Below are 68,190 nucleotides of genomic sequence, written 5' to 3'. Positions count from 1 at the left end.
GCGCAAGCGCCGCAAGCGGGCAGACAACCGTGCATTCGCACTTTCACATTCTCCCCCTCGGGGAAATGCGGGGGAATTTTTGTCGTTCCGTTTAGACCTGATACTGGCACAGTGAGAGGCGTGTTTCGTCTTGCGGCGCTGACAACTACGACTTTGTTTCGAATGTGCACGTCGGAGAAAAATATGATTGGGGGATGTAATTACCCCATTCCTGCTTGTGGCACTTATGGGATTATAAGCCACCGCAAAAACTTTAATTACATTGAAAGGCTGCGCATCGTTAAATATGTGCTAACTCGCGTGTTATAGCAAGACCCAAGGTAAGCTAGGAAATGACGGAAAATAAGTGGCCGTCTTCCCTGGAAAATACGGAATAGCTTGTAGGGGAATAAAAACACCCAGTGTAGGTTGGGAAATGCCAAGGGCCCTAAAGTAAACTTAACCGAGGGAGGACTAACTACATGCAGAATGCACTGCTATTTCGCAAGATATAAAGGGGGGGGTGCAGGAGGGGGACACCTAACCACCGTTGTATTTATATGCGGAGCGAAATCAAGAGCTGAACGTTTCAGTAATCCCACGCAAGCTGCGCTTTCACTTTCCTTTTGGTTTTATACTTCAAGGAATGGCTGCTCACTTGACGGACGCAATTAGACACGTAAGTGTTTTATGCCGGGATCCACCAAGATCTGACTGACGTCATATCCGTCACGGAAGTGACATTGCCAGAAAAACACGGCTGCGCCAGGATTCGAGCTGTGTGCTCCGTCGCCGCAACGGGAGGTGCCAGGCGCGTTACCGACTACGCCACCAGCTGAAGCGCAGACAGCCGTATGAACGCGCCATATATCTTTCCTATAACCCCCATTATTTCGATAGTGCTGCCGTCAAGGAGAGGGGAAGCTAAGTAGTGCATCAGGATACCAATGAGAGCCGACAGTTGGCGCCAGCTGAGCTCCTCGCAACGCAACCGTCTGCAGTACCGTTCATCGACTGGGAGCAGGGACGCAGTGGTCGCACATTTGCGAAAGCGACGCACCAGCAGGTTGTCGCTCGCCAAGCACATGCACAAGAGACCACCGCAAATCATGCTCTTTCGCTGCAGCGGATGGTGAGTTCCCCAAACGATTCGCTGGCAATCCGTTTGGTTTCATTCGCATGGTTTGCGAGCGCGTGTGGTTTCATTCGGGTTTCATTCGGCAATCCAGTGTCTAATCTTGATACGTCTGACGGTGTCACAATGACGAAATATAAATAGCGATGTGCAAGTTCATATCGATCGAGAAAAAACATTCAACTGATCCTGTCAAGGCACATCTCACTTTCGTGTTTTAGCGATTCCTGTGAAAGAAGTATCAACCACGTTTTTTGAAGATTACCGGGTAGATAGTTCACAAGCGATAAAAGGTGTCGTTGCAAGAGTGTGGTATCTAATAAGGACTTCTGATTTAAGTTTGTTCTAGATTTTGTAGGGTCCTTGTATGACGATGTTTCGAAGAACAGTTTATGAGCAGGTGCGGTTCACTCTATAAGCCCGTCTCCGCACTGCTCGCGGACGATAAATGTAACAGATAAATTTTAGAAGCGAAGCATCTCATGCTTGGGGCTGTGTCCCTCCCTCCCTTGTTGTTGTCCGCCGTCCACACTCTACTGCGCATGCGCGTCTCTTCAGTCCCGTCAGCGTTTGGGCTGATGTCAGCGCAGTATAAAAAGAAATAGTTAGGCGGCGCCCGTTTCGATCCCATGACTCTCTGGCCGCAACGGGGGGTACGGGGCGCTCTTCCCACTGCGCTACAAACCGAGACGAGAGCACGTGCTACGAACGCGCCTTATGTCCTTCACTCATTCAAACTACGTCAAGAAGCTACTGATACAACGAAGGCACGCGAAGCTGAACGTCAACGGAAACGACGAACTGAAAACCTTTGAATTTCCCGTGGGAAAGCTGTGGCGGGAAGCGCCACGCGCCTTGCAGCTCAACCAGAGAAGAGGACGAAGAGGGAAGGCAGCGGGGTAGGAGCGTGGGCACGCAATAAAGGCAAGAAACAGGAGGTGTTCGATCAGGTAACGCGGGTGTTGGTCTCTTCGCTGTATCTACATTTCTCTACATTTCTCTGTCTCTACATGTGGGTTCACACTACGTTCCCATTCGTGCTCTGATAAATGAAACAACATAACGGCAACACAATGGAACCTACACGGAACCCCCATCATGCTTCGCATCCTCCTCATGGTTCCCCACGGGAAGATGGTTAATTTTTTTACGAGCGCTTACTTCCCGGCCAGACGACCCAGAATTACATTTTCATCGTGTGCTGATTCCCGACTATAATTTCGGATTATGTATCGTACTTCTCTGTAGAGTGTTAGTGAAGTTAGTACCACATTGGCTTGCCCATAGTAGAGATTATCTGAGGTATTAGTCCGGCAAGCTTCACTGGCGTGCTGCCAGGTATGAGTGCTCAGCTAAATTATGTAAGCACCCACACAAAACCGATTCATATTCAGTTGTATAGCAGTAGAATGACTATCTGAGGAAACACTGCTTGCGGAGACACTGTCAGTATATTCCACGGAAGTGGAATTAAAATCAGCTACAGGCAACATGCCGGTTTCACTACGCATATCTGTGATACACACCTGGCGCTTATACAGACCGAATGTACCACACTACAGGCGGTGAGGCGACGGCGCGCCTCCTCGCCTGTGTAACGTCGGCGCGTTAAATCTCACTCACAATCAATCAGGTTAAGGGAACACCACAACGTTTGTGTGCAACTTACGATAGACGGAAATTTGTGCGCGCATGTTAAGATCTCGAGAGGACAACTAGTATCTTGTTTCGCTCCAAAGACAAAGTTACGCGTGAAGTTTTTGAAGAATTCTGAAGGAAGTCAGGAGCAGAAGGAGAGGGGTTATCGCCCCTTCAATCCGGCTTTCAACGCGTGAAACAGATGCCATGCATAAGGAATAGATACCGTGTCACATCTTGCGATTATCAGTAACGGATTTATTTCAGTGAGTGTTTTCAGCCCTTGAGAGACGATGGGAAGCGTGACCGGTTTATGTGGACACTCCGGCGAAGGAACCCTCTTAGCGCTACTGATGATTATGTAAAGGTGATGATGTCACCGAGGTCCTGGGAGCTAGCCTTGGTGGTAGTGTGCTTATAATGAGGAAGTGTGAGTAACGTAGTGAAGAGCACAGAGGGAGGGGTCAAAGTGCATCGCATTATTACCGCGTTATGAAGCCGACGTCTATCGCTTTGCGTCATTCCGACAAGGTTCGATTTTGAATGTTATATGGCCACGAAGACGTTCCAGGTATTCCCCTATTGTTCTTGCTACTCATACTCCAACTGCTGGAATTAGTAAATAAATCGCATTCAACAAACAATCTAAAGCGCCCGCTTAATTAATCTCGCACAGAGAAACCTGCGGTTTTCAACCATGTTTCTAGTTAGATATAAGGCGCGCGGATGTTTTGTATATGCCGTGTGACGGACGGACAAAGCTGGGCCTAAACAGCTATGCTGTTGCAAAAAATTTAGTGCCTGTTTCGTTGAGTTATTCCTGTTGAACTACAGTGAGCATTTTGTGGGGACTTGAGTGTGACATTAGACACCTCTTGCGAAGCACCGAATTCTCAACTGAGATAGAGCCCGCCCTACCCGGTAGTCACCTTCCTGTGTGTCTCCAGGTGAAGGTGAGGTTATCGGCAATCACGTTTAAGGCTTCGCTCTGCGAAATTATATGTGCCAGAAAGACGTGCCTGGTCTTCCCTGTTGTTCTTGATACGGAAAAGACGGCGCACTCTGCTTCTGCGACTGCTACCCCAGAGTTATTAACGTAACGCAATAAAATGTGTACCCACCGCAATGGATCCAGGACGCCCTAAACCACCAATGGTATTCGAAGTACGTTTCTACGAATGAGCTGAAAATTGGGCACTGGTAAATCAGTGTACGAGAGACTTCATCAGAAAACTGCTTTATCATTCCCGACGGACTGTACGAGTTTAAGTTGATGCATTTTGGGGAGGGCAAGGCCAACGCAACGTTTCCAGAGGAGTCATAAACAATGCTCTAGGCTGCCTAGATTGGCACACCTGCCTCTTGTCCCTCGTGTTGTGTTTACCCGGAATTTCCACTAGCACTTTTAATGATTCCAGCCGTTACTAGACGCCATCAAAACATGGCGGTTAACGCTGAAACCCAAAAACTGTCGTTGTGCGTACAAGGAACTTAAGTTTTTGGACCACTTCATCAATGCCGAAGGCGTCCTTCCCTTCCCAAGAGGAGACACCGGGTAATCGAAGCTTTCCGGCTCTTATAGACAAGAAAGATTGCGAACGTTTCCAAGAATGGGTGCACAGTGCCAGTGCTATCTCAAAAACGTCGCACGAATGGCCGATCTTCCTCACGCACTCGAGGAAAGAGGGCACCCCGTCCTGCTAGGAGGAAGGTCAACGAAAAGAGTTCCACAAGCTCCAATGTTCCATATATCGCCGCCTGAACATTTCCATGTCGTCTAAGGCTACAGAAGAAATACAGCTGCAAGAAAGTAATCGCTCATGCATGCGGCAGTCTGTCCAAACAAGAAAACAACTATCGAGCCTGTGGATTACAGTGTCTTCCTAATGTAAGTCTCTGGAATACAGTGTTTCTGGATTTCGCCCGAATGTCTATAATAAGTCATTTCATATCTTAACAGATTCATGCGCCGTTGCGGTTCGCCAATTAGAAGGACCTCTTTTTCTGCCTCATAAAATTGATCCAGAGGCTGCACGAATTTGGCGTCCACAACGTCTGCAAATTCGGCACGAAACTTCCTCACATCGACTACCTATCGCGCGCACCGGCAGAACCGCCGCAACTTCAGTCCGTTGCAGACGGCTAGTTTTTTAAGAATGGTGAGAAAGAGCGATCTATGGCCCTCCATAAGCGCGCCAAAATCTAGTTGCGCATCATGATTGACCGCATCGAGGGTCACGACGTATCCGTGCCAGGGTGTTCAAGAGAAATTCAGCTCTATTCGGCCTGAAAAGCTCTGCCCTCGTCAAGAAAAGTTTTGACTCATGAAGAAAAACGAATTGACTTCTTGTTATCCCGCATACCTTCGCGAGCACATTTTCACCGTATACTTTTGTTACCATACCTAAAGCCGCGCGCCTATCACCGGGGTTCTTTCCGACGTCGACTACTTAATGTAGCGACACGCCTGTGGATCGAGGTTGTTAATATGGTTAGATAAGAGACCTTAGCAGAAGCGGATAGTTGGGATCCTCGTTCACTTTATTTTGCTGTCTTCGGCCACTTTAACGATGTATTTTCTTCAAATACAAACATCGCAGTGCTTTCAAGGTACCCGAACAAAGTAAAATGTGCGCCCCGAGCAATACCAGTTTTGATGGCTGTATAACCTGTGATATTATAGGTAGAAAGCACCACCTCAAGTGCTCTACAGGTGTTGAAAATCGGCGATTGCACAACAGGATTCACGGGGCTCGTCGTATTAAAATATTTTCTTGTATAGCTACGTAAGTTAAAGTACAAAAGAAGAAATGTTTCGAGCAGTATCCACGTTTAAGTTTTCTCGATTTCGGAGGTTGGAGGCAGTGAAAAAATATCTACGTAATAATAAGTGGCCCACTCCAACCTGCGCATTCTACAACCGTTTCGCAGTGAACCGATAAACTTTATTTCTTTCAGTTCAGTTCCGGTTCGTGTTCGTCAGAATGCAAAATAAGAGCTATCGTTCACATCCCAAAAAATCTAGGCTAGGTTTTAGATGTGGTTCTACACGGCGATGATAAGGTATTCAAGGCTACTCCAAAATCGGACATTGTCGGTTCCATGCCCTGTAGAAAAGATAGTTTCGCTGATATATTTGAAATCACTGGTTCCCTAAGTGTTTGTAGTTTGGTCGTATGCATCTCTGCAATCACTAGTTGCTGGTATTTGTTTCCTCTAATTGCACACTCACACAAGGTGAACTGCTCAGATCGTATTTCATCCCGCAATTTACGCCATTTAAAAAAATGTATGTGGCAACAAGAACCGACCTACACTGTAACAAAACTAATCTTTCAATGTGAAAATGCCCTGCATACATCAACGGCCCTGTAATCCCTGAGCAAGCGTGAGTATATTACCATCGTGAATAATTTTGTCGATTTTTTAGCAGGGAGGAACGCACGGACAAAAAAGCGACAACAGGAAAGCAGTCGAAGCGTTCTGCGTCAGCTTTCGGTACCTGCTGGTAAGGGGGTCACAGTGGCGCCTCTGCAGGCAGTGCACATGGTCCATTGTTGCAAAACTAAGCTTAAGTGACTGAATGTAATGTTGGAACTTTCTACCTGAAGGCTGGTAGTAGTAGTATCAGTAAAAGTAGTAGTAGTAGTGAAATTAGTTTATTCTGCAACACAGAGAACATGAGCAGAAATTTATCGCCTAAGCCATCAAAGGCTTGTTGGCCCCGACCTAGTAGTAGTAGTAGCAGTTGTAGTAGTCGTAGTGGTGGTGGTGATAGCAGCAGTAGTAGTTGTTGTAGTAGTAGTAGTAGTAGTAAGTAGTAGTAGTTGTTGTTGTAGCAGCAGCAGTAGTATGAGTAGTAGGAGTAGTTTGTTCTGCCACACAGAACAAGAACAGAAACTGGAATGCCGTAACTATCAAGGGCTTGTGAGCAGTAGCAGTAAACGTAGTAGTAGTAGTAGTAGTAGTAGTAGTAGTTGTAGGAGTAGTAGTAGTAGTAGCATGTGCAGTTGTAGCAGTAGTAGTAGCAGTAGTAGCAGTAGTAGTAGTAGTAGTAGTAGTAGTAGTAGTAGTAGTAGTAGTAGTAGTAGAACATTTATCGGAAAAAGCGAGGCAAGGGACGGGAGTGAAAAGTTAAGAGGGAGCACACGGATCGGGCCCGACATCCAGGGTTCCAGTGGCGACAGCCCCGCCCCCACTTTGGCGTCCTGCGTCAGGCGGAGGACGCCCTTACCAGTTCATCTCTGCGGATCGCCTATAAAAAAATTGGCCGCGTATCTGCTCCTTTCGTTGCAAACGTCGTCAAAAGACGATAGTCTTTGTCAGCTTTTGCGAAGTAAATGCCTCCTTTCGCTTTCCCGCTCACCTCTCATGTAGTTCCTCTTGAGTCGCGCTCCTCCCAAGGTAAAGACGCCAAAGGTTTGCTTAAATCATTTTAAATTTCCCGCGTTCCACTGCTCAAAACCGGGTGTCTCGATGCGAACGCTGCCGTACGGCGAAGACGCGCGTTAATCGAGGCGCCCTACTTCAACGCTTATACAACCGCGTTTCCCTATTCCACGTGCGTTGCAAGCAGAACGTGGAACCTAACTAGTGGAACCTTGCGTAACTGTTGCCGGTTGATTTCTTAAAATGGCGCGAGAAGCTACAGTGGCGCGGGCGACAGCAGGCGACGGCGGAGTGAATTCTTTTTCTGCCGTTGATGAAGTATTTAATTTCGCAAAAGTCAAGCATGATTGATTTTTTTATAAAGGAACACTGCAAATATCACTTCTTTATTGATTTGTTGTCTCATATTTGCGTAATGTTTTGTTCTTCTTGAACAATGTTGACAAGTATGAGCCTTACACCGGACATAGCCGGGTAGATTTCGCTGTGACTATATAAGACTATTGCGCAGTCGTTGCTTTGCTTTGGCCGGGTGGCCACAGACAGACAGACGGACAGACCGACAGACAGACCGACAGACATACAGACAGACATACAGACATACAGACAGACCAAAATTTCTGGGTTTAATTAGCCCAAGAAAGACTATCGTCTTTAAAAATTGGGGACATCAGTTAGGGGGAGCGGCCAAGAAGAATTTGTTTAGTCTTGGAAACCAATAAAATACGACGAAAACGTGGGAGCGGAAGAAAAACAGTACTTGGTATGTTTTTGAGAGAACGCAGGAAAAATGTAAGAGCAGAAGAAAACAGTGGGAATGCAAAAGACATTAAACCTGATATGAATATTTATAGCACGGCGCACGAACCGTCTGTGGTATGAATGAGTGGACGGCGTGACACACATCCCTATGACAGTGGCCCATCCTAATGCCTCAATCGCTAAACCAGAGGGAGAGATAGTGGCATTTCTGTGTGTTGCAGATGTGTATCTCCACATGCAATCTATGAGGGCTAGTGAACGGGAGGAAAAATGGGAGAAATCTTCCAAATATTTTTTTTTCGGGGTAAAAGAAGCGCAAGGGACACAAATCGTCAGATCTTCCCGGTATAGGCATCGATTGAGTGAGGGGACACCACAAAAGAATGAGGTCAGGATACCTCGCACACGTGAGTCTGACAGGAAGTTCTCTTGTAAGGGAACCTTAGATATCCGAGCTTTGTATGCCCGTGCAGCCCGTGATCAGAAGCATCTTGGTTCATACCTGGCATACCAGGGTGCCGGGGCGAGACACCTGAAACAGATCTGTTAGCAGTTTGTGCAGCAGATGCTAGATATTGGAGCACAAGATCCTTAATTTGGAACAGTTAACGACATTTAATTTTTCATCGTATGACTCTAAAAAATAAAATCTGTAGCAATCGGGGGAGGCGGGGGCGAGTCAGTACACCTTTTCATCCGTTTGGAGTACGAACAAAACAACCGTTGAAGAAAGTTTTTTCACAGCGTATCATAAGATACAAACTCCATGATCTGAAAAACTTCTTAAATTTTATTGAGCTTGTATGCGTACACAAGCTAGAAGGTCGTTAAAAATATCAAATTGAGAAATACTGAAACTGCAAGATTGCTTTACGATCATTCGAATGCTAACATCATTGTTCTTGTCATCTTGGATACCTTGTACGAACGACTGTCGAGTCACAGCAAAAGATACGCGAAGTGAGCTGACGGTTGTAGCACCCCACCAGCCCTCCCATTTCAATCCCACAGATGCATGTTCCCCACAATCCAAATTTGTCAAATTCACCACAATCCACCATAATCCACGTCCCTTTTGGCAATAAATTTCCCTTCAGATACATTAACTATTATTACCGGCCTGCGATAGTAACCAGTCCCACTGTCGGGCGCTGCTCGAACACTTCGTGGTGATGCAGCATGTGTCGCAACTTTTCGCTTGTAGATAGTCCCATTCCCACAGCTCGCACGCTCGCAGTCAAACAGAGCGGTAACTCAGCGTTTTATAATATCGCAATCAGTCTAAAATTTCCCTACACGAACACCGAATAAAGGCACGCCTTGGGTTTTGCCCTGAAGAACGAACGACAGTGAAGTGCTGGCACGGCGTTGTATTCCAATAACTCCATCTATTCAGGCGCGCAACTTCCCCTAATCTGGCACACGTTCCCAAGCATTATCGCCGCCATAACGTCACTTCTCAGTACCGCCACAGAACCACTAAACGGGAACCCCGCTAGCCCGTAACCTAAACAAGGGCAAATATTGGCGATGCGCACTAAGCACCTGAACTTGTCAGGAGCTGCTTCTCCCAATGATCAAGACCATTTGAGCGACCTGGCCAAACAGCCAATAGAGATCTAGAAGCTATCATTTTTTTTTTTCATTTCACCATCTTTCTTTTTCTTCCACTTGCGTGCTTGTGAGAGGTGATAAAAGATACAACCAGAATGCATTAGATGGGGGCCACCCATAATAACATAGCGGTGCCGAGTGGTGCCGTTCCAGAAGTGTTTTTTTGTCAACTTGCGGGAATAGCTTGTCACCCTATCTGACATACGTATTTCTCTATGGAACTTTTAAATGCTTTTCGATGAGCAAACTTAGTGAACCCACAATATAATACGCGCAATAAAAAGTTTTGGCTTCCGAGAAACAACGTTGGGGATTTATATTTCGAAATAGGATCCCCACGTTCTTTGATTGATTGAATGGTCGATCAATAGAACCGCTACAAATAGACTCACTTTGACCTGCATGGAAAATCATGTTGTAAAATCGGCATCTTTCCCCTTTGAAAGTGACGTGAGCGTCAAGACCCTTGCTTTTCGGGCTTTGTTGAAGCAGTCTGGCGCAAATTTGCAAATTTTTATTCTTCGGATGCAGTCCGGCGCAGAAAATGAAATTGTATCAAAACCACGCAATATGCGCAGTTGTCTCACACCTGTCCTGTTGGTGTAAGCGTGATTGTTGGCCTCATTTACTGCGTCAGTTGCCTCCAAGCGCTGCATGCTGACACTGGTCGATTGACCAGTGACGACGGCAACACGCGTCATATAATTGCGACTGTCGAATTCACCCCTTTTTATTTGGCGTTGCTTCGACATACTCACCCTCAATTCACACGTACTCACTCAGAGGGATTGTAAAGGACGATGGCAGCTACCCAAGCTTGCCGCTTTTATTTCGGGGGCAACGTAATAGACATTGCCCTGTTCTCGCATTCTTACCGACGAGGATTTACCCAGTCAGAGGCTCACGCCGATTTACCAGTTCCCGTTGACAGCGACGCGGACATATCGACCCTCATCTTCCTGCACCCATCATGGACAGTTACATCGTGTTTTGTGTTGGGATATTTAAAATTTGCGTACCATCTGGCATGCGTCATTTGTATCCCGATATATATATATATATATATATATATATATATATATATATATATATATATATATATATATATATATGTATGGATGTTTTGCGCTTCCTGCCCCCCTTTTTTCTAGTTTTTTTTTTTTTGCTCTTTTCAGTTTACTGTATTTGTATTGAACCCGATCTGGAGTAGTCAGCCCCACTGTTAGTGAGGCTGACCTCTTCTGGTTTCATTAAACATTTTTTACTCTCTCCCTCTCTTTCTTTGTAGCCAGCCGCTCTTGTGCTTTCACGACACAACGACCACGGATGTTCACGGATTTCGCCATACTAAGGGGAAACTAAAGTGTCTTAATTTTTTTGGTGAGTTCGTGCGAAGACATCATGTGTTACTCAGCTGTAGGCGAACACGGCGTTTTTACAAGACTGAATAGCCTGCCAGGCAACCCGCACGGCTGCAGCTATAGTGAACTAGAATCTAGTTCACTATAGCTGAAGCAGCCGGCAGCAGCATCATGAGCGCTGCCTGGCGGGCTATTTCCAATATGGCGCGGTAGACGCGCAGCCCCGAGTTGCGGGCTGTCCTTTAGATGGCGCTGCGCGATTGCTTAGATGGTGCCTCGCTGGCGATTCAAGAGATGGCTCTTTCTTTGATAGTGGAAGCTGGTAGTTTATGCGTGAAGTACAAAAACGCTGGAACAGCAACTGAGGAACAGTCTACATCATCGTATGCGTGCACATCGCCCCTTATAAGTAGCCGGAGTGCATCCTTCCGAATCAACTCAGCGCCCAGGAGCTCAGCTATAAGGCCATTTTGTGGCTGTGCGTGTTTCGCAAGACCATACACTAACAATAAACTGAGAAGACCAACATTTACCCACTGTACGCTTAGCGGCTTCTTCTCCGCAACAGGAGGCGATTACGCAATCTCACATCACAAGAGAAACCCATGTCATCCCATAGTGGCTATAATTAGCAGCTGACCGAAACGTAACCCTTGAATATACCGGGTGTTACAATAAGAAATGGAAGTCTTTTAAAATTTTGCGTGAGTTAACCCCAGTTTTAAGCACGCTCAAACGTCACACGAAGGGATTATTTCTTGGTCTATTTTGTTTAACATTGGGAACTACGACGGCACTTACCTGTTTATTCTGAAAATAAAACATAAATAAAAAAAATTACAAAGGAAGCTTGCACACACGTGCAAGACTTGAATGGCGAAGCTGTTGTAAGTGAACATTGCCGGCACAGTTAAAATTCAGTTTAATTGTTTATTTGCTTAGTGGAGGGGCTAGTAATCGTCGTCATATGCATCAGAAAGGTCGTCGTCTTCTTTGCAGAGAGTGTTGGATGCAAAGTTGTCCTCATCATTGCAGACTACCACCAGCTCAACCAGAGAAGCCTGCGCTACGTCGCACAAGGCTTCGGCAATAGCAAATCTGCAGTATTTCGGTTAAGACAAGTTAAGAATGATGTACCCAAGACTGCATCTACCAGTTAGTGGGCACTTGTACTGTTGCTGTTCCGAAAGAAACCATAGATCTTTGCCCACATGGTGAAGGAGATTACAAGTAATTTGCAAAGCAGGTCGCCCAGAAATATATAGAGCATACAAGCACATACAAAATGGCTAAATATGTGTAACCCTTTTCTATGAATATATAATGCGTTTCCGACTGTCCCACCTGGTTGCACGCAGTTGTTTTGTGGGGGTATTCACAGGAATGGCCGGGTATATTCGCCTTATGTACGGCAAATGCGTACGGGCAATGGCGCGTGCGGTAACCTGAAATATGACTGCCAAACGCACACATGGAGCAAGCAACAAGCGTCTTCCGGTTGCTTAAATGGGCCATGCAGACAAAATACTGTTTGTTTAATTCAAAAGATTCCGTGTTTTATAGTGCCCCCCGCGGTTGTCTCGAGTGAACGAAGCTTTATTCAGTTAAAAAATAATTTATGTGAAAATTTTGATCCTCGCTCCAAATCGTCGGTTTTACTGACGTCGGCAATGACATCACAAGAACTGGTCATTAAGCTGCAACGAAGCCTTTTTTATCGTAAGTCAAACCCGACGGGGCCACCCTACAACGGCGGGCCATTTTCTGCCTTTGCTTTGTTATTGACCTTATTTGTACCTGGCTTGTTTTTGTTAAGGTAGAAAGTAATCGTTTCGTGAAACATGGTGCTCACTCGAAAATATGGTCACGTAACACACCATCGCTTGCACCAACTGGCCAGCGTCGTCGGAGACCACCCTAAAGTGCCGCCATGCTGTGCAGCTAAAACAGCATAGTACGCACAGTGCCACCAGCAGTGCGTATCTGCACTTCTTCCACTCTTTAACCCACCATTCTTATTGCTATAAAAAGAATGTCCCGCAAATGAGCGCAAATAGCTCATTCGGCAAGCCTATTAGCCCTTCCTTAATTTGCATTTGCTTTTACCGTGCTCAGCCAATGGCTGAGCGGTAACACATCAGGGGTTTTCAACAAGCACTCAATTATGTTCAATGGTTCATTTTTTTCGCTTCGACACTCGATGCTGGTGGGCAGATAGGCGTAATTTTTTTTTAAATTTCAATAAAGCGCTTCAGTTAGTCCCGCATGAAAAACTAATTCACAAGCTGCATCTTACCGGGCTCCCTTCCTTTCTTGCAGCATGGGTATCACATTATTCCTCGAATCGAAGCCAATATGTAGACATTGACGGTTCTATTTCTAGTACACTTCAAGTAACCTCCGGTGTTCCTCAGGGTAGAGTTCTTTGTCCCTTATTTTTTCTAATTTACAGCAGGTATATTGTCGCCATCGTAAAATAACCCGTCCGAATTCGATTTTTCGCCGATGACTGCGTTTTTTTAATAATATTAACTATTATTGGCCAAGAAGCTGTAAACCCCTCACTCCCTGACAACCTCTTCTGGAGCCTTGGATGGGGCATGGCATTCAACTCGTCAAAAACAGCCTCCCTTCGCATCACAAAAAAAAATGGAATCCTCACCAATTTTCGTACTCTCTCGCAGAAAACCCCTTAAATCAAGTACAGGAATATAAATATTTGGGCATAACTTTACCGAATAATCTAAGCTGGAATTCGCACGTTACTAATGTTTATTACTCTGCCTTTCGTAAATTATGCTTTTTGCAGCATAAGCTTCGAGACGTTTAACCTAATGTAAAATAACTGGCATACACAACGCTCATAAGGCGTTACTGCAATATTCTTGTGCTGTTTGGGACACTCACACAACCAATAATATTGACTTGTTAGGAAATATTCAAAGAAGAATTGTTCGGTTTCTTTATTCTAAATTTAATCGCACAGATTCTGTTTCTGAGCTGATGCGCACAACAGAATTCGATTTATTTGATTGATTGTAGGGTGTAACGCGCCGACGCAACGCAGGCGATAAGGCGCGCCGTAGTGGAGGGCTCCGGGTTAATTTTGACCACCTGGGTATCTTTAACGTGCGCCGAAATCGTGTACACACGGGAGTTTTTGCTTTTCGCCTCCGTCAGAAAAGCGGCCGCCGCGGCCGAGAATCGAACCCACGACCGCAACAACGGACTTCAAACGATTGATTCCAGAGGACAGTTTATCCGCCTTCAATTGTTGTATTTATTTTACCAACGGAAACTTCCTTTGGACTGGAGTCCCGTCTTGAAACCCCTTGCCACTCGCTGTACCCGCCATTTCCATTCTCTGTCCTTAACCCCAATGTTCGGTTCTACCAACCTGCCTAAATGTTCTCTCTTCACCCCGCACCATTAAGGATTGTAACAATACACCGGAACATTTTCTTAACTGCTTTGGTTTAGTACAACCAAATGTTGAGTTGTAGCTGGAGACAAGTCTTTCATACTTGCTTTCTTTGTTTCTGCTTTTGCTGTTTGTATTATTGTATCATTGATAGTGTAGCCACTTTATGCCCCTCCAACTTGGGCCTACATTGTCTGCAGTATGTTCTTTTCTTAAATTAATAAATAAAATAAATATGATATGGTAGGTTCTGTGGCGGGAAATAAGCTAGTGGGTCGCATGGTCATTTCCTTTTTTCCTAGTTATATAGCTTATTTCAGCGCCGTTTACTGTAGAAGTGCTGTCAGTATGATTCTAACGAGGCAATCTGCCGAATGCCTGTTTTCTGCCTGGCCCCTTTAAGCTCCAAGCAAAACACTTTAGGCGCCGAACAGAAAGTACTAATTCTGGTGATATAGGACTTCTTTTCTGGGCCTATTTTCTCTTTTTTTTTCTACCAGAACAGAAAAACAGCTTCTAAATTTGACAACATACCTCACTGGTCATCAATAGGATCAACTCACGAATTTTTTATTAGAACGGAGCGAGATTATGACTAATGGATTACTGCAAATTCCTAAGTGATGACTGAAAACTGATGGCTAAAAATATGATGACTGAGAAATCATAAATATAAATCAACTGTGGAATGCCCTGCGTTTAATCTGAAGAGCAGAATTGGTGAAGTTAAGTCCGTTATGTTGGCATCGATCGAGAGAATTGGTCGAATGAAATTCTACAATAGCAAACAGCAAAAACAACGAAAAAAATTCGACATAAATGAATCAGCTATACCGCAAGTACAATAGCCGACCGTTTTTTTCGGACTGAAAAAATTCTTACTTCCTAGATACTATTCCGGACTTCACCGAGGAAGCACCAGCTGTCCCATAGCAGTAATGTATATAAACAACGGATATTTCAGACAAAATAAAGCCAAAAGTTCAAGTATGCGGACCAAATTTTCTGCGACAAGCCACTGTGCGACTCCAGGGCAGCGCCCTTCTGAATGCTCAGCCCCTTGGCTGGCTTCGAATTAGATGGGGATTGGCTTGACTCCCGCCCGGGTAACAAACTTCGATTTTGTTGGCTATCATATGGTGTAATATGGTGGCTAGCCATAATTTTGCATGTAGGCTGCGGAGGAAGCAGTCTTGAAATCCGGAATGCTTTTTTAGAAACCACTTTTGTGCGTGGAGCTAACGAACGACGAGATCCTGCGCCAACCGAATGCCCTGAGCAAAGCGACTCTGACTCCGACGAAGACACTCCCGACTGCCCGCAACCGTCAACGGAAGACATGGCCAACACTGGCGTTTTTGGCCAATATTTATGAGGCATTATTGGACTTGCGCAAAACAAACGGGGACGAGGAAGGAACGACAAGGACGAGCGCATCTAACAACTGGTTTAATTTCTTGGAAGAAAGACATATATACCCCACAGACCTGCGTAAAACATCTCAGTAAAAGCTTTACAGCGCACACACATCACATAAGTAGATGAGCGTCTACAAAAAAGGCGACAGCAGCGTTAATTCCTTATCTAACAAGGCCACAGAAGGGTGGCTGATGCACTTGTCTTTGTGCTGTGAGATTAAAAACGCTTCCACAATCTCTCTTGAATTTTGTTTAGGATGCGAAAACAACACAGAAGTTTCCTCTAAGATAGGTGCGCAATCACTTCTTTTACATTTTTTACAATGCGTGGCCAAGTGTGTATAAGGCCTTCCTTTTAAACTTGAAGCATGTTCTCTTAATCTAATATTCAGGCACCTTCCGGTTTGTCCAACATACACGTGCCCACATAGCAAGGGTATCCTATAAACCACGTTTTTTACACATTCAACAAATCGAAGCTTGTGTTTGACATTGCTACATGGTTGTATTTGTCTTTTCCTTCATATTTCTGTTTTACCTTTCAACACACACTTCCGATTTTGTTTTTTGCCGAGAAAACCACTTTCACATCATAGTTCTCTGCCACCTTTTTTAGACGGTGCGAAAGGCCATGTACATACGGAATAACGGTCACTTTGGATCGTTGTGCGCATTCTTCAGGTCTAACTTCCTGTACGTCTAACTTCACTCGGTAAATGAGGCTTTTGGACTACAGGTGTCACGTTTGCGGGAAGCCGGCTATCCTTTACATGTGTAGCAGGCTTCGTGTGAGAGGATACTAAGGAAGCTGAAACACGTACAGGAAGTTAGACCTGAAGAATGCGCACAACGATCCAAAGTGACCGTTATTCCGTATGTACATGGCCTTTCGCACCGTCTAAAAAAGGTGGCAGAGAACTATGGTGTGAAAGTGGTTTTCTCTGCAAAAAACAAAATAGGAAGTGTGTGTTCAAGGGTAAAACAGAAATATGAAGGAAAAGGCAAATACAACCATGTATGCAATGTCAAACACAGGCTTCGATTTGTTGAATGTGTAAAAAACGTGGTTTATAGGATACCCTTGCTATGTGGGCAGGTGTATGTTGGACAAACCGGAAGGTGCCTGTATACTAGATTAAGAGAACATGCTTCAAGTTTAAAAGGAAGGCCTTACACACACTTGACCACTAATTGTAAAAAATGTAAAAGAAGTGATCGCGCACCTATCTTAGAGGAAACTTCGGTGTTGTTTTCGCATCCTAAACAAAATTCAAGAGAGATTGTGGAAGCGTTTTTAATCTCACAGCACAAAGACAAGTGCATCAGCCACCCTTCTGTGGCCTTGTTAGATAAGGAATTGACGCTGCTGTCGCATTTTTTGTAGACGCTCATCTACTTATGTGATGTGTGTGCGCTGTAAAGCTTTTACTGAGATGTTTTACGCAGGTCTGTGGGGTAGATATGTCTTTCTTCCAAGAAATTAAACCAGTTGTTAGATGCGCTCGTCCTTGTCGTTCCTCCCTCGTCCCCGTTTGTTTTGCGCAAGTCCAATCATGAATCGTTTCCAACTAGGCCGGCTTGCTGTGATGCTTCAATTTATGAGGCAAACGTGAAGCTTGCCGATATACAGCAGACGTTCTCAGATGAACGAGGAATTTAAGGCAAGAAACTATTCGCGACTTCTTCAGTCCTATGTAAATGAAATAAAATAAGCTTTTGGCTTGCCGATCTTTCGGACTGCTCTTTATTTCGGGTTAATGTTTGTTACCCTCCACGTCCGAAGAATCGGTGGGCTACTGCATGTATTTTATACACCGCATTCCCTGAACGAAGGCGACATTAAAAGAAACCCCGAAGCACCTAACCGAAAAGCGTTTTTACAAAATCGCGAAAAATAACACAATGTAGCGTGATTAATTCTTACAAAATTGCGGCGCAACTGATTTGCTAGCGGGAACAGTTATGTTTGGTCAAGAGCAATTTAAAAAAAAACTACAAGATGCTAACAAAGAAAATAAAAATAAATTATCACATAAGAAATTTTAATCTTCTACAGTACCCACGCACAACGAAGCCGCAAATAAACCGCCCCCCCCCTTCCCCCCCCCCCCCGAAAATGGCTGAAACACAAATAAAAATTATGAAAGAGCACTGACCATGCACTATGTTTTACGACAGCGCAAAAGTATACAATTGACGGAGCTCTGATATATAATCGCTGTATTAAGGAAAATGTACATCATTAGTGCAAAAGATAGAAAAGAACATGATACAACCGTAAATAACTCAGCATATAAATACAGCTATAAAGAACTTTCAGTGAAAACAACCACAGTAGGACTGCTGATGCGCTCTTACTATGCATTTTTATACGCATATTTTTTTTTATTTGTGTTCCTCACGAAGTCTTGAGTACACGGCGTCTTGATGCCTCCACCAGTGCAATGTGCAGCTTTTCTCTGGCCGCCTCGTCATGTTATTTTTTGGTGTCTAAACATTGCCTTACACAGATTGGTACTAGGCCCTTTCACCTTGATCACTATTATCTCCAGGAAATCTGGAAAATGAATTCATCAAAATTAGTTAAAATGTAGTGCGAGATGAAGAGAAGGTAATGTAAAACAACCTAAAATCTTATTTACAGAAAACAAGGCGAGTGGCGGGATTTTTTTTTTTTTAACATAAGAAGAGTAAGGCATGTAAAACACTTCTCGGTGAGGATCTACTGAACAAAAATTAATTTCAAAAATTTGCTTCTGGGAACAAATTACGAACTGCACACCATAGGGTCGACGTTTTCACTAGGCGGCCTTACGTTTTCTAATAGCGAACATCATAAAAGCAGTCGATAAAATGAAGCCGGCGTATTATTTGGCTGCGCCCAGTAGACGGTAATATACTATCTTACACCTACACCAGTGCGCGAACATAATGAAATGTAGTTATGATCAGACCATAATAGTATGGAAAACAAAAGCGTGGATGGCTTCACATATCGCTTTATCGTAACAATACGTTTTAGGCTGATGGTCTTGCACAAAATTGTTCGGAAGTACGGAAATATACATTTCTTTATAACCGTGACGGTGGGTGTGTGCATTCATCCTCATTTATATTAGCGACTTTCTCCCTGTTGCTTAATGAGATTATTCTTTGTGGGGACGAAATTCTGTATCTCGAAGAAACCTTCAACTAAGCCATATGTACCCGCGCCTACACGTAAGAGTGTGGTAGATTACTTTCTCATGGAGCTTATATGAAGGCGTAGGAAATCTGAATATTTGAAAGATAATGTTCTGTCATTCTACAATAGAATGGCTCGAACCTTTCAAACCCGCTTGCAGCTAACACGATAAGCAAAATGAAAATAACAAATACATCAGATGTGCGCATAGGCTGTATATGAGAGCAATGACGTTTGTAACGCTAGGTAAACTATATTTTAATACTACCGCCACATACAGCGACTGTACCTTGAATGTCCGTTTCTAACACGAAGGCCGTTGAAAAAAATCAAGCACCCTGGCATTGTTTGATACTTGGTATTCTGCCTTTAAATAACTCCGATATGAAACAGGGGATTTTTTTTCTAGCATGTTGCATTCACTGAACGCTTCAAATACTTAAGGTTCAAGTTTTAACGGTGAAAACCACATTAGAAAACTTGCCTTAATAGTCGCCTTCACCATCCGGGCAAAGGTCCCGGCTGTGCTCAGGAACTATCACGCCACAAGTGTCAACGAAGGGCTCAATGCACATCTCGGGCACCGCGTCTTTCACTTCTCTTCGGGTCCAGAGGGTGCACTCTGGAAGGGTAGCGGTTTCCGAATCGATTTCAGATAGTGCGGTGGTATCATTTTCATTTCTCACTTTTACTCGTATCAGAGGGAATGTGCGAAAAATGCTAAATTATCTAGCGCGTCATTAGGCTTCTCCCCCACCTATCTGCAACATTTTTTTTTTGGCCTCCATGCAATGCATTTATAAAAACCCTCTCTTAGGCTTCTTAAGAATTGTTTAACACAAACAAACTCATTTTCTCCCTAATTTTGCAATAGCGATATCTGGGTTGGGGGACGAAATACTTGACTAGGAAAAGAATTGGGGCCTGAATTAAAGGGACCATGCAGAAAAAATACAAGTTTGTTTTATTCGAAAGATTACGTGTGAGAAATTATTCAATTATGTTAAAAGTTTGATTATCCCGCCAAATCGTGTGTTTTCGTGACGTCTGCAAAGGCATAATAAGAACAGGTCTTCAAGATAAACTTGGTGCGCTTCGGAGCCTCGTTTACCGTTAGTCAACCTAGATGGCGCCATGATTCCGCGGTGGGCCGTTTTCTGTCTTTGTTTTGTTTTTGAGAGCATTTGTACGTGGCTTGTTTTTGTCGAGATAGAAAATAATCGTTTCGTGAAACATAGTGGTCGCTCGACAAATGGTCACGTAAGACACCGTTGCTTGCGCCAGTCGACCAATGCCGTCTTAGAGAACCCCAAAGCGCCGCAGTTCTGTGCACCTAAAACAAGCATAGTGCGCGCAGTACCAACAGCAGTAAGCATCGCTATTTCTATGTTCACGTGTACATTCGTAACTTCCACTGTTTATACCAACATCCTTACTGCCATAAAGAAATGTGTCCTAAATTTAATTGCAAATAGCTCGCTCGGCAAGCTGATGAGCCCTTCCTAATTTGCGTTTGCTTTTGCCGGCCTCGGCCAATCGCAGAGCTGGCACATATGACCTCAAAAGTTGTGTAGCAAGAAATGAGCTAATCGGTCAAATGGTCATTCTGCTTTTTTCGAATTATGTACCTTATTTGAGCGAAGCTTACGTTAAAAGTGGTGTGAGCATGATTCTAACAAGGCAATCTTGCGAATGAACCAAGCGTGTGTTTTGTCTGCATGGCCGTTTTAAGTGTCTTTTTAGAGGGCACCAATTCGATTCAATATGTGATATTTTTCTAGAGATGCTGGAAGTTAGCGCTTGGTTATACGTGGTTTTTTAGCGTGAGCTACACTGGCCGAGGTTGAGCAGTTTCGCGTGTGCCGTGAAGGGCCGTTCTGCGCAAGCGCGAAGGGAATTGGATTGGCTTGGATTGGATTAGATTGTACTGGATGGGATTGGAATTGGGTTGGATTGGATTGGGTTGACGTGGATTGTGTTGGATTGTGTGGCGTCACAGCCACAAGCAGACGCACTGGCGCCGGCGCGTGCCCAGGTGTGCGCCTCAATTATAGCCAAGTCAATTATAGCCTCATAGCCAAGTCTGACGCTGCGCCGGAGCCACTTGATAGCCGTTACGCATGCCTCGTGAAGAGCCGTGCTGAGCATGCGCGACGAGCAGTGACTGTACAGGACTGGACTGGACTGGACTGGACTTAACTGGATTGGACTGGATTGCTGAACCTTAGCTCACACTACGTATATCCTGGCATAGCAGAGCTAAGCCATTACTAATTTTTTCTTTGGTCTTTTACTTCAGAACAAGCGGTTCGGCTCCAAAATTTACGCCGAGATGAAAATTGAACTGGAGCCAAAAATATAAAAAATGTAGACGGCTTCATTTGGCTTCAGAGAGTTTAACGGTGCATTGAACGTCCATATTAAACTGCCGTAGTGCATTTCTGAAGTGCCGCGCAGTTACACTGTGTTATCACCGGTACCTTTATAGGCCTTATAAAAAAGTGCTGCCCTCTGTTGGAGCCATAACGAACCGTCTTTTTGGCGCCATGTTAAAGGGTAGAACCTCCCGTGGATACGTGTGCTACACGTGCGTTTTTTCGTGCAGTGCTGACTCGCTGCCCACCTCGTGTTGCTTGATCGCACTTCTTTGCAGCTAAATAGCCGTGTGATCTTGTATGTGGCGCCCCGATTCTCGCACGTCTTCGCGGAGATATCTTATGCGTCGAAAACACCATCGCTGCGCCACCAAGGGCGGAGTTGCAAGTTCGCCATCTATTCAAAGAAATCGACTTAAGTGAAGTGCTGTGAAGAAAGTCGGGCTGTTTGGTCACGCAGGGCATCGCAATCGGCCATGCCCTACGTGCTTGTTCATCATCAGGAACGCAGTAACATGACGCCTGCACATATGAGGTGACATGATTATTGTTATGAGGGGGCAAAAAACTAGTGCTGTAACCTGTTTTTAGATGCGACTGCATCTCATTCACTCGCCTTGTCCCTCCATACGGCGTCGTTGTCCGGCTAAACCCCTCCCCCATTCTCCTCGCCACGCGAGCTGCGCTCTCCGCCGCTCAACCCCTCTCATCTCTGATAGCTCCTCTCCTTTCCTCCACTCTCTCGGGAGGGGCATTGGATTGAATTCGATTGGCTTGGCTTGGCTTGGCTTGGCTTGGCTTGGCTGGGATTGGATTGGATTGGATTGGACTGGATTTGGATTGGATTGGATTAAAGTGGATTGTGTGGGATTGTGTTGCGTCATAGCCGCGGCATGGGGTTCACGGCACGTTTCACGCCATGGGAGAATCAACCTAACGGAAACAACAACGGAACCCCCTATGCGTCGCATCTACACAGGGGTTCCCGCGAGGCGAGGTGGGAGTAATTTTCTCAGTGAAAATTTGTGCTAGCTTGTAACTGCAAATACAGTATGATAGATTCATCAAATGAAGCATGTGAAGAGGGATCTATTGTAGGATGAAACGAATTATTACGGTGGTCTTCATACAGAACAACATGGTCAAAGAAACAGCAACCCCTCCATGGCCTCTTTTTTACTCTACTGCCTCACCTCCGCACCGAAAACCATGTGAAAAAAGCATTCATTGTGCTAATCGCTCAACTAAAGTGTCCAAACTTTACCGCATATAAATGTACCTATACTGCGCGTTTTTTCATGTTCTCATTCTCCATGTAGGGCACCTTTGCACAGTGTTTTATTTTTTTTTATACTCTTGTTGTCTTCTTGTCAGCAATGGTTATGGTTCGGAACAGAGTTTATTAAGCGAATGGCCGAGCTCATTACGCATAAAATTTGGTGCGAACTCAGAGAGTTTACATCATGGGCAAAAACTAAATGCGGGCAATTCTCTTCATCGTAGGCACGAAAGAACCTTATTCTTGCGAACAGTACAAAAATAACATCACGCCACGAATTCTATCAGCTGAGTGCGCCTTCAGCTCACAAAAAAAGCATGTATGTTACCACAAGAGTTGCAGCCTCCCTGTTCGCACATCAGTTGAGTTTTTCGCCTTCCGAAGGATGAAATAATTCGAAACCCCTAACCTGCAAAAACGAACGCTGACCTATTTTAGATGCTAGTACTATCAGTAAAAACAGCATACGGGCCCCGGAACCGGCTATTGCCCTCCGCGCGCTCCTGCCTGTGCGCCCCGAGTGATGCCAAACTTCGCCCTCACTCTCGCGCGGGTGCTTGCAGCGGTTGATAAATTGTTAGTGCGGCGTTCGGTCGCTCTGCTGCTGACGTTCACGAGGAAGAGAGCCGTGCATCGCCCCTACATCGAGCATATGGCGCTGTGACGTAGCGTGCAGCCGCAGGTCATCAAACCTCGCCGCTGTGAATGAACTGAGGCCCGTTGGGTTAACAGCGGAGCTCTTCTAGCGCTGCCCTTGACAATATTCTCTGCTCGTGTCGTGTTACGCTCGTTCTGTGGAAACCTGCTCTAGAGAGAGCGTGACTCCATGACACCAATAGCTTTCTCAAGCTTAGAAAAATTTGTGAAAACAAAAGAAAGCTCCTATGGCCTTCTGCACGAGGTCGCGGGTTCGATTCCCGGCCGCGGCGGCCGCTTTTCTGATGGAGGCGAAAAGCGACGCATGTGTACGAGATTTCGGCGCACGTTAAATATCCCCAGGTGGTCAAAATTAATCCGGAGCCCTCCACTTCGGCGCGCCTCATCGCCTTCGTTGCGTCGGCGCGTTAAACCCTACAATCAATCAAATCCTATGGCCTTCATATTTTGACATAGGACGCCTTATATTGCCCCCTGAAATATTCCTTCCCAGGAATGCATTCGCGCTTGGAAGTGAAGCCCACTTTAAGGATATACTCCATAAGCTTAGTCTTTGTAAGCTGGTTTTTCCGCATGGTGGTTCGCAAATTGAAGTATGGCCATCTATCGGGTGGCTATGATTACAGAAAACGTTTCTAAGTCTTACTTTATTGAAAGTATCCGAAAACAGGTTACATGGTAATTAGCGCTAAGTCCACTATAACGTTATGATCAAGAAAGATGCCGAAGCTAAACAGAATCTTCGCATGGACAATCCAAAGCTCCGCTGTTTCTGCAGATATCACAATTTGTGTAAGTGCATACACACACATACATGCATACATCAACGAGCACTTTCGATCTCCTTTCCGGAATTGGGTCAAAAAGCGTGTTAAAAGTTTCTATTTTTGTGCATCCCGTGCGGCTATCTCACTGTAACAATACATTTTGCAGCATAGACGTTTATTTATTTATTTATTTAATAAGTAAAATTTTAAATATTTATATTATTAATTAATCAATTAATTAATTACACTTTGAAAAATAAATAAATAAATGGTGCTTTGGACACATAAGATATATCCGCGAAGCCTTGCGAGAATCGGGGCGCCACATACAAGATCACACGGCTATTTAGCTGCAAAGAAGTACGATCAAACAAAACGAGGCGGGCAGCGAGTCAGCACTGCACGAAAAAACGCATGTGTAGCAGGCCTATCCGCGTATTTATTTATGCGCCTATCCGCGTATTAATTTGCTTCCATGCCCCAGCGTTCGCGCAATAAATGTAATGCTTGCAGGTATTTGTTACGGTGAATCTAAACGTTGGGGCAAAGTGCACGAGAATGAATTAAACAATCGTCCGCAAAAAGTTTCATCTTAACAGGTGGGTTGACAATGGCAGGAACATTATTAATGCACAATGGGAACAATCACAGTCCTAAAACGGAGCCTTGAGGCACTCCAGACCGAACTTCGCATTTTTCGGATAAGCTTGTCCCGATTCCGATGCTTTTAAAACGATTACGTAAGCACTCCTCGATCCACGAAATAATAGCCTGACTACTTCATAGCCTTCACAATTTGTGAAACTGATTATGATGCGGAACTTTGTCGAATGCCTTCGCAAAGTCTATACATACATCATCTACCTGTTTGAATTTATCTATAGCCTTGCAAAGGTCATGAACAGTTTCGATATCGACGTGAAACATTTACGGATAAATCTGGTGCAGTGTTCTAGTCATCGTAGCTTGCTTGCCCTAAACCTTTTCCAGCATCCTTCCTGTGATACTTGGGTTCTTTAGCCTTCTTGGTGGGCTAAGTTCGAACGTAAGATAGCCATAGAAAATTCAATCGTCCTGATATCTCTCCATATCCATTGAACGTTTATGCAAATATCTAATATTGTTATATGGGGTTCTAGGACGAACTCCCAAATAAAAATCAATCCGTTCTTTATTTTGCCTCTTAAAAGAAAGGCGGCTTTTTTAAGATATGCACTCATCACGTACAAGAGAGGCAGGACTCATTTAACAGGCAGGAATCATTCGCGCCACAGGAAACCCCTGGCGTTACACAGGAGTATGATGAACTATTTCTACCGCTTATCAACACGACGCCATTTTCTTTTTGCGTCAGCCAAGTTTTATTCTTCCAGTTCTGACTTGACACGTGGCTGTACAGAATAGAAAGTCGGGGCAAATTGGTTTGCGTTTTCTAAAAAAAGCAGCACAAAACGTCTTCTAACTATGCTTATCAATAAACACAAAAGGGTCTCACGGTGTCCGCGAAACTCCACGTCTACAACGGCGCAGTAGTGGTAGTCCGTGAAGTAGATTCTTCCCTCTCTTGGTGTAGGATCTGAAAATGATGCACCTTACACTGTACATATACTGCTCTCAATATAAATAACCAACAATCATACTAATCATTCTGTGCGAATATGAGTATATGATTACCGCGTACTCAGAAGGCGCGTTGCGTTGATCAGATATTTAAGGGCTTCAAGGCGATTGTTTTTACCCAGTCTGTCGTTCAACGAGAAAACCACTTCAGCACGATGCTCAAAGAGAGCCATCCTTGAGAATTCCGGCTTGCCTATTTTCCTTTCTCTTTCTCGTTCCTCGTATTCTTTGTGGTTACTAGATGTAATTCTTCACCGCAATAAATTCCTAGCATTAGAATGGCCCGAAACGAGTCAACACCACGCTTCAGCCCGCCCGAACGGTAAACAACAAATGAGTATAGCATTAGATAGCGCATCCGCTGTGCTTAAATATAATTTAGCTCCCGAAATCTTAAAGCCATGTAGTGCAATAGAAGCCCTGCGATGACGTCTGTTAATTTGTTTATGTGTCATAACAATTTGAGTTGAACTCACCATTACACCTATACTATGCCTGCCTTTTGGTGTCTGCGTTTTTTGCGCAGTTGCAATGTTGTGAAGAGGCATGCGCTATGTTGAAAATACGGAGAAACATGCGGTCCGGAGCATCGGTATACAGAGCAGCATACGCTATGCGGAGAAGTCAGACAGAAGTGTTGGCCACGCGGGAAAGCCACTTCTGACGTTGCTGGCAAGGTGTGGAAAAAAACCGCCATTTCCACTAACGTGAGACCTGGGGAGAGGCCAAGCATGCAGTGCATAAGAGTATGATACGGGTTTGATGTGTGATGCGGTTTGGAATGGAGTCTATAATGCGGTTTAGATGCTGCGATATTTCTCTTATGCCTTGACGCTTTTGGTGTTTTTGACCACGGAGATGAATTCTCTGGGCGGTGGGGATATACAGCTTTGCTGTAAATCACGTGTCTTTGAAACACGAAGCGTTCTAGCGCGAGGCATTGCGAAACGAGTTTCCCGGTGTGTTATTTTATTTCGCGTTACGTTCTAGCGCTAGCCTTTGGTTGCTGTTGTTCTAAACCTTTATTTCGAAGGGAAGGCCATGCAACCAAAACACGGGAAGAGAGGAAAGTGGTAGAAAGAAGTAGCCGAGTACCACAAATTGTGGGTCCTTGAACGCCATAGAAGAGATCACGGCCGTAAGCAGAGCCAGGCTAAGGTTGGAATCATATGATTCAAGTCAAGTCAACCATTACGACCGGGGTAGACCTCTGTTTACACTAATCTTGAGAGACCACTCTCTAGGCAGAACACCGCGAGGGATGTTAGGAAATTATGGTTATCCAAGGGGGGGGGGGGAGGGGGCTGGTCGTCTTGAGAGGTCTCATGTGGCATAGCGTTGTTGAGTATAAGGTGGTACAAAGAAAATGCGGCGCAGTACCAGATTATGTGTTTGAGGATGTAGGACACTGACGTTTTACAGCAGGGGCAGTAAGGAGGTGGAGATCTTGGCGGCTGAATCCATTTTCTCATGATGTGGGGTGTGAGGGCTGCGTTGGTAATAATTTCATTAATGAAGATTAGAGTTGCCAGAGCCGAGAAGCGGAAAACAAGCGTCCCGGTGTTTTTGCACCGTGACTGCATGAGACTCGGACAGCCCGAGCCACAAGGTGCTTTGCCCTCAAAAGTTACGGAGTGCCTGCGTTCTCTCTACGGTGTCAGAACTGGAGAGTGCCACTTCATGTGGAGTTGGGAAAGCATATAGGTGTGTACGGGAAGGGTGACGACGCTGTCAAAAATAATTTATGAATAGGTCATAAGACTCCGTAAGCCTGTGACCCAGCGGCGGTCATTGTCATTTCCCAAAGTACCCGAGTTCGTAAATGAGAAACACAAGTCGATATGTCGACGCCGTTGCGAATTTAGTGATCGGAAATTAGCCGTGATATTTGCAGAACGCCAGCTGATATCGTCATTGATCAATCCTTTTGAGGGGGTACGTGTAAGCAGTGGGTGAGTAGGTGACGTCACAGCCAAGTTGAAATTTGTGAATCGCACGAACAGGAGCTGGCGAGATGAAGGCAAAATTGAGGCTGACAACCACGAATACCACGAAATTAGCTGCCAAAGTAACTAAAGCTACGGACCCTCTGCTTGCTGCCAATAGAGACGAAGAGCATGCGAGCAAACAAAAGGAAGACGAAGACATTGTGTTGCGGTAACGGCGGCTTGCCAGCTCCTATCATGAATCCTCTTTTCTCTACACGTAGGTATTGTTAATACAAATGGAAGCTTTTAAGTGCGAATGCACTTCTTAAGCGAGCCTGAAGCGTCCGCCGCCGTCCGCATAGCAACAGCTGCGGGTGCGCGCGCTCCTCGTCTTCCTTGGCAACGGGGGGAGATGGGCGCGCGCTGCCTGGCCGCTGACATGGCACATACCCACGTGGGGGATTGGCCAGGAATCTCCTCGTCTTCCTTGGCAACGGGGGGAGATGGGCGCGCGCTGCCCGGCCGCTGACATGGCACATACCCACGTGGGGGATTGGCCAAGAATCGGGCGTGAGAAGGGCTAATGCACCCGCTTAAAAGAGTACTGACACGAAATTTCAAAGCTAAGATCCACTCTAGCAATCAAGTACAACGACAACACAAATAGGTGTCTGTGAATAAATGCATCTTTCTTTCTTTGTAGTTGTGTGTGTGTGTGTGATCTCTCTTTCGCGAACATTACCGAACCGCGCAAATTCAACTCGTGCATTCGCACTTTCACATTCTTCCCCTCGGGGAAATGCGGGGAATTTTTTTTTATGTATGCGTCAATAGGCAATCCACCTGACCCAGTATATTCAAAAGTGGTCGCAGACACTGAGAATTTAGATAAATAGCGGGAACCATGCAGACAATGACAATTTTGCTGAAAGGGCGTGAATACGGGGCTCAGCGGATGGCGCCTCTTTTGCCAATTGATCCAAGTAAGCAGATGTACTAAACAAAAATAAAAGAAGTGGTGTTCGTGAAGTCCATTGCGAACCCACTGGAATTCGAGCGCACACGCTTGTTTGCGAGCCAATGACCTGCGGCATGTAGTCTCGAGGTAATAGAGAGTTGAGAAATTAAAGATACAAAAAATATTCACCGCATGTTGCTTAAGTTGTCGACGAATCTTCTATGAGCCTTGGTGTCAAGAAACTCACGCAAAACGCGAAAGGAGCTGAACCAGATATTTCCGTCCCAATTACAACTCACCTTTATCAATTCCTATCTGTTTACACAGAAAACGTCGTTGATAAAAGAAATGACACTCACCATCCTCCATCGTAAAGGTGAACTTTCCAGGCTCATCTTCTGCGGTAAGGTACAGAGGAATGGTTACCCTGCAGGAAATTAAGCGCTGAAGCTGTGTAAATTTGTTACATGTCCCTACACAACTCATACCAGCAAATTCGAACAGGATTTTCTGCCCAAAACTAGTATTTGGAAAAGAAACTCTTACGGGTGATACCATGTTTAAAACACAGCAGAATAAATTGAAAAGTTGATGTTTTTATTCTTTTAGGAGATTACATTTTTAATTTAAGAACACTCCAATATTCGTAGGTTGCGCAATATTTAGTTACATTTGCATTAAAACTTCGATAAACGTTCACTGGTGTAAGTTGTATTAATGAGATTCTCCGAGGTATCCATTCTAATACACTTCGCACGCTCTTCGACTGAGCAAAACATCATGAAGTAGCAGCGTTCCATTTGTACATCACGTCATTAAAATATAGGATTGCGAAGTGGTCTGTCACCGTAAACCATTACCGTAAACCATTACCGTAAACCATTACCGTGAGACAGTACCAACTTATTATGTGGATTAGCAAGAATTTTCGTGCGCGCCCAGGACGAATCAAAAGATACGTTCGCCTTTCTGTAAAAGGTTGCATACTCGTTATTCCTGGGAATGAATGTTCCGACATCGCCACTAAAATGCGTGAAGTTCTTAGTACCGAGAGAGCTAGGTGAGTACAAGTCATGCTCTTCCGTTAAGAGGAACCCATATCGCCTTTACAATGAGTACAACTGTAATCGCTCTTCCTCAGCAAATGAGGGTAGCACGGGAATTTGCGAGCATCGCTGACTTAACAATACCACCACTCAACAAAAAGGGCTGTTGTTTTTTGCTGTAGTGAAATAAATGAGCGCTCTATGGAGAAGGAATACGTACTCTGGCTTGTTATCCACTTCCGGGAACACCCAGAAATATTTCGCCGTCCGTGTAGCAGGATCTATATCCGCCCTCAAGGCAGCCAGGCACTCAAAAATTGTGTCGTTGTCCGAATCCGAGATGGCCATTCCATACTCAAAGTTCTCGAACACCTGCCAAGTAAAACATAAGAAAAACCGTGTTTGATTCAAACGACTATTCATACGGTTTTCGCATACGTTCCCAAAACTCCGTGGAGCTTTTTACATGTTGTCACAATGTGTGGTTTTCTACTCTCTCGTATTCTAGTTAAGACACGTTAAAAAAGCTGGTAAAATATTCGTATAATGCAGAAAATACAATCGTATGCACTGCCCAAACTCTATATTATTACTTTTTAATTCGAAAATTTGTTGTGCAGCAAAGTACGATGGAGGCGGGTAAGGCTAAATGTACTGGAACAAGTCGTTTTCAGCAGCAATGTCTAATAAGAGGCTGAGGTGGTATGGCCCATAGAGCCAGCGTTCGTAGTCGGGCGTCCGGCCTGGGTACAGTCACACCCTGTTTAACTGGTGACTTCTGGAGCGCTGCAGACCACGGCAAATCCACAGTAGATTATAGATATTTGCAAGAAATGGGTGTGTGTCACCATACGGGCAAGTATGGCCAAACGGTGTCCTTCGATCCGGTGGTCAGGTGTAACGGCTGGTGTGAGTGCCGCACCGAAACGAATCCTCCAAAGGGCCACCTCCTCGCGGTGGGTGCGGCATCCAAGGAGGTTTGATGCACACGGTGGAATAAAGGCACGTGTGCCGTGCCGAAGGTCTTCTTTGTCGGCGACAAACTTGGAAATTTACTCCAGTGGAAATGAAGGCAACGGATGCGTGGTGGGAGGTACTATACGGGTCGCTGCATCCGCCTGATACTGTACATAAGTGGAAGACCTCGGGGCACAGGTAACCTTAACTCTTCAATCCATCTGTTACGATCTTCATGTGGATTGGGTGGGTGCCGCCAAACCCAAAGCCGCGCCTCCTCCCAGGGGCGTACCAAATAATTTTTAATGCGTAGCATTGTTTGACGAGTAGCGCGCCCTCACCACCCACCCCCCCCCAAACCAGCCAAGGCAGTGTAACGAGTTGCATTTTCCCAAAAATGCAGATATTGCCGCGAACCATGCATTGGGTTTGTTTATTTGTGTTTTGCTTTTACCGCCCGGCTGCGCCGGTCTGTGTTATCTCCGTGCCAAGGGAAGCGCGTACGTGTTCCATTCTTTCTTTCTGTGCCGCATGTGTTATCTGTTCAGATAGGGAGAGCATTCCGATCTAACGTGAACATCCCGGAATAATCTTCTTGCATCTACAATGTTCTCGATGCGAATCGACGGTTCCAGAACCACGCGCGCCGAAAGATAAAAAGCCTGCAGAGCAGACGCCGGGGCATTCGATTCTGCGACGCTCGCCGACGCACGTACGTCACTTTGTTGACCACTGCTTCGCCGCCTCTGTATTCTTTTCAGTTGTTAGGGGAGCACAAGTTCGCTCCAATAAACTTGTTTCTTTTCCAAACAACTGCTTCGTCCTTGGCTACGTGACATCTGGTGGAGGTGCGGGGTACGCACCCTTCATGCCCACTACAACCTCTGGAAGCCGCCAAGCCAGTCCAACAAGAGCCAGCCTCCGCGTGCAAGATTTACCACCCGAGTTCGGTCTACTACCGGAGAAGACGAAGAAGAAAAACGTCGCAACCAGCACCATGCTCAACCAAGCCAATCCTCCTGTCGTTCTGCAGCAGCCACGGGAACCGCCATCATTCCGAGGAGCCCCCGCAGAAGACCCAGAAGAATGGTTGGAGAAACTGGAGCGCGTCCGGAAATTCAACAGGTGGGACGACGCAGAAACGTTCCGGCACGTTTTCTTTTACTTGGAAGATTCGGCTCGCACTTGGTTCGAGAACCACGAGAGCTCCTTGACAAACTGGGCTCAGTTCAAAAGCGAGTTCACTAAGACCTTCACTACCGTCGTGCGGAAAGAAAGAGCCGCCCTTTTGTTGGAAACACGCACGCAACACCCCAACGAAGGTGTCGTGATCTTCGTTGAGGAGATGAAGCAGCTATTTCGCCGCGCGGATCCCGAAATGACGGAAGAAAAGAAGTTGCGCTTCTTAATGCGCGGAGTGAAGGAAGAACTGTTTGCTGGACTTGTCCGAAATCCGCCCAAAACCGTCGCCGAATTCGTGACCGAAGCCAGCACCATTGAAAAAGCCCTCGAAATGCGTGCTAAGCAGTATGACCGCAACTTTGTTGGCGCGGCCAATGAGAACGACTTTGGCAGCACGCGGATCCCGGCCGACAGCCTACGCGAGACTATCCGCGCAATAGTGAGAGAGGAGCTGCGGAAACTTCTCCCAACGCCGCCGCATCCCCAAGTCGCTTCCCTCACCGACGTGATTAGAGAAGAAGTGCAACAAGCGTTGGGAACTTCTACGCCATCCGAGGTACCCCGAGAGCCACAAGCTATGACATACTCCGCGGCTGTTCGTCGACCCCGCCCTGCTCCAACACGCCGTCAAGAGGCCCCGCCGTACCGCCGCCCACTGTCACCCGCCCGACCCCCGGTAGCCCGAAACCAGACGCCGAGGAAGACGGACGTATGGCGAACTCCCGATAACCGTCCTCTGTGCTACCACTGCGGAGAGGCCGACCACATTTACCGTCGCTGCCCATACAAGAGACTCGGACTGCGTGGTTTCTCCGTCGACGCACCTCGCCCTCTCCCTGGCCAACGACCATGTGAGATCGACGAGTATCTATCTGAAACCAGCCGTGGCCCAGCGCGTTTCAACCGTTCGCCGTCGCCCTACCCATACCAATCGCCGAACCGCCGTAGCAACGCTGACTTCGCCCGTGGAAGGTCCCCCAGCCCACGCGGGGGAAACTAAAAGCAGCAACTTCTGGAGGTGAAGTTGCTCTACGGCGAAAAAGCGGAAACCCTCCAACGACGCAAGGACGCGCCGAAGACAGTGATTCACGACATGCCCTCATCCCGACGACCCGACCTAACCCTGATGAGACTCCCGAACACGACGACAGCTATACGCCGCGACGCTTACCCGACCTGACCGAGACGTCTGCTGAGAAGACATGGACAACGACGACGCACAGTGCCCGACCGTCAACACGCACAAGCCGAGATGCGACGCCCCGACGCACCCGGAACTCGAGGAAGGCGGCATCCGACGTCAAGGTGTCCCTCGACGGTTTTGATGTAGTCGCCCTCGTAGACACGGGAGCCGACTACTCCGTAATGAGCGGACCATTTGCGTCTAAGCTGAAGAAAGTTATGACCAGATGGGACGGTCCGCACATACGCACAGCAGGAGGCCACATCGTGACGCCAAGTGGAACGTGCACATCGCGTGTCACCATAGATGGCACGACGTACCCTGCAGTGTTCGTCGTTTTGCCCAACTGCTCCCGCGACATAATTCTCGGAATGGACTTTTTGACAGACAACGGCGCAATAATCGATCTCCAGACGAAGTCGATAACTTTTTCCTCCGACCACTCCATGACGCCGGAATCGAACCCCGAACACCGTGCAGCTGTAAGGATCGCCGATGATCACGTCACCCTGCCACCCCGCGCAAGCTTGATGATCACCGTCTACTGTGAAGGTGCTGCTCCCGACGTCGACGCTATCGTGGAGAGTGACCGAAGGTTGCTTCTTAACCGCGGTGTGTCTGTCGCAAGAGGCATTGCGCGGTTTAAGCATCGCAAATCCCACGTTTTGGTCACCAATTTCACCGAGGAGTACCAGCATTTAAACAAGGGCGCTGCAATTGCGTTCGTCGAAGAAACGCAACTAGCAAGTGACGTGATAGCAGTCGCCGACTTTGAACGCGCACCCGACGATACATTCAAGCTTCCGCACCCCTTCGACGTGAATCCGGCGCTACCGCAAGAAGAAAGGAACAAGTTATTGGCTTTGCTGCGTCGCTACAGCGAGTGTTTTTCGTCGAACTCAAAGTTACGTCAAACACCTCTGGCGAAGCACCGGATAATAACCGAGGATGGAGCCCGACCTACCAGACAGTCACCGTACCGCGTCTCTTCCCACGAGCGCGAAGCCATCCGGACTCAAGTCGACGACATGCTCAACGACGACATTATACAGCCATCGAAAAGTCCGTGGGCTGCGCCGGTCGTACTCGTGAAGAAAAAAGACGGCACACTGAGGTTCTGCGTTGACTACCGGCGATTGAACAAGATCACCAAAAAGGACGTGTACCCTCTGCCACGAATCGACGACGCCCTCGACCACATCTGCCATGCGAGGTACTTCTCATCGATGGACCTGAAGACCGGCTACTGGCAAATTGAAGTGGACGAGAGAGATCGAGAGAAGACTGCATTCATAACCCCGGACGGCCTATACGAGTTCAAGGTAATGCCGTTTGGGCTATGCACGGCACCAGCAACGTTCCAAAGAGTCATGGACACTGTGCTAGCTGGCCTGAAGTGGCACACCTGCCTCGTATACCTCGACGACGTTGTGGTATTCTCCCGGACTTTCGACGAACACCTCGCAAGGTTGCAGTCAGTACTCGAGGCCATCCGTACGTCGGGGTTGACGCTGAAGCCTGAAAAGTGCCGCTTCGCGTACGAGGAACTGAAGTTTTTGGGCCATGTCGTCAACGCCGCGGGAGTCCTGCCTGACCCGGCGAAAACTTCAGCCATAGCGAACTTCCCAAGGCCGAAAGATAAGAAGGGCGTGCGCAGATTTCTTGGACTGTGCGCATACTACCGGCGCTTCGTCGCAAACTTCGCACGCATTGCAGAGCCGCTCACGCGCTTGACGAAAGATAGCACCGCTTTCAGCTGGGAAGACGACCAAGAAAAGGCATTCTGCGAGCTGCAAAAACACCTGCAAAGCCCGCCCGTGCTCGCTCATTTCGACGACAATGCCGAAACGGAAATACACACGGACGCCAATGATATAGGCTTGGGTGCCGTCCTTGTCCAAAAACAAAGCGGGTGCGAAAACGTAATCGCCTATGCCAGCCGTGGTCTGTCGAAGGAGGAGAAAAACTACTCTGCCTCCGAAAAAGAGTGCCTGGCTATTATATGGGCAATTTCAAAATTTCGCCCATACGTGTATGGCAGACAGTTCAAGGTTGTAACAGACCACCATGCGCTGTGTTGGCTCGCCAATTTGAAGGACCCCTCTGGCCGTCTTGGGCGGTGGAGTTTGCGCCTGCAAGAGTTCGACATTACAATCGTCTACAAATCCGGCAGGAAACACTCCGACGCCGACTGCCTGTCCCGCGCCCCTGTCGACCCACCACCACAAGACTCCGATGAAGACAGTGCGTTCTTCGGGGTTGTTACGGAGAGCGACCTAGCCGCCCAGCAGCGTGCCGACCCCGACTTGCGAGTAATGATCGACTACCTCGAAGGACGTAACGTCGCCGTGCCTAGAGCGTTCAAGCGTAACTTACCAGCATTCAGCCTCAGAAACTCCGTCCTCGTGAAGAAGAATTTCAGCCCCGAAACAAGAACGAATTATCTACTTGTCATCCCCGCAGACCTTCGTGACGAAATTTTGGAAGCGTCCCACGACGACCCGTCTTCCGGACATCTCGGCACAGCTCGCACTATTGCAAAAATTAAGGCGAAGTACTTCTGGCCCCGCCTTACATCCGACGTCACCCACTACGTTCGGAGTTGCCGGGACTGCCAGCGACGAAAAACGCCGCCGACAAGACCCGCCGGACTTCTGCAACCGATCGCCGTCCCTTCGAGACCATTTCAACAGATTGGAATGGACCTTTTAGGCCCGTTCCCTACATCACGATCACAGAACAAGTGGATTGTCGTAGCGACAGACTACATGACGCGCTACGCAGAGACCACCGCTCTTCCGAGGGGGACTGCACAAGAAGTGGCAAAGTTCTTTATAAGCCAGGTTGTGCTGCGACATGGAGCCCCGGAAGTCCTAATCACCGACCGCGGAACGGCATTTACTGCGGAGCTGATGCAAGGAGTATTACGCTACAGCAACACGGATCACCGAAGAACGACGGCGTACCACCCCCAAACGAACGGACTAACAGAACGTCTGAACAAGACAATTGCGGATATGCTGTCCATGTACGTCGACGTTGAACATAAGACTTGGGACGAAGTCCTCCCGTATGTCACGTTTGCGTACAATACAGCGACGCAGGAAACTACGCAGATGACACCGTTCGAGCTTGTCTACGGAAGACGACCGACTACGATGCTCGACGCCATGCTTCCGCATGTAGAAGACGACGACCTCAACGCCGACGTCCAAGGATACCTTCAACGTGCGGAGGAGGCCCGCCAGCTCGCTCGAGTTCGTATAAGGGACCAGCAGCTGGTGGATGCCGGCCGCTACAACCTCCGACGCCGAGACGCCGAGTACCAACCAGGGGATCGTGTGTGGGTTTGGACTCCCATCCGACGACGCGGACTGAGCGAGAAACTTCTGCGACGGTATTTCGGACCCTACCAGATTCTGCGACGTGTTGGCCAACTTACCTACGAAGGGATCCCCGATGGTGACTCCGGCACATCACGACGACGTACGCGGCCCGAAGTCGTCCACGTGGTTCGCTTAAAACCTTTCTACGAACGATGACGAACTTTTATTTTCATTTTCGGACTGTCGCTTATGTTAGCATCGGGTCGATGCACTCTTAGAGGGGGGGGGGTAATGCCGCGAACCATGCATTGGGTTTGTTTATTTGTGTTTTGCTTTTACCGCCCGGCTGCGCCGGTCTGTGTTATCTCCGTGCCAAGGGAAGCGCGTACGTGTTCCATTCTTTCTTTCTGTGCCGCATGTGTTATCTGTTCAGATAGGGAGAGCATTCCGATCTAACGTGAACATCCCGGAATAATCTTCTTGCATCTACAATGTTCTCGATGCGAATCGACGGTTCCAGAACCACGCGCGCCGAAAGATAAAAAGCCTGCAGAGCAGACGCCGGGGCATTCGATTCTGCGACGCTCGCCGACGCACGTACGTCACTTTGTTGACCACTGCTTCGCCGCCTCTGTATTCTTTTCAGCTGTTAGGGGAGCACAAGTTCGCTCCAATAAACTTGTTTCTTTTCCAAACAACTGCTTCGTCCTTGGCTACGTGACAATATCATGGAAGTTCCACCTGTAATCGCTATAATAGGGTACGAGGAGATAACTTCGCACAAATTTTTGAAAAACTAAGAAAACCAGAAAAATATACAAAAAATTACGGAAGATGGTGAAACGTGTAGCGCCCTGCATTTTTCACAATAATGCAAATTTCGAGAAATTTCCACCTGTAATCGTTATAATAGCGTAAATTGAGGTAATTATTGCAACGAAATTTTGAAAAACTCGAAAATAGGGAAAAAATGAAATAAATGACACGCTAAAGTCCAGGCCCCGTGTGTTTTTATATGAAGTTTTTCCTGTTCCGCTGTTTCCCGGCCGTGCTGTTCCGCCAGCGAAACAGCGGGCCTGCCTCGATCGGCTCGTGGCGGGTTTTCGGCGCAGCTCGGCGTATTCGGCGCGAAATGCAGCAGGAGCTATTCTGAGTCGGTCACGACCCCGGCTGTATATGTTGACATTTACAGCATCCGGCGCGGCCACAGGAATCAAACATCGGCTTAGTTTTTAGCTTTCCATCAACCATAATGACCTTAAAACTGCAGGTTCCGCACCTGCAGGTGATTTCAGGCGGTTCTTCAGGCGGCTTGAACCGCACGCCAGCCAGACATAAAAATTCACGGGGCGGGGCACAGGACCGGGGTGCCCCGCCCGGGCCCGACTTGCACTTGTGCGCCCCGACGTGCACTCCCCACACTTACTCGTCGGCTCCTGGCCTCCTGTCCCCTTCCCCTCACACTTCTTGAATCAGCATTCTTTGCTCTCTACTTTGCTGCAACGATTATACAGCGACGCCAGGCCCAAATAGAACTCAAGCGTAAAGGCCCCCTGAAACAATTTCTATGAGCGTTTTCACTGTTTCCTTCACGTCTGGAACCACTGCGACAGCTATAGTTACCGCCAGCACGGAGCGGCACTCCGTGATTTGCTCGTCGCGACACATACGCCTTCCATTTCTGCTTTGTTTTTGTGGCTTTTTTTTTTTTTGCTATCAAAAAGTTAAGACATGTTCATTGCTGCAACTGAAGGAAAACCGGCCAACAGCTGCTCATGGCCTTAGTGACGTAATTCGAGCCGTCGAAAAACGTCAAGACCGGAAAAGACACAGAAATCTTTCGAGCGAGTTTACAAGTTATCGGATGGGCATAGAGCAGTAAATTTTGGCTGAGGTACTTTGCGCCCGCCTAATCTAAGTACTGGGTGGTTCAAAAAAGTGGGAAGAAGTGCTGCAGGGCTCCGCTGTTAATACATCGTAATTAGCATTGGGTGCAAGTTGAGGCGCACACGGCTAGGCCATTATAGAGGCTTCCAGGGCGATGTCTGGTACGAGGTTCTACAAGTATATCCGGTGAAAAGCAGGAGGCTCTGGAGAAGAGGCTGCCAGCGTGTTAGATTGGAGGCCCATACACCCCCTTAAGGCAGCCACAGACAAGTACACCTTCGCTTTAAGAGAGCGTGCCTTTCAATTACTCTATTGTATTAAGGCCACCTTTCTTCCTTTAGTGCGGAATAGGTGTCAAACGAGGAAGCCAGCTGATGGTCCGAATTGCTTCGCTATTGATGGCCTCTAGATCAGCCCAATCCACCCTTGTCAATTAGTGGAACTGGGCATCGTACGTGAGACGTCGCCGCCAGATTGCACGTACTAGAAGTAAAGCCATCTTTCAGCGAGCCCCCTCACTTTCGTAGAAATCTGGCGAACTAGGTACAACAGTTGAAGGGCGCGATGGCGTGCTTCCAGGATCCATGGCGTTTCTGAGACGTCGCCGCAAAGTCGAGAAAAAGAATGCAGTGGTCAGTGACTTCTTTTACAGGCTCGCCATCAAGCATTAATAAGAGTAAGAGGTTCGGCATCCTTTACGAAACCCTGCAATTCCCGACGACGAGTAACTCGGTCTTATCTCGTGAGATGGAAAGATCCACGCGTTTGCATCACGTGTCGACAGTAGTCAAAGCGCTCTGAAGAGCTTCTTCTTGGTATTCAATGTGTGCAAGTGTCGACCGGATGGTGGCGTCGTCCGTATATATCAGGCATTTCACATCTCCTAAAGAACCTACAGTAGAAGCAATAGGAAGAAGGATGGCCATCCCTTCTAAAATTGGCTTCAGCCCCACGCCCCCTTGAGGCTTGAAGGCAGTGGTTGGTATCGATATCAACTATATAATGCCCTCAAGCCACCATGTTAGCCTTCATGTTTGCATCTGCTCTGCCAACTTGCACAGAGTACATGTTGGAGCGATTGGCTGTAGAGTGCCGAGTATATCCGGGGTTTTTCCTGCTTTCGGGCCACCAATTTTTTCGGCGTGCTTCCAAGATTTCTGTACCGATCCAGTGCTTCAAGCTTTGTTCACCATTGTTTAGATTACCTGGAAGGAGTGCTCCGGGTTGAAGTTCTTAAATGTTTCGTATTGGATGTCATCGGCTTCGGTGACTTATGCGCGCCCTCCGTGTTGATCGCTGCCAACAATTCGCCCATACTAAAGGAGGAAACTAAAAGCGCTGCCTCTGCTGTAATCAGAAGTCGTCCTGCATTAGGAGAAATGGGTGATGGAGTGTTGAATGCCGGAGGTGGGACGCCTGAGTTCGAGAAGAAAAACCTTCGTTGCCTCTTCTCCAAAATCTGGAAAGGAAACTCCTATGCAAGGTAGACATTTTCTCAAGGATGTTGTTGCTGGTGGCCTTGTTCCATTGCCCTGAACGTACGCTATATCGAGGCTGTCTATGTTGAGGGGCCGAGTAAAGCTCACCAGTCCATCCAGCGGGCCCTGGAAGTGGGGTATATATATCATCACGCTTGAGCTGTAAGGCAATTAAGCTGAATCTTGAGATCCCCAACTAACGATTGGCGCTTAGTTCAGCGCGACGTCGGGTTGCCCGTAAGCGGATCCGCTGTAGATGTCACCTAGTGCAGGCTTCATCTGCCCAACAACATGCACGCTTGATACGAGGTCGTTTCCCTCCCCACAAGGCGTCGATGCTTTTGCTATTCTGCGAAGGTGATTCTGGTGACCTTCTGGAAGCGGTTGACTTTCCAGGTGCTGATGGCGACTGCGGCGACTGTGTTCGGTTACGTCCATCGGACAATGTTCTGGTGGCGGCACAATCATGACCTCAGATGACGAGGCTCGTCGCTGTTTGGAGGACTGCGCCATAGTTCTTGTCAAACCGTTTCTATTAGCGTATTAGTCACTTGTAGAGGCAGTGCAATTGAAGTGTCGTTTGCTGACATCGACGTGGCTGCTGCATATGCTGCGCTGGCTTCCATAGTCCCCCAATGTTGGGCACGGATTCGGTCGCGTCGGCTGAAGCCTAACCGCTGTCCATTTGGCGAGATCCTTACCGGAGCGGCCGGGGGGTCGTTGAAGCACCCTCCAGATGGTGTCGTTTAAGTTTCGAAAATATGACAGTTTGTTAAAAACTTACGAACGACAAAATAACTGGAGAGGGAACGGGTTTTATGCAATTCCCCTCAACGCCCTCTTCAATAATTACGCCTAAGCAATACACGAATCATCTCGGGAAATTTTTCACCATTGTTTAACGTGATTAAACAAATTTGTCGACCACTAAGCGGGCAGTGAATGCCAACACTGATTCACCGCAGTATAAAAAAAACAGAAGCTGTTCACCGCAGTGGGCGGTGCATGCGCTAACGCGTACAATGCAGAGAGAGCCTCCTTGTATCAATTTTTGATGGCGCATACCCTTACGCGTTCCCGCTGTCCCCCTCTCGTACCCCTTCCCTTTGAACGAAGCAGCAATTACACAGACTTTCGCTGCGCAACCGCATGAGGCGATGGCGTGACCTCGGTTAAATTGGAGGTCAGATAGACGGTCCGAGGAGCGAGACGGTTTTTCGGTTTGTACGTGGTGTAATAGAGTTTTTTTCTCTAAAAGCTATCCTCGAGGCGTGCAGAAGCGAAACGCCACCTTGAGTGGTGACATGTACTAATTTACAAATACACGACGGCTCCGCCGCTCCCAGCTTCCCACCGTATTCCTGCCCGTGCTGCAAGGACTCCACAGTAAAGCAGGACATTCGAAGCCTACTGTGGGACTGCGGGGCCTCCGCCAACTCCGGGCCCGACACGCCCTACAAGTGCAATCATATGAACAGCGGACGACAGCCACGAATCCCTGTCATGCCAAGGAAATATTACTACTCTCCCTGTGGGACTTCGCAAAAGAATCAGGCCTAGCCTGAAGAACTGAGGGCCTAGAGAAACACTGCATCGCCTCACAAACAAGAACCTCCTCGCTTAGTCTACTGGCCACCCTTTGGCAAACAATGACTGGTATATTTGTTTTGACGCATTGAGTCGTTCCACAGGGCGTGAATCAGAAATACAACTGAATAAAAAGCTGCACGCACTTTTTTGAGGCAATTCCTCCACATAATCCCGGCCACGTCGAAAAGCGAGCAGTGCACCGGCTGCATCAGCCGCAATCTATGACACCATTGATGCAACTGGTTTGATTTGAGCATCCTCTGCGCCTACCTTCAGGCACCCCTTATTTTTGCTCCTTTTTCCCACAGGTGGAAAAGTCACCAGCCAAACAGGGCACTGCAGCCTTCGATTGGAGAATAAGCAGGGTTAATTAGGACAATATTACTTTCGCCTTGCCTTACCATAAGTACATTCGTTTCCTCGAAGCTTTTTCGCCTGTGTGTGGGCGTTTTTTCGTGGTTTATTTTATTACTTTATCGGGTCCTGGAATATTTTGTCCCAGTGAACAGAAAACATCAGTAGCGCGAGGGCTGAAAGCTATAGCGCCCGACAGGGGAGAACGAGTAATTGCGCAGTGTAGACGAGAAAGCCGACCACGTGTTAAGACACTGCTGAACAGGGGATGTGTAGTTTAAGCACCCCCTCACGCGTACTGGCAATCCTATATACAGCAGATACCACAGCGTTCGTTTCAAAAAGGAATATGGGGAAACCACGTCTCTCCCTCATGATGAATGATATAACCGTTCAACAAGTAATGGTACCATGAGTCTGTGTTGACACCCGCTTACGACACCTGAGTAACCTCTGTACCAGAGCAGACGCGTACAAATGGCATTGACTGAAAAGTTTAGCTGGCTACTTCTTCGCTTAGCAACAGTGAAAACCGCACTGTGCCTGACCATGCGCTTTCCTCCCGCATCTCGAAGAAAAAACACCAACGTGCATCGTCAGCCGCGTTCCAACCCGACTCTCGGCGATGGCGTCAACAGATATATTATTAATCGCACTCCCAATATGTGGTGCCGGTCTACTTACCCTCCAGCACTCCACATGAGCGGGGAATGAAACCACGGCTGCCAACGAAAGCGACAGGGCGGGCATGAGGCCGACGCGGCAGTGGCCTACGACCACGAAAGTTGCCACAAGATCTGTTTAATGCTCGTTTAAGTACAAGAACCAAAGAAATGGTATTAAATACATGTTTCCCGCACACGCCGATTTAGATACGATGGTAGGGTACCAGCTAGTGCATGCGAGGCTGTCTCCCGAGCCGTGCCATGCTCGTACTTCCCAGTCCGCGCCAGCGCTGGCGAATCGCAAGCGACCTTTGAACAAATCATTTAAGTCTGGCTTCCGCGCGGCAAAATTTCGGCAACAATACCTCTGTTGTCGTCCTTGAACAGGTGGCCGACCTTTAGTGCCAATCCACTTTCACTTGCATATGCACGCGACTTGGTCCATCAGGACGACTTGATACGTAGGACCCAAGGTGTTTATGGTTATAGCTGATATTCGTTGAAAAGTTTAGTGGTCAATTTCTTTGCGTGGCAACACTGGAAACGGCCACAGACATGGCCGATGCGCTACGTACACGGCGGAGCTTAGGCCACTGCGCCAGCACGCTGAAGAAAAAAAAAACACCGGCGTGCGCCGTCTGCTCCGTTTCAACCCGATTCTCAATTGTGGTGTCATAGATGTTATTAATCGCACTCACATTGGGCTCGAGGAAATACTTTGCGTGCGTTGAGGTAGAATTTGTTAACGGGAAACACAGTAACGTGCTTAACACGGACAAGTGCCGTCATCCCGTGGAGCCCGGCGTAACGAGCGACAGCGCAGTCACAGAGTTTCCTGCATGCGCGCCTCGCTAGCGAATACAAGTAATACCTACTACACGTACGACAATTTCAACCGTGTCTGGCGATAAGTAGATTGTATGGTGCTGCACGAAGTATTTTTCGGGCACCCGCACGGACAATTACTGCCATCTCGTGGAGCCCGACGTAACCACAGGGGCGCCGCTCAGCAACGGCGAACCCTGGGCAAAGGCATGGCGGCGTACGAGCATGGTTGCCAGCATGCGTACCACGCCAGTGAATACAACGTATACAAAATTTGAACGCGAATAATAAAGGCATGTATGTAAAGTAAACATATGTAATACACCTATATACCCCACAGATGTATTGATTGATTTGATTGTAGGGTTTTAACACGCCGACGCGACGCAGGCGATGAGGCGCGCCGTAGTGGAGGGCTCCGGATTAATTTTGACCACCTGGGGATCTTTAACGTGTGCCGAAATCTCGTACACACGGGCGTTTTTGCTTTTCGCCTCCATCAGAAAAGCGGCCGCCGCGGCCGGGAATCGAACCCGCGACCTCGTGCTCAGCAGCGCAACGCCTTAGCCACTGAGCCACCGCGGCGGGTCCCAGAGATATAGCCAAACAGCATATCACAGTGTGTAACACAGGAGGTGTCATCAGTAGGCCTTTATTTTAGATGGTTCTCGCCCACTAGGGTATTTCATTTTTTACTGATATCTCAGTCGAAAGCAAACGCACTGTACAATTCCTGTAAAGTAAAGCAATGTCAATGCGAGGAACATCAAATAGAACAGACACGGCAATACAAATTAGGTATCTGTGAATTGAATTTACTTGTATGACGTCAATCCTTTAGTTAGTGCATTTTTATTTGTTGCAGCTGACGACAACTTCTTTGACCAACCACCCCCATGGCGTTGACTGGAGAACGCGATATTCGTGACATATTTATGGCACTACGCTTCTGTTTATACAAAAGAGTGCTAAAAAGATAAACAAATAAGGTTCTGCCATGCGTGAATTGTGACGAAACAAGTTGAAGTGCGCAAGAATGACACCGCCTGACAGACTTTAGAGTTTTGCCATGATCTGCGCTTCTGAACAGCTACTTTCGCTTACAGAATGAGGAAAGATGGACACTGACCATTAATTGCAACGCACTGATACGTCCCTGAACATCTGAAGAGAAAAACAACACATGCTATCCAATATATCGGAAAGTGGCGCTCTGTTAACAAAAGAGAAAACTTAAGCAGGTCAACTGCGACAAAAGTGACGCTTTCTGTCACAGCACTAAATGTTGTGGAGTTTCTGGAACGTATATGACGGCTGGTTGCAGATGGCAGCTGTGACATCCGGTACACATGTTCGAGGCGTTTGTGTGCCATGTCGCTGCTAAACTTCAAGTGGGCTGCCACAATACAATGTTGCCAGATACATGGACGAGAAATGTTTTAGTAATCGTGCACATGCGCTGTCAGAGTCGGATACAATGATGTTCGCCATCCATCCAGTACTATTCTCTCCGACAAGTATGAAGCGTATATATATATATATATATATATATATATATATATATATAGGAAATGAGGGGCTCGTTGAAAATAACACAGAAATAAGGGTTGGCAGTCGAGAAAACCTCGGAAAGCAAAGGGGAGGATGTGGTAGATCATTGAAACAGATTAAGAATTTGGAAAGAAAGAAAGAAAGTGAAGAAAAAATGCCCGCCAGGTGGGATCCGAACCCACGACCTCCAGAATACCGGTCTGGTGCGATAACCACTACGCTACCGGCGGGGCGATTTTCCCATTCACTTTCTGGGGTATTTATGTTAGGTATGTTTGTTTCCTATGCTTGGGGGTGGTAGCCAGCGCCATTCGGACTAATCGGGGTGAAGGGGACCTTCTTTTTAACCCCCGGGTCGTGACTCGAGTGTCTACGACATGTCCAGAGTGGTCGACCAGCTTTGAACCCTCTTAAGCTCCCTTTGGCAACAACACTGCCAGAACAGAGGCCCTCGCTATGCATGTAGCGAATCAGAATAGGAAATGAGGGGCTCGTTGAAAATAACACAGAAATAAGGGTTGGCAGTCGAGAAAACCTCGGAAAGCAAAGGGGAGGATGTGGTAGATCATTGAAACAGATTAAGAATTTGGAAAGAAAGAAAGAAAGTGAAGAAAAAATGCCCGCCAGGTGGGATCCGAACCCACGACCTCCAGAATACCGGTCTGGTGCGATAACCACTACGCTACCGGCGGGGCGATTTTCCCATTCACTTTCTGGGGTATTTATGTTAGGTATGTTTGTTTCCTATGCTTGGGGGTGGTAGCCAGCGCCATTCGGACTAATCGGGGTGAAGGGGACCTTCTTTTTAACCCCCGGGTCTTCTTCTTTCTTCTTTCTTCTTTCTTCTTTCTTTCTTTCTTTCCAAATTCTTAATCTGTTTCAATGATCTACCACATCCTCCCCTTTGCTTTCCGAGGTTTTCTCGACTGCCAACCCTTATTTCTGTGTTATTTTCAACGAGCCCCTCACCGACGCTCCATTATTTTTTTATTAATTACGTGAGAAAGAAAGAAAAACACGCGCCCAGAGTGGGGACCGAACCCACGACTTTCGAAACCACGCATGTGTGAGATTCTTGCTCGGTAGGGCAATGCGCTTCAGACTTGTCGGAGAGAATAGTACTGGATGGATGGCGACATCATTGTATCCGACTCTGACAGCGCATGTGTACGATTACTAAAACATTTCTCGTCCATGTATCTGACAACATTGTATTGTGGCAGCCCACTTGAAGTTTAGCAGCGACATGGCACACAAACGCCTCGAACTTGTGTACCGGATGTCACAGCTGCCATCTGCAACCAGCCGTCATATACGTTCCAGAAACTCCACATTTAGTGCTGTGACAGAAAGTGTCACTGCTGTCGCAGTTGACCTGCTTAAATTTTCTCTTTTGTGGGGTCGAAAGGCGTGGGTTCAGTCCCCACTCTGGGCGCGTGTTTTTCTTTCTTTCTCACGTAAAATAAAAAAAAAACAATGTAACGTCACAAACGGTAAAAAATAGTCTAACCATGCCCCTATGCCTCCTTTGGCGTTGTAGACGGCTGGCATTGCTTTCTGTATTTTCTTACGAGCCCCTCATTTCCAAACCATATTATATATATATATATATATATATATATATATATATATATATATATATATATATATATATATATATATATATATATATAAAGCTAAAGGCGGCGCAGGCAGCGAACTTGAACTCCACTAAGAACTCAACGAATATTTAAGAGGCAACGGAGCAGTACCAAGTCACGTGCGCAGGCTTGTACCGGCGCATAGAATGCCACCGCATTTGCCCTGCGAGCGTTTATCTTTCCCCGCACGTATTCCAAGAATAATCTAATTTGATCCCGAATAACGACTATCAGATTGGAGCATTCTTGTTTAGTGAAGAATGGGCGACACACTTTCCCAAAAAGGAGATTGCGTGCGCGGCGTACAAAAGAAACGAAACGATACACGCGTTTCGCTTTAAACACCGATAACAAAACCGTGCGCAGCCAAAAACACATAAATAAACAAACCGAATGCATGGTTCGCGCATTACCCCTCTAAGACACCATTGAACTGATGCTAATATAAAAGGCGAGTTGAAATAAAAAGTCCGCCATCTGGCGCAGCAAGGTTTTGGGCGAACCCCATGGACCACTTCATTCCGCGGGCGTCTTCGCAACGTGCACTCACCATCGGGGGCAACCTCGTAGATGATTTGGCGAACACATCGTTGAATTCTGTAGGGTCCGCAGTATCGCCTGTCGAGCTTCGCACTCAGTCCGCTTCGTCGGGTCGGGATAAAAATCCCACACGATCACCTGGGTGATACTGGGCGGCTCTGCGTCGAAGGTTGTAGCATCCGGAATCCACGAGCTTCTGGTCCGTTGTACGAACTGTAGCAAGTTCACGGGCCTCCTCCGCACGTTGCAGGTACCCTTGGATGTCGGAGTAGAGGTTGTCGTCTTCTACGGGAGGGAGCGTTGCGTCGAGCATTGTAGTGGGCTGTCTTCCGTAGACAAGCTCGAACTGAGTCATCTAGGTAGTTTCCTGGATAGCTTCGTTGTACGCAAACGTGATTTACGGGGGACTTCATCCGTCATGTTATGCTCAACGTCAACGTACAAATACAGCATATCCGCAATCGTCTTGTTCAGTCGTTCGGTTAGTCAGTTCGTTTTGGGATAGTAGGGCGTGGTACTTCGGAGATTCGTGTCGCTGTAGCGTAAGACTCATTGCAGGTGTTCCTCGGTGAAGGCCGTTCCGCAGCCCTTAATTAAGAGTTTAGGGGCTCCCTGTCGCAGCGCAACTGGGTGGATGAAGAACTCTGCGACTTCTTGTGTAGTCCCCTTCCGAAAAGCGACGGTCCCAATGTAGTGTGTCATGTGACCTCTGGCTGCGCCAATACACTTGGACCTGCTCGGGATGTAGGAAACCGATTATGAAGTTCCATTCCGATCTGTTGGGAGGGCTTCCATGGTACGCCATTCTGCTGCAGCAGTCCGGCGGGTCTCATCTGAGCGGCGTTTTGTTATGGCAGCTCCGGACATAGTGGGCGCCGTCGTATTTAAGGCGGGGTCAGTGGTATGTCGTCTTGATCTTCCAGAGTGTGCGTACCGCGCTGAGGTGCCATAGTAGTTCGTCGTGGAAGGCTTCCAAGATATCGTTGCGAAGACCACTGGAGATAATTTAAAGGGTACTTCGGTCTGTAAGGTCGAAGTTCCGCATCATCTTGGACAGCAGCAGTCCCGAATTCATCAGGCAGCACACAGCGGAGGTGTGCTTGAAAGCCCTTGGCGAGGCGACGTAGCGTCCTTCAAAGTGGTCGATTACGATGAACACCTCGGGGTCGGCGTGCTGCGGGGCAACTATGTCAGTTTTCGTCACGATGCCGAAAAACGCGACGTCTTCATCGGAGTTCTCTGGCCGCGGGTCCTCAGAGGCGCGTGATAGGAAGTCGACGTCTGAACGTTTGCTCTCGGATTTGTAAATGCTGGTGAAATCGAATTTCTGCACGCCCAGGTTCCATTGCCCAAGGCGGCCACAGGGGACACTCAAACTTGTGAGCAAGCACAGTGCATGATGGTCTCCTACCACGTTAATCGGGCTACCGTAAATGTGCGGGAAAAACTTTAATATGGCCCATATTATGATGAGACACTCTTTTTTCAGAGGCAGAAGAGTTTCTTTTTTTCATAGGCCTAGGCTACCGTAAGCGATTACTTTTTCGTCATCGTTCTGCTTTTGAACGAAGACCAAATCCAGGCCTGCTTCACGGGCGTCGGTGTCGATTTCTCTGTAGGCGTACTCAGAATGTGCGAGAACAGGCGGGCGCAGTAGGCGATTTCGACGCTCACGACGCTCCGCTTCCTCCAGCCGAACTGAACGCTGCCTTTAGCTAGGCATGGGAGAGGTACGGCGGCGTTTTGAAATTTTTCAACGAAGCGCCGGTAGTACGCGCAACTTCCGAGGAATCTTTACACGCTTTTATTCTCCTTCAGCCGTCAAAAATGGCCTATGGCTGACGTTTTTCCGGAGTGCTGAGGGCGGTAACGGCGTTGACGACGGTACCATAAAACTACAGTTCCTTGCAGCCGAAGCGACACTTGTCATGCTTCAGTGTTACTCCTGATGTTCTGGTTGCCTCGACTACCGACTCCAACCTTTCGAAGTGCTCGTCATGGCTCCGGGCAAACACGACAACGTCGTCGGGGTAGACGAGGCAGGTGCGCCCATTCAGACCGGCTAGCACATGCCCATAACTCGTTGAAATGTTGCTGGGGCCACCATGCAGAGGCCGAACGGCATCACCTTACTCGTACAGTCCGTCCGGTGTTATAAAGGCTGTCTTCTCACAGTCTGCCCCGTCCACTTCAATTTTCCAGTAATCGAGATTCACGTACGAGATGTTTTTTGCGTGTCAAATGTGGTAACAGGCGTGGACGATTTGTGGAGAGGGCAAGAGTCTCTTTTAGTGCTTTCGTTCAGCCGTCGGTAGTCAACGCATAGCTTTCACGTTCGTTCTAATAAGTGCCGAGCACTTTAAGGGCTCGCCTTGTCGTCGTAGCTCGCTGTAACGCGTAGCGCTCCACCACTGGAATCACGCGCCGCAGCGAGATAACGGACCCTAGTAGAGCCCAGCGTACCGTCGTAGCGGCGTGACACAGAGGCTTCGCAAACAAGCGGTTTATATAGTCATAACCGTTCGAAACTGGTAAACCGCTGGCGCATGTCATACATCTCCGTGTTATTTAGCGTAAAAAAAACTGCAGGTGCATTTGAGGAAAATACACGGAAATAACCGGCAGAGCCCCTGTTTATTTGGTTAGAAACGCTTATTGGGTTGGTTTTTACGATAGCTAGTGAAAAAAAGTAGCAGTAAAGAAAAAAAATCCCGCGTTCAAAACTGTGCAGTAAGGCGCCAGTGGCGCTGGCACGGGCTGAATTAAAAGCAAGTACAAAAAAAATTACACCATCTTCCCGTAGGGGAACCCTGAGTAGTATGCGAAGCAGCCATGGGGTCGATTCAAGTGCCCATTAGTTTTCAGTTGGTGGTTTCCGTTAGGTTGAGGTACGCAGCTACCGTTATATTTATTTTTGGGTTTCTATGGTAACTACCAAACTTTTCACTTACCGGAACAACGAAATAGGAAATTGCGTTGACCCCGTGGGTGCTCCGCATACTACTCAGGATTCCCCTACGGGAAGATGGTGTAATTTTATTGGAGGGGGGGGGGGTGTTAGAGCGGAGAGGCATTAAAGAGAGAGAGAGAGAGAGAGACGTTGTACGTGGTATGAGTTTGTCTTTATTTAAGCGTTATCATCATCATGTTCAACTTAGATGACGTCAAGCTGTGGTTGGCGTTTGTGTGATCTTTGAAATGTAAAGTAAAGGGCTGTTGTAGTGGATGAACCCTGAAGGTGCTGAAGATGAGGTCGATGCAAGTTCCCCGGATGGTTGCGGGCTGCTTGTAATCACGGCCCGCCGAGACTCGCCAACGCACGCCGCCGCCGACGACGATGAAACGTCGAAGGCGCGTGAAGCGTGCTCGTCTCGTGCCGGCCCAGGAAGACACCGGCAACACTGTCGCTCCAGCAGCCCTTAAAAGGGAAGCGTGATAGTCTCGTGCCGGCCCAGAAAGACACCGGCAACACTGCCGCTCCAGGAGCACTTAAAAGGGAAGCGTGATAGTCTCGTGCCGGCCTAGGAAGACACCGGCAACACTGTCGCTCCAGCAGCCCTTAAAAGGGAAGCGTGATAGTCTCGTGCCGGCCCAGAAAGACACCGGCAACACTGTCGCTCCAGGAGCACTTAAAGGGGTAGCGTGCTCGTCTCGTGCCGGCCCAGAAAGACACCGGCAACACTGTCGCTCCAGGAGCACTTAAAGGGTAAGGCACCACAGGGCGTTCAGCAAGCCGAGCATGCGCAGTGTGGGTGTAGACGCCGCACGGTGGAGGGAGGGACATAGCCCAGACCATGAGATGCGTCGCATCTAAAAGAGCAGCACCCCGCTGGCGCTGTTTCCGGCAGGGGATGCGTGAGCACTGCGAAGACGGAAAATTTTGAATTGCATTGGACAAACATCCGTATTATTAGCCAAGAAAGGGGTGAGACAGGCCGGCGAAGAGCATGATGGGTGGTAGCAGTGAGGGGGTAACGGCGCCACAGTCCATTTTGGCACATCACTGCTCTGCACTTCCGGCGGCTTTCGCATTGAGTGGAATGGCTTTAATTTTTGCTTCACGAGCACAACGGAAGCAGCCCAGGGATTTTTCGAGGGTTGTATGATGTCGTCGCTCAGCATGTCGCCAACTTTCCTCCAGATAGCCTCACTGTCGCGGGAAGAGACGCGGTAAGGTGACTGTTGCATTGGTCGACCGCCCTTTTCCGTGATTATGCGGTGCTTCGCAAACGGCGTCATGTAGCTTCGAAGTACACAAAAAGCAGTCGCTGTACCGGGATAGCAAATCCCTCAGCGTCACCTGTTTCTTTTTTTTCGTCCTAGCTCCGGGTTCACGACGAAGAGGTGAGAAGACTTGCAGGCGGCATCAGATGCCCGCTGAAAGTCCGTCACGACGATCACGTCACTTTCTTCCAATATTCCTTCCACGACTGCAACAGACGCGCCCTTGTCTAGTGACGATATTCCTCGGTAAAATGCACGATCAAAACGTTGGTTTTTCTTTGCTTCAAGCGCACAACACCTCTTGCGACGGAGACGCGACGCTCCAGAAGCAAGCTCTGGTCGCTCTCCGCGATAACTTCGGTGTGAGGAGCCCCATCTTTGGCTTGGTTTTTGGGGCATGGTGCGATCGGCCGAGAAACTGATAGTCCTGGCCTGCAAATCGATAATAGCACCATTGTCGGTCAGAAAATTCATGCCCTGGATTACGTCGCCGGAGCAGTGAGGCCGTATGATGAACGCAGCAGAGTACTTGGAGCGGTCTATGGTGATGCGCGACGTACAGGTTCTACTAGGCGGAACGAGGTGGCCTCCTACTGTGAGTATATGCGGACTGCCCAAAGTTGTCATCACTGTTTTTCAGTTTCGACTCATATCCGCTCATCACTGAATATTCGGCTCCGGTGTCTATATATTCGCATTGACGTAGTCGCACCGCAGACCGGTGCGACTACGTCAAGGCCGTCTATCGATAGCCGCACATCAGAAGTTCTCATTTTCTAGTTTAAAGTTCAGTGGCACGTCGATAGTCGGTGGCTTCGTGGTCTCGTCACCATGGTATTCTTAAAAGCTGGTTTGGTCTCGTTGTGGAAGCGTCGCACCGTGGGGCTGTTGTCGTGGGGGGTGGGGGGTGTAGTCAGGCATACATCTGATCGTCGGGGTGTGGGAGCGTCCTGAAACTTGGTTTTCGTGTGTCGTTGATTCGTTGGAGGGGTTTTGTTTTTCCGCGGCGATGAAACTTCACCTCTAGAAGTTGCTACTTTTAGTTTCTTCTTCCTGGGCTTTCCACGTGCAGCCTCAGCGTTGTTGCAGCGGCTGGGCGACGTATCAGTAGAGAGACGGTGAACGGTTTGAACGTGCTGGACCTCGGCTGCTGCAGTTCAGATAATCAGATCTCTTTGTGGCGCTTTCCGAACAAAGTACGAGATGCGTCGACAGGGAAACATTGTATTCCGAGTCGCTTGTACGCGCAGCATCGGCCCGCTTCGCCGCAGCGGTGGCACAGGAGTCGACCGACGGTCGGGGGTTCGCCCCACGTGGGTCTTCCTTGGGGTCAAGTGTTGTATCGTAGGGGGTCGGGCAGTAGAACGGTTCCTGCTGACGAGTAACCGAAGGGCCGGGATGGTGCACAACCGCGGAGTACGCCATGGCTTGAGGCTCGCTGATTGGTTCCGTCAAACTACCAGCCCTTGTCGCCCTTCTTCGCGGACACGTCATCTAGGGAAGCGACTCGGGGTTGCGGCGGCGTTGCGAAACGTTTCCGTAGGTCTTCTCTGACTATACTGCACGGATAGTCCCCGCATAGTGTACCGGAGCTAATAGCGCCGGCACCGATCGTCTCCGAAACCAGCGCATTTACGGCGCGGTCTGCGGCATCGTGCGAATTTCGAGTGTTTTCTCCGTCGCGGCCGCCTCAGACGCCAATTCGGCCACCATCTTAGGGGGCTTACGGACAAGACGAGTGCACAGCTCGTGCTTCACCCGTCGCATCAAAAGCCGTGGTTTTTTAAGACGATGGTCTTTCTTGGGCTACTTAAGCGCAGAAATTTTCGTCTGTCTGTCTGTTTGTCTGTCTGTCTCTGACTCGATTCAGCCAGCCGGCCAAAGTGAAACGAAGTTTTCGCAATAGTCTTGTATACTCACAGCCAAATGTAAACGTCTAATTCCGGTTTTAAGTGCGAATGCACTTTATAAGCGACCCCAAACCTTCCACCGCCGCCGGCGGCGGCGGCGTCCGCAGTCCTCCTCTCTATATAAAAAAAAAAACAGCATCCGGCGCCAAGTTTCGATCCGAGGACTTTGCGGCCGCAGCGCGACGCTCTATCGACTAAGCCACGGACGCGACGCTGATATCAGTGTTAGTAACGCGCCTTATATCTTTAACGCATTCAAACTACGACGTCATCAGCGGCGTGCGTTGGCGACTCAGCGGCGTTATAGCGACTTGATAACTGCGTGGTGTACACGTGATACTACAAACCCGATGGAAGAGATGGAAGAGAAGGCGGCGAGGCGGTGGGCTGCGGGGGCCGAGCGCAAGCGCCGCTAGCGGGCCGACAACCGTGCATTCGCACTTCCACATTCTCCCCCTAGGGGAAATGCGGGGGAATTTTTTATGTCCATACTTGTCAACATTATTGAACAAGAACAAGACATTACGCAAAGATAAACAGAAAATACACAAGTGATATTTACAGTGTTTCTTCATGAAAAATTCATAGATGCTTGATTTTTGCGAAATGCAATACAACATCCACTGCAGAAAAAACTCACACTGTCGTCTGCTGTCGCCCGCGCCACTGTAGCTTCGGGCGGTATTTCAATAAATCAAGCTGCAAGAGTTACGACTGGTTCCCCTAGATAGGATCCACGTTCTGCTCGGAACGCACATGGACTAGGGCAACGCGGTACTATAAACGTTGAAGTAGGGCACCTCGATTTACCCTCCTCTCCGCCGTACGGGAGCGCAGGCATCGAGGCGCACGGCCTGCAGCAGTGGAACTCGGTAAATTTAAAATTGACTTGAGCGAACCTTTAGTTAGCGTGCTTACCTTAAGAGGAGCGCTACGATAGAGGAACAACCTGAGAATTGAGCGGGAAAGCAGAAGGACGCATTTACTTGGCAAATGTCGACAAAGACTACCGTCTTTTGTCGATATTTGCAGCGAAAGCAGCAGATACGTGGCCAATTTTTTTCTTCCGTTATTTTCTTGTCCGCACGACGAAACAATCTCTTCATCCAGTCAACAAAGATCACCACCCCCTCGTTTTGTGTTGCGTTCGCATCCCAAGCAAATCCGCAGCTCGTTCCTTTCTCACGACGGTAGTGAAGGCCTTAAGTAACTTGCCCATAAATTGAGTCCAGTTGGTCAGGAAACTCTTGTGGTTCTCGAACCAAGTTCGAGCTCCGTCTTGTAAGTAGAAGACATGCCGAAAGTTTCTTTTTCTTCCCACCTGTGGAAAGTTAGGACGCGTTCCAGCCTCTCCAACCATTCTTCTGGGTATTTAGCAGGGGCTCACCAGAACGATGGTGGCTCCCGGGCTGTTGCAAGACGATTGTTGAAGTCTATTCTTGCACCATGGTGTTGGTTGCAGTGGTTTTGTCTTAGGTGCTTTGGCAGAAGGCCAAACTCAGGCGGTAAACCTTGCAATCAGCGGCTGGCTCACGCCAGCGGCTGGCTCGAGCTGGCCCGAACTTAATTAGGGTCTCCCAATGCAACGGGTACTAGGAGTATTACCCGTTATATCAGGAGGCCCTAACAAAGTGCACGCTAATCAAATAGGTCAGCTGTTCGAAAATCCCCATACGATGTTGACGTCCTCAAGAGCTAACATCACATCAAACGCAAAAAAATGTCGCATTTCAGGGGCGTAGCATTTTATATTTATTACCATTGTATACCCGCGAGAGGTGACACCTCCAGGAACAACCGACCGAAACAGGACTTAAAACGACAAGAAGGCGGATTACATCAAGGCGGCTCCTATCTCGAGCGGACTGCCAGGAAGATCAGTCACTTAGGCTACATTGTGTTTGGTCCTGCGCAATGTGCTTCTGGGAATCCTAACAGGCTCGTAGTTATAATAGATGGAATGCAAGAAGCCTCTAAATTCAAAAAGTGGTTCAGCCCCTTGTGTCACATTTCAAGTAAAAAATCTCAGTGATAATCTTTTGTCACGTAAAGTCGCCTCAAGTCGCTTTGGCATTAGCATAAGAGATACCTTTTTTGCGCCCAGCTTTATTGCACAGCCCTAGGGTTCGGCAAAAGAATGGACCTACGTTTGCCGTCATGCAGATAAGCCAGAATACTAAGAAATTCTACTTCAAAGCCAGTCGTTTCAAGTTCTGCCGTGTTTGTCAGAATAAATGGGGATGGAAGTTCAATTCGAGGCTCAGGGTGCTGAGGTAGACTATATTTCGTCCCCAAATGCCTGCTATTAACACAAGTGAGTTATTAGTAGCTTGTTTACAGGAACTAAATATTCTGATCCTGAATATATATATATATGTGTGCTAAAGGTGGCGCTAATCCCCATTTTTAACAACTTTGCGCTTTTTTTTATATAAAACGTCAGCGGTTGCCTAGTCAGGTGCACGTTATGCTCCCCTGTTCAAAATAAAGATCTCAATTTCATCTTCCTTGGCACCATCAAGTCATGCCGAGAAACGAGGCGTTTTTTAGTGATAAGTAAACATGGCTGGCCTTTCTCTCTCCCGTTTCCATTTCATTTGGGGGGGGGGACGGGGGGACGTAGCCATTGCATCACAAAGTATAAGCGAGGCACCGGTGTTGTCTAAACTGTTGGCGCTAGGCGCTCTTACGCTGGCAACGGTGAATATTACGTCTCCAAGCCATCGCCACCTCTAACAACGTTTCTCTGGCCGAGAACGCTGACTTGGCCGTTTATTTGTCAGTGCAGGAACAAGAAATTCTTTTAAAAGCTCGAGCGGCCGGTGTGCCTTCCCGCCTACACCAGCCATCCAGACCCCTTGCAGCCGGCCGTGAGCGAAGCCCCTTCTCAAGCGACAAGCGCCATTTGGAATATCGTGTAAGCGCGACGGCCCGGTTGAATGCGAACCTAGCGGTGTATAACACTACTCTCTGCCCGGCAGCCGCGTTGAGTAGTCCTCGCGGGCCGGGGTCTCCCGTGCCCAAATATAGCGAAGGTAGAGCTGAGCGACGCACGCTTTACGGATTGTTTATAACAGCGGCTTGGGGCGAACGGAAGAGTGCAAGATCGGGTCGGTCGGCTAAGCACCTGCAGTAAGTGGGGTATTTTTCACGGGCGATTCAGTTCAAACCGGGCGCGGGCACGCTTTACCTATAGCAACGTCTGCGCGCTGAAAACGCCAGGTTATAAGCTCAGATGGGTCACTTAACCAACTGCTGTGCATCTTGTTCTTTTTGCCGCTTCCTGACGGGGTTATTGCAGGCCGAAGCTAGGGCGTCCACCACCGTAGGGCATTAAATTCACTAATTGCACACCATTGCTTCTCCGAAAATAACTGGAAGCATGATGGCTGACTGAAGCGTGAGTTATGCAGCCTGTCTCGCAATGTATAAAAGTGGTAGTCTGTGTATTTTATGTTAGATTAGCTCACGGAGAGTTTTGATTTACATTTATTTCGCATGCTCAACCTCTTAGGAACTGTTAATTTTAGAGAAGCGCTTCTGGATGCTTCTAAAGTGAGCTCTCGCCATGCACAACTTTTGTGACGTAACAAACCGTGGTACCCAAAACCGTGCGGGATGTCCACACCTGTCTTCACGTTTCTGGCATTTTCTGCCGTATTAAACAAGTGCTAGTTGCGAGAATGGTTTCTTTAGATACTCGGAACTGTAATCTACCGAGGCCGGCCAACCTGATTACCCGCTTTGGTGTCATTTTAACGCGCTATCTGCGCCTTCGTCTAATTCATCTTTTCCAGCACTCCGCACTTTCTGCTCAGGATGTTCACAGTTTAGCCCCGGAGGCCATTAACGGCCGTCATCCCAGTTGACGCAACAAGCTGCGGCTTTCGAAACCCCTGCTTTCATTAGCAATGAATTGCCACTGCTGTGTACACAGACGTATTACCCTTCAGACATCCACGAACTTTAAGGGAAAGCACTGATTCTGAGAGGCAAGTGCTCTGGAATCATCGGCTTCGATCTTAAGCATTAATCAGGGCTTGTAGAGTTTTCCGAATATGTTCTCTACGAACATCACTGTAAATATGTAAAACGTGTGGGGATACTTGGACCAGGTTTCTGCATGCACCTGTGAAATTGTGCTAAAACATCAAGAAGTCTATGAGACACCTACATAAAGTTCTATAGATGTCTAGCAAACAGTGTTTAGACGGAGCAAGCATTGCATCAGACAGTTACATGACCACTTCAAGGGTTGCGCAAATTCCATGCCAAGACCTCTCCTAGAGGCTTGATCATCTATGAGTACACGCCTTTAAGATTTTTCCTAACCCTTATAGCGTTTGGTGTGTTATAAGAAGCTGTTTTCCCGCTGGCAAATCAACCATTCATGGCTTTATAAATGCAAATGGCACAGCAAATTTTAGGTCACAAGGGGAATCTCGCTTCGATGGTGGAGTAAGCTGATAACTTTCTGCTGAATAGCAGTTACCGCGATTCTTTAGGACCTCGTTTTACCGATTTATTCTAGTGCTACGAAAATCGCCTCAGTACTGATTTCGTTTGACTGGTAGCCGGCCGGGTTTTTCCTAGGCCTTCTCTTGGATTGGGATTCGCGAAAAGAATTTGTAACATGGCATGCCAATTGCCTGCGTATCTCCGGCAGATAGTTCTGTAGTTTCAACGCAGCCGTCTGTTACCCTGGCTGTCTGTCTCAACTTTGTCGGCATCCATAATGCTCACATGCACGAACCTCCGGATTTGGTCGGCTCCTATGTTCGTTGCTGCTGCTATAATCTACATCGTATCTTTTGATAGGGAAGATCATGCATTACGCACCCAGCGCGGCGCTGCCTATGAAGTTCAGTGACATCGAACAGAGCGCCAGATTGGTACATTGCGAGCTTTCTATTAGCCATTTTTTGCACAATATTTTCACACCACACCAACAAATTTTAGATGTGAATTAGCTTATGGTCGAGCCTGTTCCCTTCGCCGTTGTGTGGGCGCCGTTGTGCGGCATCCACAACCCACTGCGCATGCCTGCCCAGGCACCACTGATGATGACTGTGGCAGGATGCCCCTAGGGATTGGCCAACCAAACAATCCATCACGAGATAGCTTCGTGTTCAATTACCGTCGTAATCTTCCCGTAGGGGAACCCTGAGTACCACACCCCAACTGCGCATGCCTGGCCAGGCACTGCTGATGATGATTGTGGCAGGATGCCCTTAGGGATTGGCCAACCAAAGAATCCATTACGAGATAGCTTCGCGTTCAACCACCGTCGTCATCTTCCCGTAGGGGAACCCTGAGTAGTATGCGAGGCATTCTTCCTCTCCTCTCCGACGCTCCTCTCCTCTTCGGCATTCCTACTCTTCTCTCCGGGATTGTGCAACGAATGGCAACACCTGCGGCTCCGCGCGCGATAATGCGAGCAGCTTAGGGGTAGAAACGCGACGGTAGCCGCTGCATACTCCGCTGGGGGCGCCACTGTAGCTCCGCGGTATAAATGACGCGCGCGCGCGCTCCGCTCCCCTCATTCTACTCCCGCAAAGCCGCGATCGAACTGAAAACTAATGGGAACTTGAGTCGACCCCATGGCTGCTTCGCATACTACTCAGGGTTCCCCTACAGGAAGATGGGGAAATTCTTTTCATCGCCTTATCCTCCCCTTAAATGTATTTTGCTTTCAGACCACGTGGCCCAGACCCATGGTCATTTAAGACAATGAACATTTAAGGACCAAGCGTCTTGAATTCCATGAAAGGTTCCACAGCTTCAGGATGCCTTTTCGCCACGCAAAAACCACTGCTTGCTTGGCTTTACTAAAAACCGCCTGCACGGAAGATGTTTTCATTCTTAGTCATTTGTTACGTCCTGTATACTGCTGTGACGGCAGTTTCATCTTGTTTCATCTTCGACCTGCATGATCTCCCTAGATACACACTTGTTCATAAAAAAAGAAAAAAAATGACCTGAAAAACAGAAGAGTGGGCTACACTGCGTCTATATTTTACAATTTCAACATCTAGTAAATGCTTACTTAAACGGATACCGGGCTGGTAACACTAAGCTCCAGAGAATGCTCCAGAGAAAGCTCCAGAAGCAGCGGTGGCGTAGAGGTAGAGCATCCGCCTCGCGTGCAGAAGGACTGTGGTTCGAATCCTGGTGCCGGACAATTCCCACCGGATTATAAAAACCCGCGTATTGATGGAATTGCAGAATGGGGCTTGGGGTGTGGCCTGACCCTCGCGACCATTGCCGGTAACGCACTCCCTCACCAGAGCAGGATTGACCACCCTGGTGTAGTAACGGCCACAACCTCCCATGAATACGCCAATTAACCCACGGCCCTCAGTCTCCTGTGGCTGCGAAGCAACTGACCACAGCGGCGGTCAGACCTGTGACGCAGCAGAGGGTGATAAGAATACCTGGACCCGGACAGGCCGCCATTGGAATCTGAAGCTGGCAACGTTTAACACGAGAACCTTATCTCGCGGAGCGAGTCTAGAGGTGTTGCTCGAGGAATTAAAGGGCATTAAATGGGATGTCATAGGGCTTAGTGAGGTTAGGAGGACAGGCCAAGCCCTTACGGTGCTGAAAAATGGACACGTCCTATGTTACCGTGATCTAGTGGACAGAAGAGAAGAACTGGGAGTGGGATTTCTAGTCAATAGAAGCATACCTGCCGACATAGAATACTACAGCATTATCGAAAGGGGAGCAGGTGTACAGCGTATACCGTAGTAATGGGAGACTTTAATGCTAAAGTAGGCAAGAATCAGGCTGGAGACAAGGCAGTTGGGAAATACGGTCTGGGCTCCAGAAATAGCAGGGGGGGGGGGACCTACTAGTCGAGTTCGCAGAACGGAATAACCTACGCATCATGAGTACCTTCGTCTGCAAATGGGGGAGCCGGAAGTGGACGGGGAGGAGCCCGAATGGGGAGCATAAAAATGAAATAAACTTCATATTATGCGATACCCCTGGCGTCGTGCAGGATGTGGAAGTGCTCGGAAGGGTAAGGTGTAGTTGCCACCATAAGGTAACATCTCGAATTAGGCTAGACTTGAGGAGGGACCGTAACAAGCTTGTACGAAAGAAGACGGTTAATGAGCTAACAGTAAGACGTAAAGTAGAAGAATTCAGGATCGTGTTGCAGAACCGATATTCAACTCTTACCGAAGAAGCAGAGTTTACGACACAGGAAGCCAGCGACAATCTTACACGCATTATCACGGAGTGTGCAGTAGAAGTCGGGGGCACGATGGCTAGACAGGATACTGGTAAACTTTCACAGGAGACGAAAGATCTAATTAGGAAACAGCAAACCATAACAATCTCCACCCCAGCTGACAAAATAGAACTCGCGGAGCCTTCAAAGTTAATCAATAGGAGTAAGAAAGCTGACATCAGGAAGTATAATATGGAGAGGATCGAATAGGCTGTAAAGAATAGAGGTAGCCTGAAAGCAGTGAAGAGGCGTCTTGGCGTGGGGGAGAATCAGATGTATGCACTTAAAGACAAGCAAGGCAATGTCATCACAAATAGGGATGAAATAGTCACAGTAGCAGAGGAGCTCTATAGAGATCTGTACAGTAGCCGGGACATCCAGGATAATGCTGAACGAGAAAGTTGTTCAGAGGAGATAGACATCCCCCCAGTAACGACAAAAGAAGTAAGGAAGGCTTTGAAAGAAATTAAAGGGGTCAAAGCACCTGGTGAGGATCAGACAACAGCCGACCTCTCGAAAGATGGCGGAGAAATTGTACTTGAATAACTGGCAAACCTGTATACGCAATGCCTCATGACCGCAAGTGTACCGGAATCTTGAAAGAACGCGAACATCATCCTAATCCATAAGAAAGGTGACATGAAGGACTTGAAAAATTACAGGCGGATTAGCTTACTGTCCGTCATCTACAAGGTACTTACCAAGGTAATCGCTAACAGAATTTCTGCAACATTAGATTTCACTCAACCTAAAGAACAAGCAGGGTTCAGCAAAGGCTATTCAACAATGGACCATATTCACACGATCAATCAGGTGATAAAGAAGTGCGCTGAGTATACTGAACCCTTGTATATAGCCTTCATAGATTATGAGAAAGCATTTGACTCGATCGAAACCTCAGCAGTCATTCAGGCATTACGGAACCAGGGTGTAGATGAGCATTATGCAAGAATACTAGAGGATATCTACAACGGGTCCACAGCTACCAACATCCTTCATAAGGAGAGCAGTAAAATACCTATCAGGAAGGGCGTTAGACAAGGAGACACAATCTCCCCAATGTTATTCACAGCATGTTTACAAGAAGTATTCAGAACATTGGATTGGGAACAGTGGGAGTAAGGGTTACTGGAGAATACCTGAGTAACCTCAGATTTGCTGATCACGTTGCCTTGTTAAGTAACTCGGGGGAGGAATCGCACAGCATGATTACCGCACTGTACAAACAGAGTAGAACCATGGGCTGAAAATTAATATGCAGAACACTAAAGTAATGATCAAAAACCTCGGGACAGCCCAGCGGTTACAGATAGGTGGCGAGGCCATGGAAGTAGTAAGCGAATATATCTACTTAGGCCAAGTTGTGACCCCCGATCCCAACCATGAGGCAGAGATAATTAGAAGGATAAGAATGGGGTTAAGTGCATACGGCAGGCATTCTCAGATAATGAATTGCAGCCTACCATTGTCCCTTAAGAAGGAAGTGTATGTCAGCTGCTTCTTACCGGTACTCACCTACGGGGCAGAAACTTGGAGGCTCACTGAAAGGGTTCAACTTAAACTGAAGACGACTCAGCGAGCATTGGAATGGAAGATGATAGGTGTAACATTAAGGGACAAGAAGAGAGCGGAGTGGGTCAGGGAATAAACACGTGATAAGAACATATTAATAGAAATTAAGATGAAGAAATGCGCGTGGGCAGGGCATGTAATGCGAAGGCCGGGTCACCGTTGGTCATTAAGGGTATGAGAGTGGCTCCCTAGAGAAGGCAAGCACTGCAGGGAGCGGCAGAAGTTGGCAGAAGTTTGCGGGGATAAATTGGTCACAGTTAGCACAGGACCGGGGTAATTGGAGAATAATGGGAGAGGCATTTGCCCTGCAGTGGGCGTGGATAGGCTAGTGATGAAAATCAAAAACGCCCGTGAGTACAAGATTTCGGCGCACGTTAAATTAATCCGGAGCCCTCCACTATGGCACGCCTCATCGCCTGCGTGGCATCGGTTCTTTAAACCCTACAATCACTCAAGATAAATATCTGCGAGGAATTTTTGAAGGTCCAATAAACTTTCGTTACCTTCCATGTGTCTACTTCGTCGTAGGTGAGCTGTCGTGGGCCCCCAGGAGACTCCAGTTCTGCGAATACTTGAACTCCCCTCCAGAGAAGCAATACGGCAAAGGCTGCCAGTGTATTCATTGTAGAATTGCGGCAAGCAGAGCAGCTAATACCAATTAAACCAACTTTCTTCACTCTAGTGGGCTCGATCCACGGAGATGCGTTTTATCGCGCGGGCGGCTTCTAGCTTTGTGTACTGGATGGCCGGAAAAAAGTTCGTTTTGACAGGTACACGTCAACTGGGAGCATCCAGCAGGGTGGCAGTTCTGTATAACTCATATATGCAGGCAAGTGCAGCGGTACATTCTCCTGCGCCGTTTTCAGTCAAAACAGCAGGACTGACAAGAAAGTTCACCTGTGACGAGCACGTCGGCATTGTAAAAACAATATTGTGCTTGAACACAGTCGCAGAAAAAGTGTTTCTCACCTTTCATAAAAAAAAAAGATCTGTTTGACTGAACAGCCCTTCACTTATGTCCAAATCTACAAATAGACCTGACACAGGGATGCTCGTGTCACTCATGCGTCAGACTGTTTCGTGACCCGCAATTCCTGGTCTGTTGGCTAGTGTTTTATTGCGCATGTACATGTACTGTACGTGGCGGGCAATTTGTCAAGCTGTGCGAGTCATCCGCAGTTGTGAATGCCGAATCAAAGCTCCAAAAAGAACTCCGACATAGAATTAGTTTTGGTTGGCTAATATTCCGCAAACACTCCGAAGGTTTAACGGTGCGCTATATCATTCAGTACAACAAAAAGCATACAACCAATGAGTACTCCCGTTAAAAGCCTTTTAGCAGAAAGTTCAGGAGTTAGAATGCACTTCAAAATACCTGTGTAGCGCGAGGGGTCATGGAAAGGTAAATGATAGGAGTTTGATTGATTGTGGGGTTTAACGCGATGACGCAACGCAGGTGATGAGGCGCGCCGTAGTGAAGGGCTGCGGATTAACTTTGATCACCTGGGATCTTGAACGTGCGCCGAAATATCGAACACACGGGCGTTTTTGCTTCGCCTCCATCAGAAAAGCGGCCGCCGCGGCCGGGAATCGGACCCGCGTCCTCGTGCTCAGCAGCACAACTCCTTAGCCACTGAGCCACCGCGGCGGGTAAATGATAGGAGTAGCGCTGGTGGGTAGATAGCGATCGTCTGGAAGAACAAAGAGAAGTGGGGTGAAAAATACCGTACCTCGATTTTTTTTTTAAAAAGAAGTACAGTTCGGAGTACACATGATGCGCAAAACTTACAATCGGCAAAGCACAAGCGTAAAGGTGTGGCCACCGAAAGCCTGACCTGGAAGATATTAAATACGAAAGAACAATGAGATATGAAAATATGGTGGGAAACATTTATTTAAGTAGCGCCGGCTAAGAACCGTGGAAAGACAATGGCTCAGTGCGACAGTTTTTCCTAATGCAGAATAACATACAAAATACACTAGACAATTTGGCATAAACGTTACAAACATTTATTGTGTTACAATTAAAGCTACGAAAAGGGTTTGGCTGGTCCGCGGCATTCACACGTGATGTTTGATTAATATGACAACGGGCGATGCAAATAATATTCAAAAATGCTACGCGCATATCAACTTGGCGTCTACTGTGGTGTTTACTTTTCCTCGACGGAACTAATAAAGCAACCTTGTTTTTTTTTTAAAGAAATACCCGTAAGTAAAGTGTCTCGAATGCACGAGATTATTCCCCGCGTTACGGCTACACGTATCAACACAGGGAATGGGAACTATTTTTCTGACAAAAAAGGCTTCACACATTTTGTTGTTTTGATTAGCAGTGTCCAGCACTCTCCTTATTCGGTGTGCTAGCAAACAATTGAGTGTGATTGCCACGGCGTCGATCGCTGGGGCGAAAAAAAAACCTCACAACAAAGAAGATATTGTCAACCTTCACGCAATATTTGATTATGCGTGAGCCTATCTTTGCCTTTCGCTGGTGATGAGGCAGATCAAGAGCAAATATATTATTAAGCACGCTAGCGAAGGCATTGAATTGCGCGTCCTGCACGGGTGACCCAACGTCACTAAAATTTCCTAGACAGGAATTATAGGTACGTTGTTACAGTGAAACGTGAAGAAATAAGTTCACGTACCCTGATGTACCTGTCAGGCTAATGAACGCACTTCAATTGTGGTGGCGTGCGAACACGTAATATCTGCACACGCAAACTTTGCAGTGCTACACATTAAACAAGCATCAGCCTTCCAGACGCGGCAATCGGCGTGACGGGCATTTACCGTCACGTCACCAGCATTTCTGTGCCGAAAGTTTTAGTATGTGCTTTTCGCGTGACGCATTCAATCTTTCAAAGAAACTTCTCTTGGAAACCAGTGTCACCGTTTCCTGACGAGGATAAAAAATTGGCCGCGTATCTGCTCCTTTCGTTGCAAATGTCGTCAAAAGACGATAGTCTTTATCGACTTTTGCCAAGTAAATGCCTCCCTTCGCTTTACCGCTCACCTCTAATGTTGTTCCTCTTGCGTCGCGCTCCTCCCAAGGTAAAGACACCAAAGGTTTGCTTAAATCATTTTAAATTTCCCGCGTTCCACTGCTCCAAACTGGGTGTCTCGATGCGAACGCTGCCGTACGGCGAAGACGCGCTTTAATCGAGGCACCCTACTTCAACGTTTATAGAACCGCGTTTCCCTACTCCACGTGTGTTGCAAGCAGAACGTGGAAACTATCTAGTGGAACCTTGCGTAACTGTTGCCGGTTGATTTCTTAAAATGGCGCCAGAAGCTATATTGGCGCTGGCGACAGTAGGCGATGGCGGAGTGAATTCTTTTTTTGCAGTTGATGAAGTATTTAATTTCGCAAAAGTCAAGCAGGTTTGATTTTTTATAAAGGAACGCTGCAAATATCACTTCTGTATTGATTTGTTGTCTCATATTTGCGTAATGTCTTGTTCTTCTTCAACAATGTTGACAAGTATGAACATTACACCGGACCAAGACGGGTAGATTTAGCTGTGACTATATAAGACTATTGCGCAGGCATTGTTTTGCTTTGGCCGGGTGGCTGAAGCGAGTCACAGACAGACAGACGGACAGACATACAGACACACAGACAGACCAAAATTTCTGGGTTTAAGTAGCCCAAGAAAGACTATCGTCTTTAAAACGAGCGCTGGCAGTCTGGCAACCCGTAGATACGCCATGGTCTCACGAGTCATGGAGGAAGAAAAAGTTAAGAGACGGCGCCACCGGAGAAACGTGAAGCCTATGCATAAAAAGTAAAATCGAAGTCGGCACAGGGCATCACTGCACCACGTGACCCCTCCGCGCCGCCGTGTGAGAGCGCGCGGTGGGGTTTATGGGCCGCTGCGCGCTCTTCAATTTCGTCTGCTCGAAACTACTCTGCGGCCCGTTGTCGCGAAGCCTGCTATATGATGGTTTTTTTAAGTGCGAATGCACTTTATAAGCGACCCCAAACCATCCACCGCCGGCGGCGGCGGCGGCGTCCGCAGTGCTCCTCTATATTTAAAAAAGAAACAGCATTCGGCGCCAGGTTTCGATCCGAGGACTTTGCGGCCGCAGCGCGACGCTCTACCGACCAAGCCACGGACGCGACGCTGATATCGGTGTCAGTAACGCGCCTTATATCTTTAACGCATTCAAACTACGTCGTCAGCGGCGTGCGTTGGCGACTCAGCGGCGTTATAGCGGCTTGATAACTGCGTGGTGTACACGTGATACTACAAACCCGATGGAAGAGATGGAAGAGAAGGCGGCGAGGTGATGGGCTGCGGGGGCCGAGTGCAAGCGCCGCAAGCGGGCCGACAACCGTGCATTCGCACTTTCACATTCTCCCCCTCGGAGAAATGCGGGGGAATTTTTTCCCCACGGCTTTGGTCTGCACTCCCGCCTGCACGCACGCGGGCATGAGATCGCCGAGCAGACGAATACAGGAAGGACGGGGAAAAGCAACCGCCAACCAAACACGAGAGATGCGGTGGAGTCGGAGACCGCCGCCGCCGCCGGCCCAGCCGACCACAGAGATCACGTGCTGGGCCGACTCCGGCAGCTCGAGAAAGAGAAACGGCGGAGGGAGCGGCTTCAACAGCGGTGGGCTTGCGAAGGCTAGCTGCGTGACGTCATGCCGTCTCCTAACTTTTTCTTCCTCCATGTCTCAGTGATCCACCGAAAAACCGCCATCTTGGATTGCCTTGCGCGCCGCCTACAGCTCAAACTTCTTTACGAATAGTTTCAAAGCGAAGCTTGAGTGTTCTCATTGATGGCGTCTGTAACAGGAAAATGCCCTGCAAGAAGGCAAAACTTCTCTGACAATGATGATAAATACTATATGATAAAGAATACTAGAGGATAACTACAATGGATCTAGAGCTGCCATCGTCCTCCATAAGGATATCAGTAAAATACCTATAAGCAAGGGCGTCAGACAAGAATACACAATCTCTCCAATGTTAGTCACAGCATGTTTACAAGAAGTATTCAGAACGTTGGATTGGGAACAGGTGGGAGTAAGGGTTAATGGAGAATACCTCAGTAACCTCAGATTTGCTGATGACGTTGCCTTGCTAACTAACTTGGGGGACGAATTGCAAAGCAAGCTTTCCGCACTGGACAAACAGAGTAGAACCGTGGGCCTGAAAATTAATATGCAGAAAACTAAACTAATGATCAAAAACCTCGGGACAGCCCAGCGGTTACAGATAGGTGGCGAGGCCATGGAAGTAGTAAGCGAATATATCTACTTAGGCCAAGTCGTGACCCAGGATCCCAACCATGAGGCAGAGATAATTCGAAGGATAAGAATGGGGTGCAGTGCATTCGGCAGGCATTCTCAGATAATGAATGGCAACCTACCATTGTCCCTTAAGAAGAAAGTGTATGACAGCTGCTTCTTACCGGTACTCACCTACGGGGCAGAAACTTGGAGGCTCACTGAAAGGGTTCAACTTAAATTGAGGATGACTCAGCGAGCACTGGAATGGAAGATGATAGGTGTAACATTAAGGGACAAGAAGAGAGCGGAGTGGGTCAGGAAATAAACGCGTGATAAGAACATATTAATAGAAATTAAGTAGAAGAAATGGGTGTGGGCAGGGCATGTGATGCGAAGGCCGGGTAACCGTTGGTCATTAAGGGTATCAGAGTGGCTACCTAGAGAAGGCAAGCACTGCAGGGAGCGGCAGAAGTTGGCAGAAGTTTGCGGGGATAAATTGGTCACAGTTAGCACAGGACCGGGGTAATTGGAGAATAATGGGAGAGGCATTTGCCCTGCAGTGGGCGTGGATAGGCTAGTGATGAAAATCAAAAACGCCCGTGTGTACAAGGTTTCGGCGCACGTTAAATTAATCCGGAGCCCTCCATTATGGCACGCCTCATCGCCTGTGTGGCATCGGTTCTTTAAACCCTACAATCAATCAAGATAAATATCTGCGAGGAATTTTTGAAGGTCCAATAAACTTTCGTTACCTTCCATGTGTCTATATCGTCGTAGGTGAGCTGTCGTGGGCCCCCAGGAGACTCCAGTTCTGCGAAGACTTGAACTCCCCTCCAGAGAAGCAATACGGCAAAGGCTGCCAGTGTATTCATTGTAGAATTGCGGCAAGCAGAGCAGCTAATACCAATTAAACCAACTTTCTTCACTCTAGTGGGCTCGATCCACGGAGATGCGTTTTATCGCGCGGGCGGCTTCTAGCTTTGTGTACTGGATGGCCGGAAAAAAGTTTGTTTTGACAGGTACACGTCAACTGGGAGCATGCAGCAAGGTGGCAGTTACGTATAACTCATATATGCAGGCAAGTGCATGCAGAGGTACATTCTCCGGCGCAGTTTTCAGTCAAAACAGCAGGACTGACAAGAAAGTTCACCTGTGACGAGCACGTCGGCATTGTAAAAACATTATTGCGCTTGAACACAGTCGCAGAAAAAGTGTTTCTCACCTTTCATAAAAAAAAAAGATCTGTTTGACTGAACGGCCCTTCACTTATGTCCAAATCTACAAATAGACCTG

General features: G+C 47.7%; 1 protein-coding gene across 2 annotated transcripts; it reads right to left on the bottom strand.

Annotated features, from left to right (window-relative positions):
• Positions 1-18,070: 18,070 nt before the first annotated feature.
• On the bottom strand, positions 18,071-67,897 carry LOC144151315 (uncharacterized). Of its 2 annotated transcripts, none has more exons than XM_077682321.1 (6): positions 67,650-67,897; positions 29,752-29,903; positions 28,845-28,912; positions 25,475-25,555; positions 19,386-19,523; positions 18,071-18,274 (listed from the first exon to the last, which is right to left on the bottom strand). In XM_077682321.1, the coding sequence occupies exons 1-5, from the start codon at positions 67,767-67,769 to the stop codon at positions 19,387-19,389; spliced, it is 558 nt and encodes a 185-aa protein (XP_077538447.1). In that variant the 5' UTR covers positions 67,770-67,897; the 3' UTR covers positions 18,071-18,274; position 19,386. The 2 variants fall into 2 exon arrangements, with proteins under 2 accessions (XP_077538447.1, XP_077538446.1); XM_077682320.1 differs by lacking the exon at positions 67,650-67,897 and adding an exon at positions 62,156-62,464.
• Positions 67,898-68,190: the final 293 nt, after the last annotated feature.

This window comes from Haemaphysalis longicornis, unplaced genomic scaffold, assembly GCF_048455015.1.
Source record: "Haemaphysalis longicornis isolate Haplotype H1 unplaced genomic scaffold, Haemaphysalis longicornis Haplotype H1 scaffold_9, whole genome shotgun sequence".
NCBI lineage: Eukaryota > Metazoa > Arthropoda > Arachnida > Ixodida > Ixodidae > Haemaphysalis > Haemaphysalis longicornis.
This window is presented reverse-complemented; position numbering and strand designations above follow the sequence as displayed.

Coding starts and splice junctions, on each gene's coding strand:
- LOC144151315 (XM_077682321.1), bottom strand. CDS start 67,769: ATGAATACACTGGCAGCCTTTGCCGTATTGCTTCTCTGGAGGGGAGTT. Junction 29,904..67,649: donor ACGATATAGACACATGGAAG/GTAACGAAAGTT, acceptor TTTACTTGGCAG/GTGTTCGAGAACTTTGAGTA. Junction 28,913..29,751: donor GAAGTGGATAACAAGCCAGA/GTACGTATTCCT, acceptor AATTTCCTGCAG/GGTAACCATTCCTCTGTACC.